Below are 72,089 nucleotides of genomic sequence, written 5' to 3'. Positions count from 1 at the left end.
GCTGGAGGTAGAATTACAGCTTTGAGGTTTAGATTGGTGATGGGTGAGACTTAAGTTTGGAATTTCAGCTTGATTGAGATGAGCATCTAAATGTTCACAGGCTTAGCTGAAGCTTATTATGACTACAAAAGCCCCTCGAGTCTGCAAAATCGGGGCAGAAATCTGGAAAGGGGATTTCTTGTCCGATTTTTTAGCAGTCTCAGTCTTAGAAAAAAATACCATTAGAACAACTTTTCACAATATTTTGGCATCTCTGTGTCCAGCCCCAGACATAACATGGCACTGAAAGAACACCTAGAAGTATAACTCCTGCCTGAGTTAAAAAAAGAAATTTCTGTAAGTTTCTGTAAGAAGGGAGAAAATTTTTGCAAGTCTCTGGGAATATTTTTGTCCCTCTCTTGAACTCATTCTGCACTCTTTAGCCAGGCTCTGGAGAGAAATGATGCACACATATTAGCCCATTTCATTAAGTAAAAGGCAGTCATTGCTTTAGTCCTTGAGTAAACTCATCTTTTAATGTGATAAACAGCTACAGCTTTATCCTGCAGTTATTTCTTTAACAGCATGTGACAGTGTCAGTGGGACAGGCATGTTTTTCTCTAACAGCCACACCATCATAAACATTTATGCTAAAATGTCATGAAGACATTTCATTTTCAATATTTTTTAATGTTCCACTCGAATTGCTAAGTCAAAAACAGGAAACAATGAATATTTCACTCAACCCTTCTTCACCCAGATCGAGTTACTTTTCAATCAAGTAAAAATAATTAAAAATAAAAGCCATGTTTTGAATTTCAGAAGACTCTTATAGCATGATTAACTTTCCCTAAGTTTTAGGGATATAGATTATGCACTTACCATTACACACAGCATTCAAAGAAGGACTTAATTCTGAGCCCCACAACTCACAGAGATTTCCAGCAAGTATCTTCCTGTGGTCTGTATGATTCCTTTATTTACCTGAACCATCTCATTTCTGCTCTTCATCGTCTATTGTATGTTCCCGAACATATCTCTTTAGTAATTGTTATGAATATTATAAGGTATTTTAACAACATAGGAGTTATAGAAAAAATAAATTGATTTGAAAATTGTACTTTTTTCATTAAGGACACAGAAATAAATTATATAATAGTTAGATTTAAAGAAAACAAATGTGAGCCATAACCTCTATTTCCTTAGATACTTTAGAAAGAATACTCCCAGATTAATCCAACAAATATTCAAAGGCAGAGGGTAGAAAAAAAAAGAAAAAAAATGTTGATCTGCAATATTCAGATACAAGAGCCTAGCATTAATTTAGGAATTATTCTTTTATACTGCCTAGCATCTAATTAATTAGTTATTACAATTCTATACATAATAATATCAATTACGGTGCCATTTGAATAATAAACAGATTAAAAACCACAATATTTTACATTAAGTTACTTATTTTATATTTCATTTTATGAAACATGTAGTATTAATTGTTGCCAAATATCAAGATTATTGTTGAAGACTGTGTTATGAAGTTTATCTAAAATATTGTGTCTTAAATTTACATCTATTGCTTGATAGCATATTCAAGATTTTATGTCCCTATCTAGGAAAGAATACATACAACATATCATAACACCTGCAGCTTAAAAGAGAAGAGCTCATACTGGCATTTGAAAAAAGACATATATATTCCTTTAGTAAATAAGGAGCCAGTTGCCTATGAGAAAATCCTAATTTGTTACAACAAAGGAACCCATTAAAAAAGGATTTACCTTACTCATACAACTAAAGGAACCCAATGTTTCCTAATACAAAAAACATTGTCAAAAGACCTGATTTATTTTGATAAAACTGGGGGTTAACTGAAATATATTGTTCATCAAGAAAAGAGTATATATATATTATGTTGAAAATCTGGATTTAAAGACTTTTCCATTTGACTAAAGAAGAGATCTTGCTGTGCTGTATAGTTAGGTAATGCATTAAAAGCATAGGGTTTGTTTCCTATATGTATATCCTATACTTATCGATGCACATAATTATATTTTTCTTTCTTCTTTTACTGAAGCAGAGAAGAAGCTATGTACATTCTCTGAATATTTTACTAAGTGAAGCTAACCTTTCTTTGGTCATACTTCAGTGTAGAAAAATAAGTAGTAAAAAAAGAAGAAAGAAGGTACTGAGTAACTCTATATGAGATACTGTGAAAAAATTTAGATAATTCTCCAGACAATCAAAAAATCCTTCATTATGATCCATCAGAAACTCCTTTTTATACTATATAATCAGGAAAATAAAAATCCTTGAATGTTCCATTTTTTTCTCCTTTTTTTTTTGCTTTCATTATGAATGATTTTAGAAATTAGAAATATACATGAAATAAAAATATTAAGAATATTGCAAAAAGGAATAACATAAGTATGGCTGCAGGCAAATGTGCTTTGTAAAGCAGACAGACTCAATGTTTATGGTAAGGGTGTAGAAGTAGGCATTTTTCTTACCAAGCAAAAATTATGAAATTTGTGGATTTTTTTTTAATCAAGAACTCAGAAAGAGTACATGGTAACTCCTTTATTATTTGAGATAGGAATGGTCATTAATTGCTCCCTCAGGCAATCCTAACAAGTCCCTACAAAATTTTTACGAATACTTCAGAAGTAATTTTCAGTGAGCAATTTTTCATAATCATAATATACCATTTAAAATTTGATTCATGGTTAAAGAGGAAAAAGAAAGAGTATGAATATATTGACAAATATTAAAAAAAAATAATTTAATCAGAAGAGAAAGGGGTGGGGGGGAAGGAAGAAAAAATCACAGCTTCCATGAGAATGTTCAGACATCCTGCAAGACTCACACATCCACACAAAGACAGTTTTAGATAATTTCTCAATTAGCCAAAAAGCTAATTCTTACATAAAAGAGAAAGGAGGAAAAAAACAAAAACAAACCACTATGTCCAATAAATTAATTGGATAGATAAAAAAACCCAGCATAACTAGTTCTTAATTGTTCCCTTCTTAAAAACACTAATACAACTGAAGAATCCATCTAATTTGATTTCTGAGCAAAACCTAATAATCCCTCTAGTAGCTTTCATGAGCACACCTGAATTTTTGCAGGAAGATCAGAAAAAATGGAGCAAACAACATGTTAAATAAGGTGCTAGAAATGCAAACCCATACATGCAAAAATGCAAAAACATAGCACTGTTGTATATAATTTCCAAGATAAGCATGGGATAAAAAATGGTGACAGATTTGAAGACAAAAACTGCTATTACTTTTACTCATGACTGTCTTAATGAGATTGTATATGAGAATAGAACACTGTAACTGAAGAATATCACAGCTTCTTGCTATCTCTAAACTACATTATTCTAAATTATCTATTTTCAAACAGTAAGTCCTCTTGTCAAACTTTCACTTAGTCAATTTTGGTATTCCAAAAGACATTTGAAAAAAGAGGCTACATTCATGCTACCAGTTACTGTGAATTCAAACTTGAATTTCTTTAGTCTGTCTGAGTTTTCTCCAGTATGGGAGGCTGTCACGTACAACTCTATCTTCAAGGTAGGGTTCACTTAGATCAGGTTGCTCAAATTGGTTTTGCACCTGAATATCTCCACAGAAGGAGATATTCCAGAGAAGGAGTGCCTCTCTGAGCAGCCTGTTTCTTTTTACTTCATTCATTGCAGTTTCCCCTCCCCCACATATGTAATTAGTATTTCCATTGGTTCAGCTTGTGTTCATTCCTTTTTTCCTGTCTTTATGTACTTCTGAAAAGATTCTGACTCTGTCTTCCCTGGCACGGTAGATGAATATAGTAGTGACTGTGGAGAAAACCTAATTGTTAAACAACATAAGATACCAGCATAAGAATAAAGTAGCAAATACTGTCAGCTGATAGTCCAGTGTGGTTTAGTTCAAAATTACTCATGCTTTAGGAATAACAAATGTTGATGGAAGACAACTTTCAATTGTTAAGCCTCAACTGGGTGAGACAAGAGGAGGGGAAGGGAAATGTGTAACATTTAAAAAAATGTAATATGATAATACAAGCAAGCATGAAGTTAGTGAAAAATGGATTGAGAGTTCTCTAATTTCTAGGCCTCTGTAACATTTTTAAAACTTTATAAGTAATTTACCTAAAACCAGACATAATTTTCAGATAAAAAAATAGACAATGAGAAAGAACTAATTCAAAGTATTTTATTTTTTTGTACAGTCTTGGAAAAAGCAATTGAAAATGGCTGCTGAAAACGTTAAATGTGTCAAATGGTTTCAACTGACTAGAAATTATCTAACAGAAACCTACAGTCCTGTAGTCCATTTTCTCTTTGCTAATAGTCTCCTAGTAATAGATTTCAATAATCTCTTTTAATGGTGTATATGTAATATTTAAATGGTAATATTAAGAATATTCAAAAAGAGAATTCCATGTGTTGATGATGACACATAGCCCTTCATTTATTCAATACTTGAGTACTCTGAGTAATTTGTAAGGGAATATATTGTTCATAATTGTGAATCAAAGTATATTGCAGATGAGAGTGTGGACCTGAAAGTCAAGGTAAACACAGGTGGAAATTTTATTTTGGAGAACTCAGAGAGCACATCAAAACGTTGTGCAGTTAAGAATAATGATAATAATAAATTTTTTCTAAGTGTGTAAATTAAATTGGAAGGACAGACCTTATTTTCTTCTGTCATGTCCACATGCTCAACTGTTCTTTTACAGTCTGTGACTTCACTCATAACCCATAACTTCGGCATCATGCAAGCCTTGCAACATGCTGATAATAGTTCCTCAGGAAAAAATTCTTCAAAGGTTTAAAAAAAAAAAAACTTCTGGAAGAAGTGAACTGCATGAAGTATCATCTTTTTTCAGGAAGTAGAATTTTATCTGGAATAAGCTGAAGATAAGCAGAAGAATCCAACTATGAGACTTGTGTTGATGGCATTTAAGGCCACTTCTTCAATAACAATTTAGGGTACAAGAGATTTTCCTTGCAGATTTGCTTTGCCTATACATTTCAGGTATAATGAAATAGAACCAAGGTAGCAGTACAAACTGGGAAACCATCAAAACCAACCCCCTTGCTTATATATAAGGCTCTGTTGCTTCTAGAAACTGGTTTGAATTTCACTGTCAATAAAGAGGTAATGCAGACCTGCAGTTCTAAAATATTAATGAATGACTTCTAATGAAATCCCTTTCTTTACCTCTTTGCATTATTCCATGAAGCAGTGCACATATACTAGATACATAAAGCTACATTATACTAGCAATATTCACAATCAACAATTCATACAGTAAGATGACACACTGCATTATCCAAGTGCATTATTCAAGGATGCTAAGGGCATAATTCAGTATCAATGAGATTAATATTTTGTCTTGTGTAGATTGTACATTGTCTTGTGTTATTTTGTTAATGAAATATAATTAGCTGAACCTTTGGAACACAAAACTTGCTGAGTTCATGGGAGGTAGAGCATGATTAAAAGAAAATGAGATCCAGGGTCATGGAAAATCATATGAATTAGAGAACAAAAGTATTTCATCGCAGCTATCAGCATGTGAGAATAATGACCTGACTATTGGTATTACAGTAAAATCATCAAAAGTTCACATATAAAAAAGCGATAAAAGTCTGTATAATCATTTTTATAGCACTTGTATTACGTTTAGAAATATGCAGGTGTTAAAACATTAGTAAGTTTTGACATCGTATTACTACTCCTTAAGAATAGTTTTAGGAACCTTAGATTTTCTGGGCTGATGCAGAGAAGATTGAGTGTGTTACACACTCACGTATGTTAAAAATTAGTCCCTGTGCCAAGGTCAGAGTTAAAAACATCATGTATATTGAATATGCTCAAATGTTCATAAAGAAGTCTTGCCAGGTCTACAGTCCCATCCATTTTCAGAAAAAAAAAGAGAGTAAAAAATTGGATAGATATCCAGGTCCGGAGAATGATGGTGAGTGGAGTTAAATCGTGGACACTGAAAGGGTGTCCTGTAATGGAGGTCTCACAGCAGGGTCACCAAACATGGGCACTGGAGGAGAAAATGAGGCTGCACACACAGAGTTGGATTTTGGGACTTGTCCACCAATCTTTCTGGCGTTCCCCTTTTATTAGGGTTCCTTCGTAAACAGCACCTGGTGTTTGTCTTTTAGTTAACCCAAATTCCCAGGATCATCCTAAACTGGTGCCTTGATCCCACATCTCCACCTCGCGTCATGTGGTAGCTGTGTTCAGCTACGAGAGAAAAACACACACTATCATGCAGGCTGTTTAAAGTGTTTTTCCACTTTGAGAAACAGCAGTCTCACCAGCCAAGGCCAAAACACTCGTTTTTGATCCTAATTACCTGAATGCAGCTACTGCTGGCTTAACTTGATCTCACACCCTCCTGAACTGGGGTCACAACAACCCCATCCGATGCTAAAGAGTTGGGGCAGAGTGGCTGGAAAGATGCCTGGTAGAGAAGGAGTTCACTCTGTACACTTAGATTTGGTGGTACTGGTTGACAGAGAGTGACATATGCCCAGGTAGCCAGCAAGGCCCATGGCATCCTGGTTTATAATAGCAGAAATAGTGTGGCCAGCAGGACTACATCCTCCTGTACTGATGAGGCTGCACCTCAAATCCTGCATGCAGTCACTACAAGAAAGACATTGAGGCAATGGAGGGTGTCCAAATAAGAGCAAAAAAAATTGGCTCTGAAACATTAATGGTTTGACAGAAAGATTGATTTCAGCTTTTAGTAAGACCGTAAAGATGACATTCATCAAAATGGTTTAGAAACATAATTTTTACTTGTCTCTAAACTTCAGTAAGCTTGTTATGTTTGTCAACACATCTAATTTTACCTTTGTTTAATAACAAACTTGTTTTCTTTTTCTTCAATGTGTTTTCCAGTGACTTTAAGTTATGTCTTTACCACCTCAAAACTCAGTTACTGTAATTTACTAGACTGCACCTGAATGTGAAGTACTCAGAATGCAGTTGTCCGTATACAAAATAAAATAGTAAGGACAGAAAATAATTAGAAAAAGTGAGGAAAAAAGCCAAACAAAAAAAGCCAACAAAAAAAACCCAATCAAATAAAGACCACCAAAAAAGCACATGAAAAAAATCAAAATCATCACCAACAAAAGAATACCTGAAAATAATAATATGTATAATTTCTCAGAACACATCCTTTCCCTTATTAGCAGTGGGTTTACAAACTCAGTGTATATGCTGTGTAAGAAAATGGATGTAAAAACCTTCTTCTATCTCCTATAGAAGATAACGTAATTTATGTTTCAGTTATGTAATCAGTACATCAGATGAAGTCATCTGCCCGGGATAACCAAATGTGTTTTATAACCACATTTGTTTAATGTATGTATGGACATAGCATAGCACAGCACATTTAGTTGTCATGAATTAATTTTTATATGTATTTTTATGTGGAACAGTTTCATGTTTATCTTAAAGAATAATTCAACTTGTTCTCAGAACCCTTAAGATTTTGGATTAGTTGTGTATTCTTTCATGCCTTTTTATATATATTTTGTATGACTTGTAAGAAAACCTTGAGTCTTATATTGATTTTATTAAAGGATTATGGCTCATCCAGCTTCAAAGTTGTTATCTTGGATCTCTAAAATTTCTGAAATGTCATGCCAAGTTTTGGAAAAAAAGTGCAACATAATCCCAGATAAGAAACAGCCTTGTGTGCACTGCTCTAAAAGGAATTTGGATGCTATCAGAATGCTGGTAATTTACCCAACTCTCAGAATAAGCATATCTAAAAGTAATAATGTTTTACAGCAAAACAATTATTTAAATCAGAAAACAATTTTTGTTCTTGCTTTGTTCAATTTTTATCTTTCGTGCCTTTCACTTTTCTACTGAAATAAAATAACTTTTAAACTTGGATATTTTATTTTCATGTTTAAACAGATGGCTAATAAAAGCTTATGCAACTCAAACATCTCACCTAACCATTAATCTTCATTTCAGAGCAAGCACTGAACATTAGTTGACAAAATTCTATGGGGACTTTTTGAAAGAAAATCCCAGATACCTCGTCTCCTTTAACTTATAAAGTTAACCTTTACTTTATCCTACTGCAGCTTTACTTTCTAAAACAAAGAAGAAAAGGAAGGACAAGGAAAGGGTGAGAGCAGGCAGGCAGTGGAGGAAGTACAGCTGGAGATGAAGCAAAAAATTCCAGCATACCAATACTGATTGTGACTTTTAACTTGTTGTGATATATCAAATCTATACTCTCTGGTCTTTCTTTTCATTCCAAAGAAGCCCCTCCTAGGAAAGAACACTATCTACAAATTCTGATAAAGCTTTGTAACTTTGAATATGGTAATAACAAGAACCAAAAGCCTTCTGAAACTCATTTTTACACTATAAATATGTGTTTTGAAATTCAGACATTTAAGTATGACATTTCGATAAGATAGCTATAAATTATGCTTACTAATTTTGGGAGTCAGACTGAAAAGGAAATGATTGTAAGAAAATTCTGTAGCTTAAGTCCATGGAAATTATTAACTTTTTCTTGTCTGAAAAAAAAGGCATAGTTCACATAATCTTGTTTTTAGTTTTCTGTGCCAAAAATCCCCCAGTGTTTGGGGAATTACTGGCAGTGTTTTGGTTTTCATTTTTAGATTTGCAATAGAACTCTTTTGCTAAGTATGACTTGGAAGATTATTTTGATTGAATTCTTGATTCATTATTACTTTACTAGGATTTTAACACTTTATCCCAATTAATGAATTTATTTCTCTACATCAAATGGAAGAGACACTTCATGTTTGTGCAGCCTAAGCTCAAAGTTCATTAACTAACAGATCACTAATAATGACCTTTTTCCTCAATTTCTTGTTATGTAGGACATCTTAAAATCTTGGTGGGTTCCACAGAAACCTGAAACCCATTTAACATCACAGATTAGCAATTCACAGAAATCTGGCAGATATTGTACCAACCATGCCGATATATGTCTATAAGAAGAAAACAACAAGACGAGCTACATCAAAAGACTTTCTGTATTTTGATAATTCAGAAATTCAAAGTCTGAGATTATTGAATGCTAATGCAAGAGATGTGGATCTTTCAGCAGCTCAGCATTTCAGCTCATGGCTGAAACAGGCTTCTGGCTTTCATCAAAAAGTAAATGTCACACAGACCACAAAGTTTCGCAAGATTGAATTCCTCATCCTGCTTGTAGTGTTCGGAAGGAATAACAAGTTTACTACTTTTTTTATAGGTTTTCCAGAAGTTCCTCTTCAGCTGCTTTGACACAGTCTGCGTGCAGCATTGAAAAATGTATTCTAGATGTCCCTTAATAATGACATCTGTGGGGACAATATTGAAGAAATTAAAGGGCTCTACTGACTTTGATCTGACCTAGTAGAAACTGAAAACACAACCACAAAATTATGTATTGCCAGGTTTTTATTTCTACTTATTCTTGTCTGGAATAGTTACTCTAGATATCCTTTTGCTTTAGAGCATAAAAGAAGGCAGTGATGAAGGTGAAATACAATATTTGATAGCAGATCTTCCGAAACTGGGAGAAACCAATCCTATCTTTGGAGTAGCTGCATATTTGTAATAGTATCTTCTTATTTCTTATAAAACAAGTAGCGGTAAAAGTTTATCAAGTTTATTCTTTCTTGAAAAATATTGTCTAAATATTAATTAAACATGAACCTTGGTTAGTGGTACTTCAAAATCCTTATTAGCTCATGGAATCAGAGTCCAACAAGAAAAAAAAGTCCTTATCACAATTTTTGGGAGGGTTGTGTTTGTTTTCTTTTTTTGTTGTTTTTGCTAGGAATATACATTATTGTAGACTCTTTTCATCTTGCTGATATATGTAACAGTAAAGAAAATAAATTTAAATAGAATTGGCAGCTAGGTTTTTAGAACTTGAATGGTATCAGCTTGATGATCTCCAGAAAGCATTTTTGGTAGCAACACACAATTAGAATTCCTGTCTTGTGCTACTGTGTAGTTTGGCAAATCTGAAGTATTAACATACTATAATTTGTAAAAAAAATAAATTTGTTACCAAAGCAAAATATTAGTACTATATATCAAAATCACTGTGAAAATTTCTCCATTAAATGGTATGTGTAGATTGATGGAGGTATGATGATAAGAAAGAGATACAGTTTGTTTCACATTACATACTGCTCAGAAAGCACTGGAGTTTTAACAGACTCCTCTGAGCCCCATTTCCAGATTTATGCTCCCATCCATGACTTGAATTTGGAGTGATTCGTATCCCACAGTCTGCAGATTTAAATGCACTACATTTGCAAAATAGTTGTATTACAACAAACCAGCTTTCAGAGATGGGTAAATTAGTTCCCCCTGTTTTGTTGATGTTGTTTTAATATCTGATGTGGAACTTAAATCTGACATATTACATGACTGCTTGTCTAAAAATTTGCTTCTATTACTATAATTGTTCTACATTATAAAAAATGTGATTGAATAAGAACACTTTTGGTTTTAATGATGTTTTTAAATGAAATGATTTTTAAATGAAATATTAAAAAAAAATTAGTAAATAGCCTGAGTAGAAATGAATACTACGCATTTTGGTAACCTAATTATTCTGTTAAATTATGCAAGTTTCTTGTATAATTGTTCTTTTGCTTGTAATCTTTCAAGTTATCGAGGGACCTGAACGGGCATTTCCTGAAGCAAGATGGATGTCTACCATTGCTGTGAAACTACAGAGGCATTTAACAGATCAACCATTGTGTGGATAAGAATAAGTAGATCCTCTCTGTTTGCAAGACTGATGTGTAAAAAATGAATTAATATACTTCCCTGAATGGATATCCTTTAGCATAAATTAATTAGTGTACTTGATCAGTTAAATAAGTGATAGCTAATTATACTAACTTGTTTATTGGTATTCATGAGAATCAAAAGCAAGACCGCAAAACCAACTTTGTGCTGGCTGTTTTGTCCTGGATGCATCCAGAACCTGAGAGTGAAAAGACTACACACTCCTTGCCTATTGGTGTCAAGGACATGACTGATTTTTTATTTTTGTTAACGTAACCTATGGATCTTTACTAAAACTGTCAAAACAGCAATGAAATTAAAATGTGCATTTTATATGTGGGTGTATATACTTACACTAAAAAATTGTTGAAGAAAAATTTTATATTATATATTTATAATATATAATTTTATTTTTTCTACACATACACAGTAAATGCAAATCCTTCTATTTCTTGAAATTAAAGTGCCCTATCTACAATCTGAAAAAAACTTTGTGATAAAAGCAGGGACTAATTCTTACACATATTCAGTGGTATCAGTGGACTACTTATCAATGTACAAAACAGTAAAATCATGAGCTATTATAAAGGTGCAGATATTCAGTATTCACCGAGAAATGCAGAACCAGCATTTCCAGGAAAATGCATATATCCCCCAACACAAAACATACATTCGGTCTGCATTTACATTATATAAATTTTATCTTCAAGTAGGATGTTCTCAATAATCAGCATTTTATATATATACATGTATATCCCAGAACAAGATTTCTTGGCAGGAAATAATTTTATTCTTTCTTTTACTCCGTATAGCAAAAAAAAAAAAAAAGATTCTGCTGCTTGTTAGAGTAATTAATATTTTAAAAAAATATAAACATAAGGTTTTTAGGTATGGCCTTTATGAACAGTATCTGGAGATACAGACAGTGCTAGTAAATAAATGCAAACCCTTAGTAAATATTATATCCAGAAAATTAAACTATTTTCCCCAATCAACAGTAATAAACACTTTTATAACTACTAGTGTCCTCCATCCTTTTCCAGAATTATACATAATATGTTGGGAATACTTCCCAGTCTAGTAGAGCACATTTTGTCTGTCTTTTGCACAAGGAAGTATGTCTTTGATCCTTTCTTAGTTACAGCTAAAGTGCAATTCAACCATACAAGAGTAAATACCCCTAATGATTGCTATATCAGAAGTGTGCATCTAATAGAGTTGCTTTCTATTTTTGAAATTCTAACTCTCATTTGGACCTTAGCTGAGAGATGCCTGTCCATCTATTTATTTTGGAGACAATCAATATTAAATAGAAAGACTGATTGATTGATTGATTGGTTGCCTGATTGATTGAAAAAAACTTTTAAAGAAAGGTTCCTTTTATAAGGATTTTCTCAAATTTAAGAATTTCAGTTCTGACTCAAAATAAGACAAGAATAGCAAGGGGATAGAAAATTCACCTACCTATTTATTTAAAGAGTCTTTCTTTCCTGCTCACCTGCATATACATTTAATAGTTCATCTAAATTTCACTGCTTTGGAAGACGAATATTTTAGCGCATATTGCATTGCATAGTTTCCTAATTCTGGTTCCTCTAGAGGATGAGCATAGTTGTCAAAAAAGACACATGAACCTGAGTCTACAGCACAATAAATAAATCTGTTAAAAACTGAAGACTGATTATTTTAGGCTGATATTCCGTATCTACTTGTCTTGAAATTTACGTGTGAAAAGTAATATTTTCCAATTTATATAGTTTTTATATTTATGTATCTCTACATATTGTGAGTACTGATATATAAAATACATATATGTATGTATCTCTTAAGTGTGTGTGTCTATAACAGGATTACAGTAAGCTCTGACACCCAGTTCTACACAGCACCACCACTTGCAAATGATATTTTACCCTGTTGCATCACATTACTAGGTGCAGGTTGATAGGGCACCATTGGTTAAACAGTGGTGGTTTCTTGAAAATTCCCAGAAAAGGGTTTGATTTTCATGGTAGACCTCCCCCGTGAAGCTCTGCCTCCTTAGCATTCCCATCCTATAGATTACATATGACATACCACAGTCAATGCTGCAAAGATAATTTAATTAAGGGGCTGTGATGAGAACAAAGTATTTGTGATGAAGAATCCTTAGAGTCAGGGTGTGTCATAACTCACACTTTTCTGTAAAGTGGGCTTTGCTAATGGTTTACTTTTATCGCTGTCTTTAATTTGTTTTCTTTTTCTCCATTTTTAAACTATCAGACTCACAGAATCACACAATGGTAAGGTTGGAAGGAACCACAGTGGATCATCTGGTCCAACCTCCCTGCTCAAGCAGGATTGTCCTGAAGCTCACTGCACAGGATTGTGTCCAGGTGGTTCTTGATATCTCCAGGGAAGAGGACTGCACAACTGCTCTGGGCAATCTGTTCTAGTGCTTGGTCACCCTCACAGTAAAGAAGTTCTTCCTCATGTTCAGGCGGAACTTCCTATGCATCAGTTTCTGCTTGTTGACTCTTGTTCTATTGCTTGGCACAACTGAGAAAAACCTGGCTCCATCCTCTTGGCACCCTTCCTTATATACTTATATACATTGATAAGACCTCCTCTTAGTAGTCTTTTCTTGAAGCGAAACAGGCCCAACAACCTCAGCCTATCCTTGTAAGAGAGTTGCTCCAATTTCCTTTAATCTTCACAGCCCTCCAATGGACTCACTTCAGGAGCTCCATGTCTCTCTTGGACTGAGGAGCCCAGAACAGGATACAGGACTCCAGGTACAGCCTCATCAGGGATGAGTAGAGGGGCAGGATCACCTCCTCGACATCCTGGCAATGCTCTTCCTAATGCATTCCAGGATACCCTTGTACCCAGGGGACTCACTATAGTATCATCAGTAAACTAGAATCTGAGCAGCAGAGCTTTCATGCACTGTGTATGTAGCTGTAAATGGATATGTATGATAAATAAAATTATGATCATAGTGTCAGGGCCCAGAGTACACCCACAGGCTCTATAATCTCTTTTCTACCCTGTCAGGAAATTTTTCTAGTCTTCACTTCAAAATGTTCCAAATTTTGAAAAGCTTTTGTAATGCTACTAAAAATAATTAAAAGCATTTACAAAACTTTCTGCTAAACTTAGTCAAAATTAAGGATGTCTTTTAAACCTTCCATCTAATCCCATTGAAAAGCACAGAAATTTTTTCAGAACATGTTTTTCACAAGTTTGAGGGCTGCAGTTTCAAAATCACTGACCTTTAGGTTAGTTAATGTTTTTAGTTTGCTTGTGGACAAACACTCTCTGCATAAACACCACCACAATTGGCAATCTTGATGACTGCCTCAGCAGGACAGCTAGAGAGTTAATGGACATGAAAGCTGAAATGGTTCAAGTTGAGAAGCACAGATCTATCCCATTGGTAGAGCACTTCTATTTTTTCATACTGCTATAGATGGAATTTTTTATTAGAGTTACAGGGAAGAGCTTCTTCCTTGATTTTGTCTTAACCAGAGAAAATAAGCAATTGTAGGGACAGGAAACGAATTTTCTGGCTACTGTTTTTCTGTGGTAAATGATATATTAGTAATGTAATTGCTAAACGCAAAAGTATTTTTGAATCATAGCCTATGGCATACAATATGATAGATTTGGATAATAATCCTGTGTTAACTTTTATATACCACAAATCTCACATAGTCAGAACTTAAAAAATAGGCAGATGTAGCACAAAACGAACAAGAACATTTTAGAAAGAAGTAATTTGATGTAGCTTTCCATGTCACACTAGGTCTGAACATAAGCCTTCTCTGTGCAACCCAGAAGCTTTAAGCAGAAATGCTTGATGTGTGTGTGGGGCAGCTGAAGGCAAAACATATAGTGCCTGAGGCAATCAGTAGTATCTCTGAATCCTCTTGAATATTTCCAAAAATGCAACAATTCAAAAGTGTGTTATGGAAACTTATGTGAAATTTGGTCCAGTTAGAAGAGTAAAAGGTGGTGTTATCTCGCGTCTACATGATATTCAGAATTGTATTTGTTACACAATGGGCAAAGGATGGACAAAGCAATCTCATGCCTCAGATGAAGTATCTGGGAAAGAAAAATATTTATCATCTCAGTTACTTCTACACCAGATGAGAGCTCAGAGCACATTACTGAATAAAAAGGCTCTTAACATTGTCTTTTTTCTCCACTGAGCACTCATAAAATTAGTCAAGGAGCTAAAAAGTGGAATCATGGTTCTTTGTTCTGTACTGTAACATTACTTTTAGAAATGAATAGGATTCTGAATAACAGAGATTTCCTTCCTTCCTTCCTTTCTTCCTTCCTTCCTTCCTTTCCTTTCTGTCTTCTGGACAGCAAGGGACAAGGCCACTATCTCGAACAGTTTCAACCCAGGACTCACCTGTCCAGTTGCTGGAGCTCAGCCTTATGTCTCCATGCTCTGGAGAAATACAAAGACGCCTATTATACCAGATATGCCTTGCATGAGATGTTTTTGAATTGAAAGAACATTGTTAGAGGAAAATTACAAATCAGAATTTAAATTATGTCCTTTGTTTCTTAGTCTTTTACCTAAGCTAAATTGTAAAGGGAGAGAGAGAGCTGAGGGGGAAAGACAACAAAACCAAACCAAACCAAACCAAAAAACTAGAAAGAAAATAAGACAGAAAGCAAGAAAAGAAGATAAGGAAAGCTCTTTTATTCCAACCCACATCTTTCTGTAATCAGCTGCATTTTTAGAACAGAATCCCATTGACTTCCAGAAACATTTCATGGAAGGTAAACAGTAGAAGGCAAGAACTCAGGGTAAGAAGTGTAAGGGTTAATTACTAGAAAACTAGAATCCACTAAAACTATTCAGTTTTCACAAATAGAAAGAAGATATCAGTATATCTGTAAACAGCATAGATGGCAAGATGGTAAAGGGTTATTGAAAAGACTTTTCAGGAGTATGTAAGACATTACAGTGGTACAGGAAGTTGTTTCTTCTAAGTATGTTGTACACTGTTTCTTTAATAGAATTCATAATCAAAATAAAAGAGCATCTAAAACTCATAAGTATAAAACCTCCACTTATTGACATTTAGGACTTTGGGGATCTGTCAGAACTTGTTGAGAACTATGAAAGTGTTTTAAATATGGTTTTGGTGTCTCTTCCTCCTCTAAAAAGTATAACATGGAGCAGCCTCCTTTACCTTTCAGCCAAAACCTAAAAGAGAACTAGAAGTCTTGCAGCACAAGAGTGAACACTTTTGAGGTGCTGAGGACATAGAATCATAGGATTATAGAATCATTAATGTTGGAAAAGACGTCCAAGATCACAAGTCCAACCTTTGACTTAATACCACCACGCCCACTAGAGATATTCGGTCCCAACTGAAACTCACATGAGTTTCATCTCCCGAAAACATTTCCCAGGAGATCATAATTTTGTCAGAAATGGAGATAAATTAATCTTGTATTTTTAAAAAATAGATTTTGATGTGCAATTACGCAAAAGTGTTTTCATTTAAAGATTTTTCTTAGATATTTAAGTAATCTTAAGAATTTCCTTAAGCAGATAGAAAACCCCTAAGAATTGGTCCTGGTCTCCGATGTCAAGGACATAAGTCCTCACTGTAAGTTTAGAGCTTGTTTCAACTGTCTGAAAAACCTTTACGGAACTGATAATCTTTGCCTGATTAGAACTTATTTGAAGTTGAGCAGTGTTGATCAAGTACTTCTTAGGTCTTTATTAAAAAAAAAAATTAATATGCTTTTAATGTGTATGATTTCCTAAGGTTTCTTCTCTCTTGCTATATTCTTTCTTCATAAAGAGAAAAATCCTAAGTTGCCATACTTATATAATTTATTCACATTTGAATTACTAGTAAGCTCTTTGTTGTCAAATGCAATCCCATAATTGCTCAGAACATCAGAAAAAGGAAAAGATGCTATACATTTTTTACAGAAATCAAATCTAACAAGCAGAAGTAGCATGAAGTTTGGCAACACAGTCTGAAAGATAGTTTTTCACTAGTGAAGAGGGCATTTTTGTCAGTATTTACAGCATTAAGGAATGGCAAAAGATTATCCAAAGAAGAATTCTAGTTTTCATCCCAAGGCTTAAAGATTTCAGTGGCAAAGTGTTCTCTATTTTTCTTTTATTACATGACAGAACATCTAACTTTCCTTTCCCTACTCCATGTTATATCCAGAATTAACTGTAAGGAAGCTTTCTAGAAATTATCCATTTTGAACATAAAGTTCCGCTTTCAGGACTTCAGGCCAAGTGAAACAATAAAGAACTCAAACCCCTCAAGTTACAGGGTCTTACAGGAAAATTTCAGGAAATATTAATAACTGCTGGCAGAGTTATTTTGTCTTTACTATACCAAAATCTTTTAAGTAGTGGACGTTCCTAAGTATGTATTTGTACAGTGTTTATACAATAGATACCTTTCATTATTGCAATCTGAATAAATTTTTAAAATACAATAAACAAATAATAACAAATGAGGAGTGTGCAGGGAGAAAAACAAATATAAAGTCCTATGAAGTTATTTTTAATCCTATGATATCTAAAATTGCCTTTTAAACAGTGGTGTAACATTCAGGAAACCTACAAAAACCACTTAAAGGCTAATGAGATTCTCAAGGCTGAATTGTATGCAAGTATTCTATTTGCTGTGGAAGAATCTATCAAAGCCTATGCAAGCATATTTAAACTTGCAAGGTGAAAAATGACGATATTCTGTGCAAATGAGCTTACAATCCTTAAATTCAGTTTTAACGGTTAGATGTAATTGAACTCTATTTTCTCTTGTTCAGTTGCACTGCTGATGATCCTCAATGACCACTTCTGGCACAGATTAGGTTTCCTGTAAAAGATGAGCATCTGAAATTAAGTCAGCAAAATCAAATGCTGTAATTTAGTTTTATCTCATTATTAAAGATATAACAAGGATTATATTACATGCTATTATTGCTTTATGTCATGTTATAGAACATTATGTTCCATCAGTGCACGGGTAATCTCCATCAGGAAAGGACATAGTAATGGTAATGTACCTCTGGGTAAAAGACCAGCTTTTGGAATTTCCTGAAGGCCAAAACTGACTGAAGAAATTTTTGACAGATGGAAAATTATAACAGAAATGTTCAGGTATATATAATAGTAAACAATTTTCCTCAATTTTTTTTTTTTTTTTTAAGGAGAAAAAAAGGACAGTTTTCACAGATTTGTTTTGTCCTACAAAATATTTTATGTAGTCATGGAATACAGAACTGAGCTAATGAAATGTTTTAACTGATTCAGTTGCATTCTTCTCTTACACTTTTTGAAATATGCTCTTACCAACACCCTGCTGTTCCAGGATACTATTAAATCACTGAAGAAAACCATACATACTGGGTAAAAATAAAAATGGAAGAAAAAGGAAAAGGGAAATTTAAGCTAAAATTAATGAAAATAAAGATGGTTTTGAGAGATGGACATTACTGAAACAACTTTTTTTGAAACTGAATTCTGCAACACAGATGCAGTCAAAGGATGAGCTCTGACAGGGAAATATTTGTCAGCTTGCTACACGTAATATGTAGTTTATAAATGTTTTTTGTATTTAGGGATACAAAGCTAAAAATTACTTTGATGAAAGTAATCCCTGCTAGAAACGAAACAGTACATCTTTCAGCTGAAAAAAATATGAATACTTCCATTATCAATAACCCCGTGAATAACTATCCAGCTAGACATTCAAGTTTTAGGTTCGTAGTGATTAAAATCTCATTTGATAAGGACAGTTTAACCTCAGCAGTTTGCAGAGTCTTTTTGCTCACAGAAGATATTCAGAATTAATATATGGAAAACAAATTACATATATAAATAAACTACCAGTCTTCAGATCTCTCAGAAGTATGAATAGGATCTAGGAATAACAATTACTGAAGGCACTAGCCCTAGGGACAAAGAGTCAGCATTTAATATAACTGAGTTTATACAGGATTTAATGTTTTAACCTGTCTCATATTTATGCTTAAATTAAGAGTTTGAAGAATTATTGGACATGACTTAACATAGAAAAGAAAGGGTTTAAAGAAATGCCCAGATATATATCAAATGGCATTGATTGGATGTGCATATTTTGTCTCCTTGTTTAGTACACCGGGCTTGATTTACTGACTAAAATTAGATAATTTGTGCTCCCTACAATATCCAAGTCTTGTTCATGTGGCTGAGAGCTCCAGGAGATGTACTTGAGGAGTGTCAGTGAAAGGCCAGATGGGATACCCCACATTTAGATAGCTGAGCCAAACCTATATGCTGCATGAAGAAACCTACAACTGGCTACAACCTGGAAATGAATTTCACCGTTACTACTCTTCCTGTTTCTTACAGCTCTTAGGAGATTACTGAAGATAAACCCTAAGAAACATACTAGAACTTAAGAGGGTAATCAGGAATGTTATTGCTCTAGAAATGTTCATAAACTATGCTTTATCTACTGATATAACTGAAACAGAGTTTAGACTGAAAGTAAAATTACGTAAGAATTTAATTAAATTATATTATAAAGGATGTGGAAGAGAAGGATCAGAAAGTAATTCTGAGCAAATGATTTCAAAAGATAACATAAATGGGTGCTAGCTCACAGGGGTCTCTAGGAGGCCTGAATATCAACAACATTGAGGTCCACAGAAAGAAACTAAAATTCAGATAGTTTTTTGCTATAGAAAGAGGAGCAAGCGAGGAAAAGGTGAAGCAAACCACGTGACTGGAGCTATTCAACAACCATCCCACCAGGCAGACCTGCCTCTGGTCAAAGCAATTTGGAGCAGCAAAATAAACCTGTAACATTAACCATACTAAATTATGTCTGACTTGCTCTGGTGTAGACAAAGGGGCATCCCGAAGGATGCAGCGGAGAGATTGAAATTCCTATAACAAAACTTCCCATTTATTTATTTTAATTATTGGAAAAACAGGATAAAAGGGATAAAATTATTCAATTTGTAATAAGTGTCAGTTGCAATGCAACCACTGTCGGGTTGCTAAGATAAAAAAATCAAATCCAACCAGTATAGCCACAAATAAACTGTTCACATTGCTGAAAATTTCTTTTTTTTAAAAAAAAAGTTAATCTTTCTGTGTGAGGAAAGTAAGTGAAAGGACATGCTACTTGAGGGGTTTCATTCAAGGAGATGAACAAGTTCACAGGTGCAAATATCTCTGTAACTATGACAACAGTCAGAAGCTTGGGAAGTAGGAAGCCAGAAGCGTGGCTACTTATCACTGCCTGCAGCAAAATTAGTCTCAAAGCTGAATGAAGAACTGATTTAAAATAAATAAATAAATTTTTTCGTGCACTTTCCAAAGTATTTCAAGCCAACTCAAAATTTAATCAAACTTTCAGTGAAAAGACTAGAGAAAAATGCTTTCATTTTTGTTTGGGTTTTTGTTTGTTTGTTTGTTTGTTTCATTTTCCTTACATCTGAGAAAATATTTTTTTTTCCTTCCATCTAAGAAAACCTGTTTGCTTAGTTCTGACTATTTGAATATTCTTGAAAATAAAAGAAAATAATACACAAGCACAATAGTTCTAAGTGTTGAGTGGGGTTTTGGGTTATTTTGTTTTGTTTTGGGGGAAGCATTATTTTTTTCCTGATATAAATAAATCTATATGCATTTAGAAAGACAGGTTTCATTTTGTAAAACTACATTTTTCAGGAGAAAAGTGTTTTGCTTAGAGGTTTTCACGTACTTCTCTGAAATGTACTTGTAGTTCCCAAAACTGGAGAAAGAAATTATCTGTGTCACCTCCTATAATAAAAAATATCTGATTTTTTTTCATTATTTGTCCACTTTCAACTGACGTAGCCTAAATTGGATTTGGTGATAGTATGACAAAAAGACTGAAAATAATGCAAGTTACTTTGACTTCATAGGTCTGCAACTGGAAAGTAACAGCTAAGTATGTACATTAAAATAGCCTGATTCACCATCTTCAAAGAGACTAGTTGCAAAGAGAGATAGAGTACATTGTAAGTTTCATTATAAATATGATTTTAAGTTTCCTAATATGTGCTTTAGATTTTACTGTGTGTTAAGAATTCTACTTTGTATGTCTTTGATAAATATGCATCTGTTATCACATTTTAGAAAACCAGTATTAAATCTCATTATGATTGAAAGTTGTAAAAAAAGACTATTTTCCTAATACCACAGATAACCTGTTTTATGATAATTTATTAATTTAAGGATTTATATTAGTATTTTATTTTTAAATCAAAGGAAAAAAACACTGTTTAATGAAAAGTTCAGTGAGTGTTTAATAAAAATGCTTTTTGGTCTTCATAAAAAAATTGTATGAGTCATTATATGAATATGTGTGCATATAAACTATGCACATAAAAACTATATAATTACCAAAACATTCCATCAAGAAATGTATTTTGCTATTTTAACAATTAAAATTATTTTTAAAAGACCCACAAAACTAGTGGCTTTTGAAAATCTTTTCTTCCTATTTAGAAACCTTTCATGAACAAAGGCAGCCAAATTGTGTAGCCTGCTTGGGATAAATAATTGACATTGCTGTGTGTCCTCCAGAATTATGGTAATAATTACTACATCTAAACATCACAAAAGTCATTTCACCATTAGGGTCAAGATCATGAGCTTTTCTTGCTTGAAATGAAGGCCTAGACTGATTAATTTGCAAGATTAGTAGTCTGACTAAATTTGCAGCCCAGATGTTTGGTGGGGATGGGAACTCAATCCTCAGAGATGAGGGTATGAAACCAAAACTTAGTCTCTGTGATGAATTTAAATATGACCATTATTGTACAGATAGGCATGTACTTATAGATTTCTCAATACCTTTCTATATGGAGGAACAGGCAAGTTTTTCAGTAACTGCTAAGGATGTTTCAATGCACATTGCTATTAGATTAGTATTGACTCATGTCAGGTCCTTTGACACAAAGTACAGTCTAATGTTTCATTCCCCTTTTTTTTCCTTCCTTCTTCTACCCCCTAACTCTGAGACAGGAGTTAGAAAATAAATGTACAGGACTTAGTACACTTAGTACTTCTCCTCATTCCTGTCAGTCCATTTCTCCCACTGTTGATGTCCCTCTGGATGGCAGCATGACTCTATGGTGTATCAGACACTCCTCCCTCCCAGTTTTGTGTCATTACAAACTTGCTGGAGGGTACAACCTGCACCATTATTCAGATTGCGGGACAATGTGTTTGATAAAATTTTTAACCGTTTGAACAATGTTTATTCTTTAGATTTCCTGAAAAATATATTTTTTTTTTAGATATTTGCTTTAAGATATAAAACAGGTGCCAAAAAATAATAATAAAAAAGAAGAAATAGAAGTCAGGGAGAGTTTTATTTTTTTATTTCAGAGTTTTACACACTCACTCTTATGCCAAAAGAAACAGACACTATTGTCCTTGCCATGTAGAAATCAGTGTGCAGTAAGTCATGGGGTTCCACGATGACATGACGTATTCATTTTTCAGCTTCAGGATGGTGGATAACCCACCTCCTAAAACCGAGGTGCGAGAGTAATTTTCTTCATAACTCAACCACTCAACCTTTCTCTACATATGCCTTGAGACCACATTCTTGAAAGCATCCATAAAAAAAAACAAAAACAAAAAAGAAAATAGAATCTGATGATTTAACATGCCTCTTTGCTGTATTTTAAGGTGTTTATCATTAGTATAGGAAATGAAAAGCTGGAAAGCACAGATGAGAGTTAGAAGGAAATAAATAATGGAAAGTGAGATCTATCTAAAAGGAATTTAAAGGGGGAAGAAAATGTCCATTGCATTTAGAGAAAAACAGGTTTGGAAAACGGGATGAAATAGGTGAGCAGAAATAGAAAGTATTATAAAAAGATGCAGTGGATTTCTGTGGCTGGGTTTTGATAGCGGGGTGGGGGGCTACGAAGGTGCCCTCTGTTAGAAGCTGCCAAGAACTTCCCCTGTTTTGTGGAGCCAATGCCAGCCGGCTCCAGGATGGGCTTCCTGCCACTGGCCAAGGCCAAGCTAATCAGGAGCAATAGTAATGCCTCTGTGATAACATATTGAAGAACAAACAGGTATTGCATGGAAACAATTCCAGCCAGGGAAGAGCAGAGTGAGAACATGGGAACAACAATGTAGACACCCAGGTCAGTGCAGAAGGAGGAGCAGGAGGTGCTCCAGGTGCCGGAGCTGAGGCCCCTGCAGCCCATGGTGCAGACCGTGGTGGAGCAGCTGTGCCCCTGCAGCCCACGGAGGACCATCGGGGTGCAGAGATCCACCTGCAACCCATGGAGGAGCCCATGCTGGAGCAGGTGGATGCATGAAGGAGGCTGTGACCCTGTGGGAGGCCCAAGATCGAGCAGGGTCCTGCCAGAGACCTGCAGCCCATGGAGAGGGAAGTCCACGCTGGAGCAGGTTTTTCCCGGGTGGGACTTGTAGCCCCTGGGGACCCATGCTGGTACAGCTCATTCTTGAAGGACTGCATTCCACGGAGAAGTGACCCAGCAGACAGCAGTTTCATGAAGAACTGTTGCCTGTGGGAGGGACTCACACTGGAGAGATCCATCAAGGATGTCTCCTGTGGGAGAGACCCCACAGGAGCAGAGGAAGGACTCCTCTCTCTGAGCAGTAGCACAAAAAATGACTGGCCCTAAACCCCATTCCCTGTCCCTCTGGACCACTGAGAGGGAGGAGGGAAAACACAGAAGAAAGGAGGGGTAAGTGGAAAGGTGTTTTTAAGATTATTTTACTTCTCACTCTTTTGCTCTTATCCTGTTAGTAACTAATTCAACTAATATCCCCACTTTGAGTCTGTTTTGCCCATGAAGGTAATCAGTAACTGACCTCTCCCAGCTCTTATCTCAACTCATGAACTGTTAGCTGTTTTTTTTTTCTTTTCTCCTCTGTCCAGTTGCAGAGGGAGAGTGAGAAAGTATGGCTTTGGTGGGTACCTGGTATCCAGCCAGGGTCAACCCCCTACATGACATACTATCAGCAAGAAAGATAAAGAGGTATGTGATGGTTAGTTTCTGATCCCAAGAGAAGATGGAAAAGGGAACCCTAAAGACCTTTGCTTCCTGTAAGGGCAACTAATAGAATTCTGGAAAGTTGTTCTCCAAGATCAAAACTAGATATTAATTTGATTTGATTTGGCATGTCTTTCCTTAGAGGCCAAAAACACTGTAACATTCTAGATTTGCTTCTTCCAGTGAGTAAAGCTGGACATATAAGTTTCTTTATCCAGTGAGTAAAACTGGATATATGAATACTTTTCATTACCTTTGTAAGTCAGTCTAATCAAAAAATGCCATTGGTAGCTTCATTATGGTCATTCATTTTGTGCAAAGGTGAACTGAAACCAATTTATTTAAATATTCAACCTTCTTACCTTTTTCAAACTGAATATTAAACAATAGGACAAGTTCAACACTCATCTACTCTTCATATATAGCTCTATTAATCTTGCCATCTTCAATGGGATATGCAGAATGAAAATCAGATATGATTTTGGCTTAATGGAGAGTCCTATAATTCTTCAGAACTAATTCCAATCCTTCATGCTCTTTGCAAGCTGCAGCTGCATTAACTCTTTATAGCAAGAAAGAAATGAGGACTGCAAGCTTTATGATCTGTAAGAGTTAAATTATTATACTTAAGTATTTTTGTTGTATGTGCTCTGTTTTATTAAAGGAACCCTTAGAATCTCATATGAAGGAGAGAATCTCTTTGTTTTTCTTTCTAGGTATTGCAGGAATGTATAGGAATAACCACTTCTCTAGAAAGTCTGCAGTCGCAATAGACCTGCACACAAAAAGACCCCCAAACAACACAGCTTAAAAGCAAGGCATTTTGTGCATGATTTATTTTATTCTTTCTTTAAGTATTCCTACAAACTTTTTCCTGACATTACTTTCAGTATGAGTACTTCACAGATGTGAAGAAAGCATCAGCTCTTAGATAATCATAAAGAAATTTTTAAATTACTGAAAATTTTACCATATTATCAGTAGGTCTTTCTACTTTGAAAAACTGTTTGAACTCCTTTCTTATTTTTTGTGACATTCAAATAATCCACTGATTATTTTAGATTGCATTATCTCGTATTGGCCTCATAAGCCACCAGCTTGCTTGTAACAAACGTGGATAGAGCCTTCCTAAATCTTCGTTCGTGAAGCCCAGACATGATGACCTTAGATTACATATTGTAATTTTACTCCTTTTTATTGAGGTTTACAGTGATTTTAAAAATCTCTAATAACATTTAATTAAAATGACAAAGGTTAATTTAATTATCATAAAGGCTTAAAGTTTGTGTATCAAAGGGGTATTAAAAATATCACATTTTAGTCTGAGCATTTACTTTCAAATAATGGGAGAAAAATCCTATATTTTCCTCAGGCTGGAGTATAGGCAGAACTGAGATTCCAGGACCTCAGTAGAAATTCAGTCTTCCTTCCAGACAATGAGGGCATTCAAAAATCCAGAGGCTCTTCCTTTGGTAAGTGTAAAGATTCTTCAAGACCTCTACAGATGAGTATTATTACATTTATTTTTTTCCTCCTCCTGAGGAGCCTATCTCACTCTCACACTCGATTACAATCTATATTTAGTCAGAGACTTTCTTAGACATTGATTGCATCTCCAGTATAGTCTGAATCACTAGTCTTACTATAAGCATGATAAAGGCAAATATGAAAATATGATTGCACTGAAACTCATTAAAAGTAGAGCTCACCAACTTTTTTTTTTCATAATAAGGTCATGATTAAAACATTGGTCCCTCAGTCTAAAAAGTGAATGCCTCTAGAACACAATATCCACCATGTCTCAGGACATAGTAGAAATAAATATTTTCCTGCTGAAATTGTGTCTCTTTTCAAACAGGAATCCACTATCAACAAAACCAGAAGTGAAAAGGCTAGGGCCATAAACAAATAAGACAGTAAAGTTCTTCTGTTCAGATTCCTTTTCTAGAATTATACAAATTCCTAGCCAGTTCTGGTCCATTGTGGGGTGTATGAAATGTTGTTTGGTAGAAAGAATATCTTGCAGATTTGAAGAGCAGTAGAAACTACCTGGATAAATGTTTGTTTTATGGGTCAGAAATTAAATTGCCCTTTTTTTATGTTTTTCAGGTGCTTTCATGACACATATTTAGAATTATTTAATATTATTTCTTTCTCATTTATTTGTTTGCAAAATTTCTGTGCTCTAAATCCTTTAAAAATTTTTGAATATTGTTCTTATTCTATGGCACAGTATCACATGCATGAACACACACAAATTCCTACTCATACAAACCACATGTATTAAGAAGTAGAGAGTGTATGTGTATATAAACCTACTTACGAACATATATACAATGCTGGGGTAACTACATTTGACCAGCATCCAGTCCCACAGTGGGGAGTCTCTCTGTCACAGCCCTGTTGCTTTGGCTCCATGTGACCAGGCACAGTAAGCAGTGATGCTAAGCACATATTTCTATGACTCTTTTTGGTAACTTTAACTCTGAGACAATGGCCTGATCATTCTTGATTATTTTCTTAGGACTAAAGACTCAGAGTACTCTGTCCTTCACAGATTAGGTTACTTGATTCCTCTGGCAAGCATTGATCCTCACAAGGTCTTTCTAGTTGATTTGACTACCTTTTAGTCAGATAGCCTGTACATACACACACACAAACATATATATGTACATGATATAAGCATACACATAGACACAACCCCTCAAAAACTCTCCGTAATGTCTTGGATGACGTGTTCAAGTCTGATTTTTCACCTGAGAAAGGATTCGTCAGACGTATAAAGGGGTAAACAATAATTATCTGCAGAAGAAAAAAATACAGAATCAAATATTTGTATTTTATTCTTTTTGTCTTAACCCACCTTAAGTGGTACAGTAAGATTACCAGGAACAAGACTTCTAGAATAACTTATCAAGACATATTACATTTGTTAAATTATTTTATATTTAGCATTATTTCATATATATAAATCCACTAGACCCTTCTTAATAATCAAATTAAGGATTACTGTTCCAACATAACTCCAAGACTCAAATCAGTTTCTATAATATGTTCAACAAGTTAAAGGATGAGATGAAGGTGAATGTTCCCATTACAGTTGTTTTTCCTGTCTTTCCCTTTGTCTCACATATGTAAGCATATAAATAATTTTATTCAGTTTTTGCATAAAGCCCATAAGATATAAGCCCCCCAACTCTAGAACAGAAGTTCTAGGAAAAAAAAAAGAAGAGTTAGAACAAAATTCACATATAATGTTAATAGTAAAGTGCGAAATAAAAGGTACTATTTGTCCTCTACTGTCATCTTGCTTTCTTTCTGTAAGTGTTGACTGCCCTCTGATTACATATGATGCTGAGGCACAACAAAACATGTTTAGTTGCAGAAGTTTATTAGAGCATGTTCAGTGACTTGCTGTGATTTTATCTAAAGGTACAAATCACGCCCAAAGCATTACTGAAAATATCTAAAGGCATAAATCATCTTGCAGGTTTTGAAGGTCACCTTATATGATCTATGATCCCTGAAGATATTTATTCTTAGGTAATTTTTACTGCTTAGTTCTGTTCTTTTTCTCTGGTATTTTTTTCTCTTCTTCTTCTTTTTTTTTTCTTTCTTACACATGGTTGTATTCATGGAACACCAGTTAATGATTAAGTCAGTGTATACACTGCTAACACTGGTTTAAAGATCAAGGTTCCCTAATTTCACTGAAGGGAATACCTAATTTCACATCTGAAAATCTGAATCAATTAGGTGAATGTTTAGATTATTTAGCTGTCTGCAAGTGATGTGACTTTCTTTTTTTCCTTTTGTCTGAACTGAACTGTACAGTCGTGTAAAGATTGCAAAGTATTGCCCATGTATGCCCATGTTTTATATGCAGCTTCTGAAAGACTTCTGATCTGTGGACTAGAACAAAAATGTATTAAATCCTTCTTAATGGGAATAAAACCTTAGTAGGGTCTAAACTATACAGTTTATTAGGATAAAATCAGTGGTATTTCATGAGAACCTAATAGCTTTTTATGAAAGGTTAGGAATTTCTGAGCCCTACCAAAAGTTCACACTGGGATAAAATTTCAGCAGGAAATATTTTTTTATTAAATGCAGTGTTATTCAAGTGTTCTAAGGCACACCTATACAAGGTAGGGACATGTTACAGGCTTGGTCACAAGTGATATTTATTAGGTAGGAAGGCTGAAGATCATACATTTTTTTCCTGACTTCTTATTTCAAAAAATAGGTAGTAGAGATTGCTGGTGTAACTCAACATAACTGTTTCTTTACTGAAAAATACAAAACTCTAGGAAAACTAATTACAAGTTACCATTATATTATGCTGATTGTCATAACAGAATATGTGACCATGTGGGATCACGTAGGAACTAGGGATCATTGTGACAAAAATCCTCAGAAGACTGACAGGTCAGGCTGGTTTTAAACTTTCAAGTAGGACTTTACTAAATTCATATATTCACAGCACCCTTCGTGCCAGTAATTAATTCCTATCTGTCATTAATAATTATTGATATGAAGACAAAATTTTTAGTCTTTAATATCTCAAATTACCTTGAGTACAAAATGCCACAGACGTGATGCTGCATAGCTGGTGCAGATGACTGTGGTCCTTGGTGGTCCTTGGTGATCAAGATCAGAGTGATCAGATTTGAAAACTCATTGGGAATAGAATTCAGAACTGAAGTAGTCTTGTATTTTTTCTTCCGTGCTTTTCCTTCCTCATGTCTGTTGTTTTTATGCTATTCCCACTCCCAATCCTGCCCCCCCAAAAAATAAATATCTCCCTCTGATGCTGCTTACTCTGTTTGTGGTTTTGTCAGTCAATATGCTAATGTATTTGGAAGGATGTTCTGACAATTCTCAGTCGCTTGTATTCCTCTTGTCCTTTGGCAACTTTTTAACACTTGTGGAGGAACATTTTAACACTTGTTAGTCTCTTTAATTTGTCCACACACATCTTTCTTTGCTCCTTTAGCAGTCAAGGAGCATTTTGCTCTCAAGTTTCTGCAAAATGCTTGTGTTATGCCTGATTCTGCCATCACAGGTATTATGAAATACATATTCCCTATTGCTAGTTACACTTATCTAGTACACATATGTAGGTCCAGGATAAACTAATTACACCCAAATTAACACATATCAAATGTATAAGTGCTGCAGTCTCTGATCTGGTTATATAATATGTTTTGATCTATCCAACTTATCAAGTTTCATCAAGGATGTCGCAATAAAAATGTTTTAATCCACATCAGGTGTATGACACTTAAATTAGTATTTTAATTATTTCTAGGTTTTCTTCTGCTTTGGTTTGTACAATGAAGCAATCTAATAGGCATGAACAGGATTGCTTTCAGACAAAACTGAACATGAAAGTACATTCTGCAAGCACACCTAATGCACTGTGGTTAGAAATGGTCATTCAGTCTCTCAGACCTGGCTAGCATCATAGTATAGTAGAGATTGGAGAGGACCTCTGGATGTCATCTGGTCCATAAACCTGCTTATAGCAGGAACAACTTAGATCAGGTTGCTCAGTGCCTTGTAATGAATATCTCCAAGGATGGAGATTCCAATCTGTTTCATTACAGGACTTGTTCTCAGGGCAAAAAAAAAAATCTTTAACAACTAATCAGAATTGCCCTTGTTGCATCTTGTGGCTGCTGCCTCCTGGCCTACCACTTTTAATCTCTGAGAAGAATTTGTCTCTGCTTTTCTATACTGTCTTGTTATATTGTTGAAAATAGCAATGTGATTTCTTTTAGTCTTCTTTTCTTAAGAATGAACAAATTCAGTTCTCTCAGCTCTTCCTTGCATTCACTAGAAAAATTAAACTGATACATTTGTATTTTAGATCATTTACACCAAAATACTTGCTCTACAAGTATAAAACTTTTTGTTTTATATACTGCCTGTTTCAAGAACCTAATCTGAACCTAGATACTAGGATTTTTGAAGGATGTTGCTACATCTCTTGCACTAAATGTTTTAAATTTAAAATACTAAAATACTCAATGGAGTACAGAAAGATAATTAACAGCCTTCTGCCAATACACCCTGACTAGTGGAAGGGACTTTCTCCAGCCATGCCTCATTCTGAAGGAGTTAGAGTAATGGCAGAGTTCTTTAAGAATATATTACAACTGCTCAGAATTATTTAGTTCATTATTCTTTAAGTTATTTTTCACCTTTTTACAACTTTTTTCTTCAAATCACTAGAATGATGTTATGTGAAAAAATATTTATATATTTATATATATATATATATAATATATATATATACAATAAAATATTGTTGCAGCATACAACCTCAGTTGGCTAAATGTTTTCTATTCAGTTTTTGGTTCTACTGAAAATAGATCAGAGCTATGGGAACGACCAAATTAAAAAGAGAAATCTTTGACAGCCTCTTATGTTCAGCCTTTCTTCGTGTTCCTCTAATTTTTAAAAGAAGATTAAATTAATAAGTACAATATGATTAACACTATTTATTGCAATTAATGAATAATATAAATTACCTGAAATATTTGAGATTCATTTTGGTATGCTAAGAAATATGATGCACAAACTAGTGTCTTCTAAAGCATGAGTAATAAAGCCAAAGGCCAATTTTTTGTAACCACTTCAAGATGAAAAGGTAAAGAATTAGTGTATAAGCAAAATCTTTCCCGTGTCCTGACCTGCCATAGTAAAAGTCAATTCATCAGCACAATAAAATATTTTTAATTTTAAATGCAGTTATCCATAAGCTCATCTTTCGAGAGGATGTGATAAATTTTGTATGGCTTAAAACCTCTGAATCACAAATAGGTACATTTATATAAGACTGCCTAAGGAGCAGATTATCACTTGTTAAAAGTTCACAAGAGGTGATCTTCCTCTCAGTTTAAAATTATGAAATTTCAAGGGTTTATGGTTGGTTTGTTGTTTCCATATACCCAAAACAGCTTTCAGTACTGTGAATAAAAGTTTGTTCCCAATATACTCTCTTTAGTTTTTTTGGGAAAGGAAATTCATGAGACTTAATTCTGGTTTTAAATTAAAAGATAGAAGTCAGTATTCCTACAAAAATGTTCAATTATGTAAAGAATATTCAATAAAGTCTGTAAAGGATACAGACTTCTTTATGGCTAAAGTTCAACATCAAGCATGAAGAATGGAAAACTAATTATGTGACTAAATAATTAAAGTAATTAAAATATTACTATGTTTACAATGTTATTATATATTATTACATTATAATATTAATATCTCAGTTTTTAACAGATATCACATGCAGTATCACATGCACACCAGAAGCAGCTTGACCTTTTGTCTCTGCACAAAAGCTTTGCAAGCACTGGCACCACAACATATACCAAGATGCCATTTTATTTTGTCCCAGTCTTTCAACTGACCCCAACCTGTATTCATGCAGAAAAAGAATGATTTCACTGCGACTGTCAGTACATTCAGCATCCTGATTATAGTAATTGTTTACAAGATCAGGACCTCACCAAAGTCACTGATAGATGTAATTTTTAAAAGATATGCATGTACAATTGAAATTAAATAGGAAAGGAATTAGACAGAAAGATATAAATCACAGAATCACAGTATACGCTGAGTTGGAAAGGACCCATAAGGATCATTGAATCCAACTCCTTGTCCTTCACAGAACCATCCCCAAGAGTTACACCATGTACCTGAGAGTATCGTCTAAACACTTCTTGAACTCTGTCAGGTTTGATGCTGTGACCACTTCCCTGGGGAGCCTGTTCCAGTGCCCAACTACCCTCTGCGTGAAGAACCATTTTCTAGTATCCAACCTATGACCCGACACAACTTCAGGCCATTCCCTTGTGTCCTGTCACTGGTCACCACAGAGAAGAGATCAGTGCCTGTCCCTCCTCCTCACGAGGAAGTTGTAGACTGCTATGACGTCTCCCCTCAGTATCCCCTTCTCCAGGCTGAACAGACCAAGAGACTTCATAGACCTTCTCCTCAAGGCCCTTCACCATCACTATTGCCCTCCCTTTGACGGTCTCTAAGAGCTTAATATCTTTCTTATATTGTGGTGCCCAAAACTGCACATGATATCCAAGGTGAGGTCACCCCAGTGCAGAGCAGAGAGACACAATCTCCTCTCTTGACTGGCTGGTGCTGCTTTGCCTGATGCCCCCCAGGACACGGTTGGCCCTCCTGGCTGCCAGGGCACTGCAGACCCATATTCAACTTGCCATTGAGCAGGACCCCCAGGTCCCTTTCCATGGCACTGCTTTCCAGCATCTCATTCCTCAGTCTGTACGTACATCCACAGTTGCCCCATCCCAGGTTCATAATCCAACACTTTCCCTTGTTGAACTACATATGGTTGCTGGTTGCCCAGAACTTTAATTTGTCAAGGTCTCTCTGAAGGACCTCCCTGTCTTTGAGGGAGTCAACAGCTCCTCCCATTTTTGTATCATCTGCAAACTTGCTTAGTATTCCCTCCAGTCCTTTGTCCAAGTCATTTATGAAGATGTTGAGAGCACAGGGCCCAAGATGGAGCCCTGTGGAACCCTGTGTTTGTTTCATCAGGTCACCAGTTCGATGTTCCCCCATTCACTATTACAGTCTGTGCTCGACCCATGAGCCAGTTGCTCACCCACCACATCATGTGTTTATCTAGCTGTGGGCTGGACATTTCGTCTTGACCACAAACAAAACTCACTAATTATTCCATAGGCTCAACCTTCAGTTGTAGTCATCTCACAATATTTATAGTCTGACTTTCAAGAAAAATAATGATTTTATAAGTTGACGGTTTTCTCTAATGAATGATTAGTTAAAAAAAAAAGTTTTAATAAACCTGTCAAACTTGGTACTTGTCTCTGTTTCTACTACATAACGAAATCTTTTCTGTGACTGCAGCACACACAAGCAGAATTTTTAAATGAGAGACCTAATTTTGGCAGGTCTAGGTCTAAGTCCCCTAGTTCTCAAGAGTCTTCTTTATTTCAGGTTCTATTAGCAGTGTACAATTCTAACTCATGTCCAAGCATATCCCAGAAATCCCTCCTGAGATATTTAGCCACGACACTTTGAAGAATACTGAAATGAGCAAGAACAGGGCCTTTCTCTATTTTATCTTTGATTCTTTTAAATTCCTTGCTCTGACATAACATTTGAAACAGATATAGCTGTGTGAATAAAAAATAGGTAAGTTTTATGAAAAATGAAAGCATTTATAATTATATTCAAATCCTGCTAAGAATGAAATCCCACTGATTTTAATAGGATCAGAATTGGGCCCCACATCTCATCTAGTCAAACCTCAATATTGCAACAAAGAATGGTCATTGTTTTGAGAACAGTTTAATATTTGAAGTGGGGTCATGCATGCATAGCATGATGAGCTTCATTCTAAGCTCTGAATTTCTTTGCATTAAACCAGGTAATTTATGATATTTGAACAGCTTCTGCAGTTGAAATGAATCTCGCTGTTTAACATTTTAATGAACAGTAGGAATAGAAATAGCAGGGTACTGAAGAATGTACAGTAAACTGTTGAGCAAAGGATAGAAATAGGAGAATAAATGAATTTTGCAAATAGTTCCTTTAGTCTAATGAAGGATTTAAAAATTAAAAAAAAACAAACAAAAAACCAAAAACTAAAGGAACATTTCCTGTGTATTCCCACTGCTCATAATCTGACTGAATTCCACTTCCCATTCCTTTTACACTGCTCTGTAGAAAAAAATGCTGTCAACTGAAGTTACATCAGAAAGAAGTGACTGGGTGCTAGGAGGCAAGATGGGGAAGCAGAACTTGATAAAGAAGCAGTAAAATTCTCTTGGTGTACCAGATGTCACACTAAGCAGTAGTCTTGTATACAGATATGCCTTCTACCTCCCAAGAAGACAGGTATTACTTCAACATCTTTCATGTTTTATTTCACTAGCATCACTTGAAAGAAATACACTACAGATAAACTTGATTTATTTCTTTGTGTTCTCTTATTTGAGATTAAAACAGACTGGACAGATGGGTATTGATCAAGAGTCTTCCAATTCAATCTCAGCTGAATATGTCCCTTCACAAATGTATTCATCAAGGCGGGGAAAAAAATGCATGGACATACACATACACACTTCTGATGCTGACAGTCTGGAACATGAATAATAATGGTGCCATGGAACTATTGAGTCCTTGATAAGAAAATAGGGAAATTATGTAAGGAGAGAGAAACCATGAACATGGAAATAAGAGTGATGATGGGGATTAGTGTTTTTCACTTACTAAAACTATTTCTAGTTCTACTACCACACAGAAATACCACTGTTTAGGATGGAGTTGCCCAAAACAAGTGGCAGAAGAGAAAGAAAAAAAAAGTAAGAAAAAAAGGTTCTTCCAAATTTTTAAAGGCAATTTGACTGTTCAAGTATTCAAAGTTAAGTTATTGCTTTTTTTTTTCTTGCTGATGCTGTCATCAAGGAGGTATTCTGTCTTGAAACATGTTCAGTTAGGCTGCCATAGTTTGCACGTTACCTTTGTAGATGTATTTTTATCTTGCATGAGGCATAACAATAATTTTAAGGCATTTTAGGATGCTATTTTATTTTAATTCTCTAAAGAAAATAAATATTTAGTATTCTTATTGATGATCTGGATGAGCAGATTGCATTTACCATTAATAAATTCACAGATGACACCAAGTTTGGTAGGAGTGTCAATCCAAGGTAGGAAGGCTCTGCAGAGGGATCTGGACAGTCTGGATTGACGGGCCAAGGCCAACAGTATCAAGTCCAACAAGGTGAAGTGCCAGGTCCTGCATTTGAGTCACAACAACCCCACGCAGTGCTACAAGCTGGAGTTAGAGTGGCTGGACAGCAGCTCAGAGGAAAAGGGCCTGGGGATACTGGTCAACAGCCGGCTGAACATGAGCCAGCAGTGTGCCCAGGTGGCCAAGAAGGCCAATGGCATCCTGGGTTGTATCAGTGTGGCCAGCAGAACTAGGGAGGTGATTGTCCCTGTACTCAGCACTGGTGAGGCCACACTGCAAGTCCTGTGTACAGTTCTGGGCCCCTCCCAACACTGAGGTTCTGGAGTACATCCATAGAAGGGTGGTACTGGAATACATCCATAGAAGGGTATCAAAGTTGGTTAGTGGTCTGGAGCACAAGTCCTGTGAGGAGCAGCTGATGAAGCTGTGGTTATTTAGCCTGGAGAAGAGGAGGCTCAGGGAAGACCTTATAGCTCTCTACAGTTACCTGAAAGGAGGTTGTAACCAGGTGGGAGTTGGCCCCTACTCCCAGGCAAGAGGTTTAGGTTGGAGACTAGGACGAATAACTTCACAGAAAGGATGATTAGACATTGAAATGGACTGCCCAGAGAAGTGGTTTAGTCACTGTCCCTGGAGGTATTTAAAAAAAGACTGGACCTGGCACTTAGTGCCATGGTCTAGTTGACATGATGGTATTTGGTCATAGGTTGGACTTGATGATCTCAGAGGTCTTTTCCAACTTAATTGATACTATGATACTGTGAGAAGTATTCTAATGAAAATTAGAATTACCTTATGGGAATCCATAAAAAATTATGAAAACAATAGTGATCATCATTATGGGTAACTTAGTTCATGTTTATTCTCTGTGAAATCAATAGGATGAAGTTACTAGCATGTATAGCTGTTTGCTAGATATAAGCTGTAGTCAGCAAGCTAAAAGGAAGAGTTGCTATTCTGGGCATATTTGTGCAAGTTAGAATTAAACTTTATAACGTTCTAAATTATCTTACCAATATATTTGCCAATATTGCCCTCTTTCAGAAACCCTAGTTGTTAGTGATTGTAACTTCATTTGAATACATGACACCAGAAATACTAACTGGATAAAGTATCTTACATATGCAATGTGAAGTACTGCATTATTGTATTAATTATCGAGTCAGAATCAACCCAAGTGTGTGTGTGTGTAGGAGGGGGGAGGGATAAGTTTAATCTCACAGAGGTGAGGTAATACACACATGGCAGCCCCTGTGAGCCTGCTGGAGTGACCCCCGAGCAGGTGTCAGTCATGGGCAGCCCATGAGCATGGCCCATGCCACACCCCAGAACCCCTAACCCAGCCTTAGGTTGGCTGGGAACACAACTGCTTACCCTGCTCTGGAGCCACAGAATGGCCTTTGGGCCAGAAGTCCCGCCCTGGAGAGGTGGCCACAGAGGGCCAAAGTACATAAAAACATCAGCACATGATCTCTATCTTTGCTCGAGGCCTACCACCTGGCCATGTGGAAGCTGGACTTGCATGGGACTCTCTGGCAGTAACTATTTTTCTCTTATTCTTCTCTCTTTCTTTACTTCGTCTTCTCTTAATCTCCTTTTTTAATATTGTGGGTAACTTGGGACAGAATGGGTTGGAATTTGCTAAGTTCTATGGGTTAGCATGTGCTAAGTCATAGATTTGTTGAATGCTATGTTTTGGTTGTATGTTATCCTTTAAACTTTTGCCAAGATCTCTTATTTCCTGAAGTTTATCAGTAAAAGTACCTTCTGAGAAAACGTGTAAAGTGCCTTCTCTTTAGCTACCTCAAGGTAATAAAGAATCTAGGGCTCTTCTAAAGATTTAGTGCACGAATTTTTGCAGCCTTGTATATTTTCAAAGTAAAACTCCTGGTTGAGCTCGTATCTCTTGGGCTGGGGTCTTACACTGTTAATAATAATATGGATCTCCTAGAATAGCTTCATGTCTTAATGGACATCTCAGGTCTTATCAAGATCAAGGTAAATAGAGGATGTTAGAATGTACATCCAAACATATTTTAATCGTTCAGTTTTCATCCTTCATATCCATCACATAGATTTACACATTGGCTAGTACAGAGTTTTCATAGTCAATAAATAACAACAGTTCAAAAGGCTTTATTTTGGAGGTTTTAACATGTTATCAACAACAAAAAAATTTAAAGAGTTTTCCGCGATGAAGTGTTGGAACATAGTCTTCCAAGACGGCAAATACTGGAAATTGAGGATGTTCTCCTTTAACTCAAATATTAATGGTCTATATTTTCTGAAGCAGAAAGTTGAGCATTCTGTTTCCCATGATGAATTAGGGTTGTTCAAAAGATCACTGTGTGGGGTGTATATATGTTGTCATGGATCATTACAGCAGTCCATCATGTGAATGTGTGTTTAAATAAGTTTTGCAACACTTTATTTAACAGGTTGTAGCAAATAATGTACCTTATGGACCTTGTATGTGGCATTACACTACTAATGACTTGCTCATATTCATAGAAAACTAGAACCTATGTGCATAAAATCTTAATTCAATATTTTTAAGGTTCTAGTTTCTAAACACAGATATTTCTTAATGACTTTCTATTAATAAAAGAATTTTAATATATAGAAGTAGCATTTATTCTCTAGAATATGAAAATACAAGGATTTTTCTACTAATCCTTATCCGTTTTAACCAATATTATGAAATTGTTATGCTAACTTGGTCTTGATACTAGCTGTTGAATATGGTTACAGCAACAATAGTAATTTTTCTGTTTAGATAGGAAGAAGTAAGGCGAATTGATTGTTTTTTCGATTGTTTGCTTCCCCCTTCCCAATTCCAAATGTTAGTCAGGTTTAGTCTAATTTGTTAATATATATTCCCTATGTGTTCCTTTCTTTTCATAATTTCATATTTTAACAGTTAGAAAAATTCCGCACAGTTTTTGCAAAATATTTAGACAAAATTAAAGCACATCTAAAAATGCATAAAGATTATATAATTACTATTTTTATTTATGTCTTAATGTCATTCAAATGCATTACTGCCAAATTCCTATAATGATTTTAAGTAGATCCCAAGTAGACATAAACCAGGTCCCTCCCATGAGGTCTTAACTTCCCATCATCTATTATTTAATCTTTAAATCTAAGAAATTATCTATATTGTTTATAACCCAATATGTATTTGCAATATAACACTGATAATTTTATTTAGAGGAAAAAGCAATACACTTTGGTACTACAATGTGTACTGCCTAAGTAGAGCTGTGAAGAAGTCATCAGGGTTCAGGGTGGTTAAATGAAGATGCTCATATACAACCTTAGGGCTCTGGAAGTTTATTTGTTAAGTGTATTATATTAAAATTCTGGCAAGTGTCAGTACTTTAACATATCAGCATCAGAGTTCCATAAAAGTTCATAATTTATCTCTTGAGGGGCACTCATTTTGGCTATAGTAATGTATTTCATAATCATTATCATAAATTAATATTTAATTCCCCAAAATTTTTTGTATAATTTATAGGAGAAAGTTACCACCGAGTACACATCTACATGTACTAACTCATACTTCAAAGTGTCCCATTTGTTACATTGGGTTCTTAAGTCTGTCAAGATAAACCTTACAAATACTGTTCTTTCTATATCCCGAGTAAAGAAAAAAAAGATAGAATAGCGTATTCTTTTTTGTAATTTTATTTTACATAGTAAGTAATGAAATAACTTCATATATTATAAACATGATTATATTATAATAAACATATATTATAAGCATAAGACATGATCCTTACCAAATAATCCAAGGACTGCAAGACAAACTGATATTTTTTCAGTTGTAAATCATCAAGGCTGTTCCCATTTGTGGGTAAGAAAAACACAAGTAGTCTTTGTGTTCTTCTTACACTTACTTTTATGCTGTCCAATTATTCATACCAAGGTGACGGACAAAACACTAATTTGACCTTTGGCTGGAATTTTGGGTCAATTCTGCTGCTATGGACAGAACTTTCAACATGATTGCAATGGCTTCCTACCTTGACCAGAGTTTACAATACTTAAAATGTGTATACAAATATATATTTGTATCTTTCAATATTGAAAACAAAATATTATGAAAAACATTTAAGTCTAGGTTTGATCCCACTGGAAGCTGATAGATATGGTTAACAGCAAGGAGAATAAATATTGTTGCAGTTTTTCAATGTTCCAAAGATACTAAAAAACTAAGGATAAGAAAATGCAGCTGGTTTGTGGGCTAAAGAGAATGTTGTGCCCAGTTTACATTATAGAGCATTTGTTCCTTTTAAATGATAGCAATATAGCACTGACAGTTGGCTAAATAACACAAACAACTTTTTCCTCACAAAACAACAATATATAAAGAGGTGGCTGGAAAATCACTTTTTTTCCCTCTTTTTTTTTTTCCTTGCTTTTTGTACAGCTTTTGGAAATAGAAATAGAATGATAACTTTAACCTATTCTACAAATCAGTTCAATTAAGTAATAATTTTGTTTTTTATCAATCCTTTCTTACAGCAGCACAGGCATATTTTGGTGAAAGTTTTAATCCTTTTCCAAAACACTATTGAGGAGAATATTTGTTATGGATAAGGTTTGGAAATTATTGATGCTGAACCTAACAGATCTGTGATTCTGTTTTTCTCCTCTTTCTGTTCTTTCCTTATGTAAAATCTCTGTATTATTCAACCATTTATATTTTTTGCCATTTCTTTGACACTCATGGAATTCTAAGCACATTAATCTCTTTAACATTACAAATAATTCACTTAGGAGTAACAGCCAGCTTTTCTAAATTTTTTTTTTCCAAATCATTAGACAAGATCCTGCACATCTTCCCACGGAAATCTGGTTAGAGGGAGAATGCATTTTATTTTGATGACATTTATTATCTAATATCCTCTATTTTTACTCAGTGTATTTCACATTCTTTGAGAGCACTAAAAAGTACCCAACCTCTCTACTATATCTTAACAGTGGGGGTGGAAAGGCCACTAATAGTTTTATGTAATAGTTACTTATAGTAATTTCAGCATCTGCATAATTTCTCATCTTTTTTACAATTTGTCATTTTCTAATTTCTAAGATATTCCTCTATTTTACTGACAGAGATTAGAATACCAAAAAATGTAGTAGCATAGAAAAATTACATTCATGTTTGTTCTTTATCTCATATGAATGGCATGTAACTTCTCTGTGTTTGGTTATTCCACCCAGCACATTAAAAGACAAACCTGCCTTGTAACTTTGTCAAAGCTTTTCAGAACTGTATAGATGCATGGCAAACAACCAGAAAATAATCCCAACCTCCATAAATTTGTTGCACGGTATTTGACTATTTAATATTCTTACTAATATAGTCTGAAAGCTCTGTGAATTATATCCAAAATATAGCTTAAATTTATAAAATGATAGTTCTGAAATTCTTTAAACTATTATAACTAGTATCTGGGTTTCATTATTTAAGCTACTTCAGAAGTATATTCGCATTTTTAGTAAGTTTTTTTAGTTTAGTTCTGTATTTTTGTAGCTGTGCTTTTCTCACTGCTTCTGCGCAAATTTCTACTTCACTACTGCTTTTCTATTTGACTGAAAGTATAAATTTGCTATTCCATAAATAGAAGTTGCATTGTTAATCAGAAACTAATACATACACACAATGTTTTTCAGCACTGGAGAGATTTCCAAGTGACTTTAACACATCAAGCCAAAGGAAAATGTAAATGTAAATAGAACTTTTTTGAGGATTTATGGTCTATTATTTCAATAGGCTTTTCTCCTCTAGAAAAAACTAAGAAATACTTTCTAAACATTTTTAAAATGTCCGTCCCCCTCTTTTTTTAATCTCTTTTCATGCCACTTTATGAAGTCATGAACAGTGAGTTAGGTATTTTATTTCTTCCTTTTTTTTCATTTGTTTATCTTTGTTTTGTTTTATTTTGGTTTGGGTTTTTTTTTTGTTTTTTTTTTTTAACCCACAGTTTCTCAGGCTAACTTAGTATTTGCTAGAGAATTTCCAAACCTTCATGGACTTCAAAGTAGAGGATAATAGTCTACATCAGAAAGCACTGTACAGAAGGAAGATAGTAGTGTTTCTATTTAAGGAGGGTATCGCAAAAAAGAGTTTTCAAAATAAAGTGGGAAACTATGCGATACTATTTTGAATTTATAATACAGTAATGAGATGCAACATGAAATCTGCTCCTTATATCCTTTAGAGTATGTAAAATAAAATAAAAAAAAAAGGTAAACTGGAGGTTTTTTTATGATGACTTTTGAAACTTTAAGCATATGAATTTCTAAGTTGGGATTTAAGATAAGCCCATGCCTAAATCTTTGAACAGAAAGAACATTATATTACTGTGAAGTAACTAAGCATTCCTATGCCTGTATTATTGCTAGAGAGACTCATACAGAATTTGAATAAATGACCTGTCTGAGGAGGTTTCTGAAATACCATCTTCTTTCCACTTCAAGTCTTTTGTTCCAGCCTACAAAATTATTTTACCTGTGCAGGAAAGAAAACATTATTTTGAGCAAAATACAGCTAACTTGTGAAATTCACTGCTGCAGAAGACCAACCCAGATAGCTTGTTGAAATCCAGAATGAGACTAGACACCAATAAGACAGAGGCTATCAGTATTGATCCTCCTGTTCCATCTCTCAGCAGAATACCAGGGGTTAGTACTTTAGGAGCCTAAACCTCCTCCTGTGTTTCCAAGAGCAAGTCAAGCTGCTTACTCTCTAGTAGTGTTTCATCCTCAAAGTAATTAAACTTGTTGAGTGTGGTATTCAGCTTGACACTAAGAAATTACAGTCAGCTGGCCACTGTGCCTTTTGAGAAATTCAGGAGTATCCTAAATATTCTAGTTGGTCTGACAGATATGACAAAATATGTATAGGACAGCTGTGTCTTTCAAGAATACTCTTTAGGGTCTTCTTGGACATTTTAGATATCTCAAATGCCAACAGACATGAGTGCATTGAGTGCCTAGACATAGAGGTCTGCTATGTGTATTTACTTCATGTCAGTGTTTTCATGTAAAAGAGATGTCTAAAAATTTGTTAAAGTCACTGTAAACTTAGAGCTTCAAGAGCAGGTGTTCCAGGATGTTATGAGATCCTCATGAGACTCCTGTCATGTCCTCCTGCCCTATGCAGATGATTTGAGAGCCAAGCATGGTTGCTTCAAAGGACATGATTTGCCACAGCATAGGAACTTAGATGAAGTCCTAAAAGTTTTCTCTGACAGTCTGACAAAGACTCCTGGGTGTGTAACTTCAGTAATCTATACATGTACAGGCACTTGTCTTCTACAAAGCACTCCTCTTACATGGAGTTTAATTTTCTTTCTTCTTCCCTTTTCCACCTACTCTAGCACTCCTCTTTTTACAGTAGTGTCCAGCTTTGAAGATACCCTAAAGCACACAGGTTCAGGTCACCTTAGAATAGGAGACCTGGAACTCGCATACCAACTCGAGAAATGTTCAAAGCAGTTTGTAGTGCACAACACTGTACAGGATGCTGCTTCTGCTCTCCTCTGTTTCAATATGTTGCAGTCCCAAAATAATATGGGAAAACTCATTTTGAGTGGAAGCATTTCTCTCCATGGACAGTGAGAAGAGAAGAATATTACTAAGGGTGGTTTTCTGCCCATAGAAGTACTTCTTTCCATTTTCTTTATTGCAAATGTAAGAGCTTGTACCCCCTTAGAACAGGTATCATTTCTCTATTGTTAGATAATACATACAGGTGTATATGTGTATTCTTTTAAAGCTGGCATGGTAAGTCCCATACAAGTTCTTTTACATTTCATCAGCTATAACTGTCATTGAAAAAAATGACAGGTGGATAGTTGGTTCTTTCAAATGTGCAATTCAGCTTTAAAAACTGAAAAAAACCCCTCTCCTTACCCTATTTAACAACTAGATTACTGCATTATACAGATGAGACTGGTTACGCTGAATTGCATTATTTCAATGATACAACCTTTAGATTCTTCATCCTCTTTGAAAGGATCTTCCAAAAAGCAATGAAACATATTGCTGTCTACTGCTCTGTCTCTCAGGGAAAAGTGAGTTTCTTTAATTTATTGAGATCATTTTGCCTGTGAAGTTCTCATGACAAGTTTCTGGTTCTTTGTACAAATACATTTGTTCTTGATTAATTACAATTTGGGGAAAAAAGTCATGTACTCTGTTCTGCTGGTTTTAAATTTCAATTCTACTACTTAAATCCGCAGATGCATTGCATCTAAATGGACACTAGAATTCTTAATTGTATTTTGCATGTGTGTGCCAAGTTTTATCAATCTTTTATTTTTTCTATATAATAAAATAGTGGCATGATTTTCTTAGAATTATTCTTTTAATGTTGCTCTGAAAATTATTTTACCACTTTTGATTGTACATTAGCATGACTAAGGACATTATCTGGATGTATACTGCTGAGATTTAATTTTTATATAAGTCCTTCTTTATGTATATATATATTAGCCCTTTTTACTTCATTTTTGTGACACAGTGTGGAAAAAAATTACCACTATTAAATTGTCATGTTTTCCTAGAACTGATCAATTTTGATTATTCGGAAAGTTTCATTTTTTTAATTTTGCTTGAGGGTAAGATGTAGGACTCACATAATACGGCTATACTGTTGTAATTTGAAAATTGCTTCTGTGACTGCTCTATATTTTCAATTAATAAAGGTGTCATTTTAATTAATAAAAGAAAACATTATTTTATTTGCAGTACATCAACTTCTATATCTCCAGATAATCATTATTATTGTATTATAATAATATATATTAGAATACAATTTAAACTGGAAATATCCTGCTTTAATTTTCATTTAATTGTTTTTCCATCTATATTTTATCAAAACTGATTTTACTATAATCATAACTAAAGCAGATAAATAAGAATGGCAGAAAGACATTATGTACCTGCAATCACATGTAGGAGTATTCCATTTCCATGTGTAGTCCTATGAAGGGAGTGTACCTGCAGCCTGTATTATATGAATAGAGTTTGAACTTTAATTGGAAAAAGCATTCATCGTCCAGCCACAAAGTATTGATAAAACTTCTTCAAATCCTTAATTTGAAATTCAGATTTGAAAATTAATTAAAACCAAAACAAACCAAACAAAAAAGCCAAGAAAAACCCAAGTTAAACAAAACCAACACAGACCCAAGCCAAAAAAAAGACAATCAACCAACCAACTAAAACCAACCAAACCACAAAACACTGTTCTTTTCTAGGAAAATGTGATTTGATAATTTCGTAATAGTGGATCAGGAAATGTTGATTTGGAAGACTAATAATCTTCTTCCCCAGTCTTCTTTGCCCTTGCTTTGTTTGTACCAAAATTTAAATTAGTTCAAGGAAAAAACAGAATTTGGAAAGAAATTCCAAATCTTTGGAAAAGAGGAAAGCAAGGTGAAAATTATGTCCTTTATAAAGACTAAAGTTAAGTTCCATCTGCTTGCTTTTGTGTAATTGAAAGTTGGAGAATTTATTGTTTGAATATAAAGAAAGGTATTTCTCTGAGGCTACCTGGAACAGTCCTTTTGATCTGCTGATACAAATTGTGACATTTTCCCTTGTATAAGAGTGATTGTAGAATATTTTAATTTAGATTTTAAAGGAAACAGTAGTCTCTCTTGAGTTAATTTTTATGTAATGACTGATTGAATAACATGAACAGTTATTTTTAGGTTGGTTTGTTTTCTCCAGTTCTTTCCCCACAAAAAAACTAAAACAACAAAAAAAACCCAAAGAAACAAAAAAATCTAAACAAACCCCCAAAAATTTAAACTTTGTGACTCCTTCTCCTTCCTAATTTTTTGCAACACACGTCCCCTTTAATTACATATCCTTGTTTAAGGGCATAGTTGTCAACAAAATGTCTCAAATATCAGTCTTACTTTCACAAATAATTTCTTCTCCTGTCTGTCATATGTTTGTTTTCAAGAACTGGTAAACCTTTTGTAAAATACCCTTGCCTAGTGCTTTAAAATCCTGCAAAACAAATACATACATAAATAAAGACAGACAAAAAGTCATACAAAAGAAATAATAAATATGTCAAGCCTCTTGCTACCACAGAAAAGAAGACACTTTTGTTATTACTGTACTATGCCAGTCATTGGCTAGTTGAGCTGAATAATTCCAGCAGTCTACATGTAACATATCAGATTTTAGACTTCATTCTAAGGCTAGCAAGAGACATTGATGTATAGAGCAAAAATAAGTCTTCAGTGAGAGGGAATAATATGGAGCTCAAAGAAGGTTTAAAAAGATCAAAGGAGCCATTACTGGGCCAGCATTCAAACAGCAGGAAGGGAAATCCAGTGTTTGTAATTCTCCCAGATGTTGAGGAAAAAGCCAGTGAAGGGATTTATAATGCAAAGCAAAAATCTTAAAATCAATAGGATGCTTTACTGCTATTCACAGTAGGGTCTGTAAAGTATGAGGTGGAGAGGTTAATTAATCCATTTAAGAGTCTGTATTTTGAATTCATTTGAGGTTTTTCTATAGTAAGCTGGAAGACCAGTTTACAAATCTTTCTTTGGGAAAGGTATCAATAGCTTTGAACTGGTGGATCAATGGCTATCTGGAAATCTGCTTTTAATAACAGTCAGAAAATTTTGGTGATGTTATTTAAATGCTTTTGAATGGCAGAATAAATCAGATATGTATTATCAACCTAATATAACACTCCAGAATTACACTGATTTGAAACAAAGTAAAAAACCAAAATAAAAGATTGGGAAAATATTTTCATGTTAATGTTAAACATTTCATCCATCTCTTAAATGTAATAAGATATTTTAAAATTTATAAATCTACCATAAATTTTGTATATTGGTATAATGCACTGACATATTATATATGAATATTTATAGCTTTATAGTAAATAATATATTTTTAGCAATGGGCAGAACCTGATGTACAGAAAGTGCCACCTGAACATAAGGAACGTCTTATTTACTGCATGGGTGACTGTGCACTGAAATACTTCCAGAGATGTTGTGGAACGTCCCTCACTGGAGATATTCAACAACAACCTGGAAGAAATCCTGTGCAATGTGCTCTAAGATGATCCTGCTTGAGCAGGGAGGACCAGATGACCCACTGTGGTCCCTTCCAACCTTATCCCTTCACTGTCTTAAGTTCTGCCAGGGGAGGTTTAGGTTGGATATTAGGAAGAAATTTTTTGCAGAGACAGTAATCAGACATTGGAGTGGGTTGCCCAGGGAAGTGGTGGATTCACTATCCCTGGAGGTTTTTGAGATGAGACTGGATGTGACACTTAGTGCCATGTTCTAGTAACCATGGTGGTATTGGATCAAGAGTTGGACTTGATGATCTCGAAGGTCTTTTCCAACCTGGTTGATTCTACAATTCCATGATTCTGTGATCTAAAATTCCTAATACAATAAAAATATACCAACGAAGGTTGTATTCAAATAGCCACAAAGAAACCTTAACATTAATCACACTCACTCAAGGGAGCAATAATCGTAGTTTGACAATAATAATGATATTTAATTACTGTTTGCGTTCTGTCTGAAAAGATCGAGGATTATGTCACTTTTCCAGGTGATTAAAAAAATTCTAAGCCTGGTTTTACCACAAAGGAGAGATGGATTTTCTCCCATGAGTTAACATTTTCCTGGGCAGGACAACCTTTTCCTTTTATGAGAAAAGTATTCCCATTCATATAAATCAGGATTTCAGAGAGGGAGATATGGCAGTCCAAATCTGCTATTGTGCGCTAAGAAACACAATAAGATGCAGAATCTGTATTTATATTTGCTGGTCTGTACACACTCTTAGAAAAGTAGAAGGTGAATCAGATAGTGTGAGGGACTGACATTTTAATGGTTGATGGCTCAAACAATCAGCCATTTGCAAAAGCAGCGGATGCTTTGCCGAGAATGTGCAAGGTAACAGCCCAGCTGCAGAGGTGCAGAGGGCATGAGCACCAGAGGATGACCACGACAAATCAACTTCTCCTTCCCATTGCAACCAAATTGTTCTAAAATAAACCCTACATATTTATAAACACAAATCATTCAGTGGTTTGTCCCTCTAACCCACCCCAAGGGATCTATTAACAAGAACCTGAGTTACCCTGGCCTTCAGGGGCAGGTTGTAACAAATAGTCAGTTTTCCTTCCTGACAGTATCAAGAGGTAGGGTTATCCAGCACTGCTGCTCATGGCAGAAAATCATGAAATAAGGTAGGATAGCATAAGAGATTGCAATTAAAAAAGAAAAAAAAAAAAAAAGAAGATAAGAACCTTTTTGTCCTTAGGGGTCAAAGATTTTCAATACGCATCTTTGTGGGTTTGGGTGGTGAGGAACTTTGTTCCTTCTCAGGAAAAGCTAAGTTTTCATTGGAGGTTTCAACAAAATATTTCTGAAAAGTTTCCCAGACTCTCAGATTCACCAAACAATATATGGCAACAATTGCCTAGGGAGCAATTAGTACAAGGGAAAGTGTGTAATTGCTCTATTTTATAGGCTAAACACTGACCATGGCATTTCAAAAATTTCTTCAGCCCTCAGATTTCTTTAATCATACTTAGAAGAACCCAGTAGGAATTTAAAAGACCCTGCAAAAACCTTAACTTTCTTTTGTACTTGTGTGTGTGAATGTTAAAAGTATTAGTTCTAGCTTTCTTCCCTTCCCTTCCTGCTCATTCTCTGCTATATGAAGTATCTAATGTAAACTCCTTCAAGATTTTGTTAAACTTCTGCTTGTTCTTTCTTTTTAAAAATAACAGTGTTATCCCAGGCTGCTCTTGAAGAAAATAAAAATTTCTTTTTTCTGCTTTTCTGATAAATTACAGATCTGAGTGAATAAGAAAAATTGTGTTGAGAATTTGTTTTTTTGTAGGGTCTTTTGTCTGTACTAGAAGTGGTAGATGTATTCTTTCTAATGGACAGATTTTACCTTCCTGCATAAAATCACAGTAAAATGCTTTGTGAAGAATTTCTCTGTGGAGGTCAAAATAGATGTATTGTTCCATCTTGAAGCTATGGAATGTCAAAAGAACTGATTACAAAATGTCATGGCAGTCCCTGGGTTTTGATATCCTGCACAGCTGTTGCTCCATGTTGCTTTTAGAGGGTTTGACCAGTGAATAAATAAATAGATTTACTTTCTATATCACAATAGTCTTCCACTCTTTATCTCATGAGTTAATGTTTTTGTGAATTACAGAATGGGAAAAAATCAAGGTAGTGACTTTTGCATACACATTTTTAAGTGATCATTTGTACTGCTTCTGAAGCAGAAAGAATGAGTGCTGAAAGTCAATAAAGTAGAATGAATAAAAACAAAAAAAAACCCTCCATAGGTTTTCAGTTTCATTTACATGTGAAGCTCTATTAGTCCTAGTGAACTCCTTACAGATGTGAGCATCAGTATCAGCCAGAAGAACAAAATTATTATCAGGTGTAGGAATAGATATGTTTCCAGAAGCATTTGTAACATAAAGTTAGGGACTCCGTTTTTGCTAGGAAGGCTTTCTGCCTAAATCGTAAGTCTTTCCCAAAGGCAGTTTCAATGCTTTCCCTGCCCCGCATAGCAAGAGAAGTTCTCAGCCTTGCTGTCTGATTTGCAGAGAGATAACATGTTTAAAGATATGTGCAAGGCCTCCTTGAGCCAGAGAGGGTGGGGGAGGAGAGAGGGAGGATACAAAAAACCTTGGAGGAGGAGGGGCTTTGCCTTTTCCCCTGGAGGTCAGATGTGTGCACCTTTGTAAAAACGTGGTCTTTGCATCTGAAATAAACCTCTTTTTAATCCTTCCACTACCTTGGCATTCTTGGGAAGAATACCTGCATATGTTTACCTTACACAGGACAGTGAAGATGGAATCTATGATCAACTGCACTGCCAATGCATGGCAACTGAGTACAGCTAGAACATAATCAGCAGATCATTCAGACGGATTCCTCTGAACATGGAGATGGGAAGCGCAGAGGAAAAGGACCAGTGAAATCTGACTTCTTATTGTCTGGCTTAAAGAGAAGAGGAAGCAAATACTTGCAGAATGAAAGTGCCCAAGCTCCTGGTCAAGGTAGATATTGGTTTGGAAGATATCAGAGATCAGCAAACCATCCAGATTTCCTGGAATTTTAAAAGACTTTTGTTTTATAGTTAGCAGAAAATTATCTATCTAGAGAAGCGAGGACTCCAGACAGATCAGTTTGAAAAAATACATTGTTTTGTCTTCTTTAGGAAACATATAAATTATTTTTTTTTAGCATATTGTATTTCAAGGGGTGCAGAAAACAGTTATTAATAGAAATAATCCTCACTCCTCTAACTGTTATTCTTAGAAAAATTTTGGAGTAGAAAATGTTATGCTCTATCTTCATTTTTCTTGGTTTTCATCTTCACAGGAAGAGTATTGCTTTTGTATTTCATTTATTCTATGCTTTGTTTGCTTGGATTTTTGAGGAGATAAGTAGAGTAGTTTTTCAAGGTAGAGATATAACTTTTCTTCCTCACTGATAACGTGAAGCAGCAACTGAAATGGCACCACATCTGGTTTTATGTTGACAGAATAATTCCACATAGAGTTCTGTTTTCTGCTTTACTACCAGTTTGAGTACAGAAGTCATACTGTAGGAATAGTTAAACAGAAGTACAAGGAAATTCTCCAGGGCAATTTGGAGGTTTTTGGAATATCTCTACATACCTGTAGGTTAACCTGTGACTCAGTATTTACAGCTATATTTGCTGTTCTGAGAGACAGTTTCTTCAATCAAATTAAAATGTGTTGAGTTAGAATAATTATTTACTGTGACATATTTTTAGGACTATATTCAAAGATTACGAAACAAGACATGCTTATATGGGGAGGCAAATATAAACCAAAGTAGAGGTTTTGTTCTGTGGTGAATTCTATTAATATAACAGTCTCATGGGCATACTATGTGCATTTGGGAAGTAGCATTTATACACTAGTAAGGACAGTAAAGTTGCAGTGCCAGATTCACATATAGCAAAGAAATAGCTGAATTTGAATCATTCTTGTCCTGCCAGATGTTGCCTAAGGCTCAAACAAAACCTTGACATTCATACTACCACTCTGTTTTCTGTAATAACTACCTATGTTTCCCTGTAACTTTATGTTTCCTCCTGTAAATATAAACTGCTGGCTTATATCTAAGTTCTTCCCTTTGCTTCCAAACAGTCAAGGGACCTGTTTTCATTAACATGAAAACATGAAAACATATTCATATTTCATTAACATGAAAACATATTCAATTATTTTCTTACATAGCACATGGCCTTAGAAAAGATGTTGTAACCACCTTACCAGGTTATCAGCATCATCTCCTGTTTCTCATAACAGACTTCAAAACCAAAGATTGTAGATAAGCTTAACATTTTTTGTTTTATTACTTCCAAAATTCTGTTTCACTAGATGGATGTCGCTACTTTAGCAGACACAAAACAAGCTCTCCGCTTTCATATCCAGAAATGAATGTAGTATGGATGTAGTAGTGAAACTATCTGATTTCTGAGATCCGAGATAGTAAAGCTGTTCATTGAGTTACATGTGCAATGGGAGTATTTTCTGCACTTCACCATAATATTTATAAGCAGAAACATTTTTTGTAACTGGGAAATATTTACGTACTTTTCTGATGGACAAAATCCAGCATTGTTCCAGAATGCAAGTGTGGTAGTTTAGTCTGGACCTTCCTTGGTGACCAGGTTGTAACCAAGGAAGTGCCCAGATTTACCTGGTATTCCCTACGATTTTTACATAAGCCAGGCTATAAGAAGAAAGGAGGAGAGGCCTTCGGTCCCTCTTTTCCTTCCTTTGGAGGTGCGGGTTTCCCTGCTATTGAGTCCCTCATGTTTGGGGAGTGAGACCTGGTAAGGCCTTGCTGACCTTGGGAGGTGGAGGTTGCTGGCAGTCGCTCCAGCGTGACTCTCCGTTGTCCCAAGGAGAGTAGTAAGATATTCTTTTGCTAGTTCTTTTAGTTGCTAGATCTTGGGCTATTGATCATGTATATTTTATTTTGTTTGTGTTCCTTTTTCCCTTCCCCCTTCCCTTTCCCTTTTCCTTTTGAAATTGTATATATATTCAATTGTATATAACTGTAATATAAGTATAAACATATTTATATATATTGCTTTAGCTGTCTCTCTCTCGTTTCGGTTCTCTTGATTTTTTTTTCCCTCTTCTCCCTGAGGTTTGGGGGGGGGATTCTTGTGATGAGGTTTGGAGACTCGGCAGGGAGCCAGCTTCAAACCATATCAGCAAGATAGTCTGGAAACGAGCAGACTCTTGAGATGGACCTACACCAGCATTTTCATTATCATCCCCTTTCTCCTTCTCCTCATTACTATTGCCACATCCTCTTCCTAAACTAGCTATCTGACCCCAAACCAGGTTTTTCTCTTCAGTACCACATTCATGTGATAAAAATCCCCAAAATCAAGCTTTGGAATTTTCCTTTCTAGACTTTTTTTTTTCATCAGAAAACAGGCTGCTGGTAAACAGCTTTACACTGAGATGTCCCAGCCTCAGTATAGTTCTCAGAATGAAGTTTTAGGAAATATATCATCACCTTAATGTTTTCATGAGTAATATCAAGTTAGGATTTATCTCTTTTTGTTTGAGGGTTTGGGCTTTTTTCATTTGTTTGTGGCTTTATTTGTTGGTTTTGGTGCGTTTTTTGTTTGTTTTTTCCTTTAGAGACCTGGGACAAGTGCTGAATTCCAGGATGTGAATAGAAAGGGAGATGTTTATTGCAAGGAGGAAGTGAAACTGATGTATAATTGCTGCCTCATAAATATATTGCAGCCAACCAGTGCAAGGACTCTGAGGGAGATAGCTGGACTGTCCAACTGTGGTAGACAATTTCTCCAAAGGCTGCTGCTTTCTGTTTACTTTCACTGAAGATGAGCATTGCTCTGGTCAGGGACTTCAGACAACATCAAACAGATAAACAAAAGTTCAGGCACACAAAGAAGCCAGCAGGAACTATGATTTCAAAGGCGGCACTCATGTTCTTGAACCACTGGAAAGTTGGACCACTGTAGTAAGCTAGCCATCTTAACTCCTTCAAAAGGTAGAAAATGATCCACATGTGGGATAACCTGAATTTTTCAACACCAGACTAAAACTAGACAGTCAGGCTGAATCTGTAAGATGGTTGCTTCAATTTCTGAGGAACTAATAAACCCCATAAAAGTATTTTTCAAAAGGGTTTATGCAGTTGGTTAATATTCAAATAAGTGTTCCATGTGAGCAAACTAACACAGAACATTTTATTTCCCAATTCTAAATTATTTTTCACTACATCTAATTGTAATTCCTAAAGCTTTTAATTTACATCTTTGGTTTTGAGTTGTTAAAAAAAAGGATAATTTTCTATACATCAGAAGCATTAACTATGAACTGAAAATATAACATGAAAGAAAGAAAGTAAATACGACAATATTACTTGTTTGTCTAAGAAGTGTAAATTGTGTCTATTTTTAATCTCAGCTATTTTTATAAGATACAAAGAGCAGAAATTTATTCTAAATCAAGAATTGCATATTTCATGCTCTTTTAGAGCACATTTGTGAAACATGTAGGGTTTAAACAAAGAAGTAGTTCAATAGCAAACCTGAGCTAGCCAAAACAAGAAGTAGTGGCAATATTCAACTTATAAATAAATAAATTTCATTCTGATATTAAAGATAAAAATTAATCGAAAAAGACTGTGAGAGACAGGGACAAAGAAATTGGGGACTTCTTACCTATCCAGAGCAGTTTGGCAGACGTTATTCTGCTTTAGGGCTTGGGAGCGAAAAAAAAAGACTGGTCGAGATCACATCTAACCTTATATTTTATAAACATTTTTTAACAACAGGTAAGTAAAAACTTTCATGTCATCTCCTTCACCCTTCCCCGTGCTCCCTGAAAATTCATATTCCTGAAATGTGGACTTCCAGTGCCTAGAGTCTGTCGTGGATATTGAAGCTCGAAAGATTGGACAAACAATGGAAAAGTCAAGAGTTAAATAAGGATAAGAAAAGAATAATAGACTCTCAAACAGAGGCTGAATGGACAAGTCTTTTCAGAAACTATTTTCACTAAACAAACATCTGGGCACTGTTTGGTGTACCAGATTGATTGGGATTAGAAGTCAAGGTGGTCTGACTGAGCTACAGGTTATTAGCTAATAGCAAACATTCATATTCACTGTGATGGTAGGAACACATGAAACATCGGAATCCAAAAGAAGCTACTTGAAAGTATCTTGTGTATGTCTTTGACCTCTGTGTAGTAGTAAGTGAAGAATTCACAGTGACATATTTAGATATCAAGTAATCACATTCAGTTACTGTTTACAATACAAGAGTCAGTTGTGAACATACTCTGCTGCCTGCTAAGAGTCTGACAGCTTTAGCACTTCTTATCTAGCCCTCTGTTCCTGACTTGCAATGTGAGGATTTAAAGATGGAAGAGATACTGCTTGGATCGTCTAATTTGTCTGCACTCATTATAATTTTCCTGTTCTGCCTCTAAAAGCACTGAGTCCGTTTTAAAAGGAAATCTTTGAAGCACTGAGGCTTATCAAGGAGACTAAAACAGCATCTCTCAGTAATTGTAAGCTCTCAATTCTTCATCCTTCCCTTTAAACTAACCAGTAGAGCTCATTCTTGCTCAGCTGAGAAATTAATTAATTTTTCAACAGTGTAGCTCCATCTGTTAGCTTTTTAGGTATTTATATAATTATTTCATATAAATTATAATTTATTTTTATGTATGAACTGTAAATAAATATTGTAAGAGTTTCTATATAAATGAAAGTTTATATATAAATAGTTGTATATATAAAAAGTTGTATCTTAGTAGGTACGTTCGATCATTTTTTTTCAGATAGGCCAGACCAAAATTAGTGGTTTTCCACCTCTTGTACTTTAAGTAGAATATCTGATATTTTAGTGTTATGGTCAGGACACAATGCTGAACAATAGTTCTTTTATTTCTACTGTCCAACCTTTCAGCAATGACTCCTAAAAGGTGGTTTATGCTTTCACCTTTCTTGGTCTGATGTCTTCTAAAAATTGCAATGACAACATGAAGAAGGCAGGCAGGAAGGCAGAAAGGAAGGAAGGTACAAACTTTAATAATGTGCAACACTTTGTGTTAGATCCGAGTAGTAAATGGGAAAATTAAGAAACTTGGATTGCTTCAAGTGTTGCACTGTTTCATGGAGACAACACTGTTCAATCCAGGACTTCTGTCTGTATGGTTGCACAGCATCTATAGATCCAGATTAGGCTGTTTCTTGCCTTTTTTATCCATTTGGTTAATGTGAAAGATAATGAAAATTAATATGTCTCGACTATGTCAAATCCTGTCCTGACCAAAGAGAACCTAGTAGAATTAGAAGCTGGAGAGCAGAAGGGATATTTAAAGTGAACTCAAAAGATGAGGTTTATTTTAAAGTCTACCTTAAAAAAGAACAAGTATTAGTAATTTTCAATAAAAAACACTTTCATACTTTTTACACACATTCCCAAATTTTGTACCTGGTAACATAAACTTTTAAACTTGCTACAGAAAATACTTAATCTGTGTAGTTATAGTAATTTTTATTGTATTTATCATACTTATGGATTTCTCTGATAATAAAATTTAAATGGTTAACTGAATGACACATTTAAAAGTTTCTAGTGCACTTGAAAAAATCCTTTAATAACCTCACACAGATAGTTAAAGCTATAAAACACTTTTTGATACAAACTTGCTTGAGAAGCAATGCTTTTATAAAGTCCATAAAGTCACTTTACTCCTCTTCCCCCAAGAGAATGATGAATGAAAAGTCCCTTTGAATTCTGCTCTTTTGTATTCCTTATCACCCGTCAACAAATGAAGGCAATCTAAATTAGCTATTCATGAGCAGCCATTCCAGAAGATGTATCCCTGAACAAACACATGTGAAAACATTTCTTATTCTAGAGTAGCAGTACTTCATTTTGTCTTGAAATAATCTGTCTTTAATATAAATGGGAACAAATCACTCAGGCTGAAATGAAACCTATAGCTTGGACTGTTTGAAAATTATTATTGAGCTTTATAACTTAATAAGAAACATCTTTAAACATAAACATGCTCATATTGCAATAGCTGTAGATAGTGTATTAGCCCAATAACAAACAGCGGAAAGGTTTAAAGCTGTAAAGCAGTTGTAGCATACAGAGTTTCTAGTCATTGTAAATGAGTTTAAACTGTGGTGCAGAAATGGTAGTCAGAATGTAAATGAAAGGAGAAAGAACAAATGTCAATCTCTAAAATAGGACGTTCCACTTGGCACACTTTACCAGACCTTAAACCCAGTGAAGCCAGTGAACCTCTGTATGAGGAGTACCAAAGTCATATTTGTCATACAACATTAATTGATAATGTATCAAACTTATCACAAGACTCCTTTCTTAGTCTGGCTTTTTAAATAGTAATTTCAAACAACCAAGTTGAACTAAAACTGTTATGTTTCGTGTTCACATTTATTGCTAGTAGATAACCAAATGGGCAATACTTCTGAAGTCACCCATATGCTTCCAATTTAATGATCTCTTTTTCTCCAAAGTACATGGAACAGATTTATAGTATCGATACATTTAAGAGAAACCACTACAAATGTTTGAACAAGAGAAATATGTGAACTTTGCGTATTCTAGTGTGTTAAAAGTCAAATAGATGCCTTACTAATTTCTGAATTCCACATTATGTTTTTTGTAACTAATCTATATCCAGTTAGCAACAGAAAGTCTGTGAAGTTGAGATTATTTTCTTGAAAATAAAATAGTAGTAAAGAAAGGCCGTACTCTCAGAAACCAAAATTTGGTAATACAAATACTCATTGTCTTGATGCAGAAGTCCTCTGATTGCAACTACCAAAGCCTGTCTGTGTAAGCTCAAGATCTGACATCACTTCATATCACCCTGCAACTTCATTCTCCTCGCAAAATATAGCTTGGAACCTTCTAAATTACATGAACTTTATTATTTTCATTTTAAGGCATCAAAACTGTACCTGATTAAAGTGACCTGTTATGAAAGAGCTGTTACCTTTTTTTGTTGACCTCTCCCTGTTGTGCCTTCACTTTCAAACATATAAATATATTGTAAAAGATAATAGCCCCAAGGCAGAACAACGTTGAAAAGATCTATGCTTATCAAACTACAGTAAAACAAGGAAAATTAGCTACTGTTTACATAAAATTAATTGGATTAAGATATTTGATATGATCCATTTTATTTAGAGAAAACAGTTACTGAAACAAACTAGGTTAAGCTCAAAACCAGTGAAAACAAAGGCAAAGAGATTAAACACAATTTAAAACAGCAGAGATTTCTTAAAACTAAATCTCATAAACTTTCATGAAGTTAAGTGTTATATTGAAGTTTATGAAGTCTTTAAAGAACATCAGAAATATGAAGGTTTTGCTATTCATCCAAAAATATATTTTTTGTCCTTTCTGAAGTTTAGTCACTGACTATATGGTCATTTTTTTCAGTGAACTCTGTGCTAGATAGAGTTTTCAAAGAAATAATAAGGCCTTAATGGATATGATGGAAGAATGGGGTAATTAAAGTCATTACATTGAATAGTAGGTGCAATTTTCAATGAGAACCATCTATCTTTCTCCCTCAGATCTACCACTGACTAGTACCTTTCAGAGTTCACAGATGGAACACAAACAGTAGTTTGTGAGATAGATACTGGTTTTCCAATAAAAGTACCACTGCTATTAAGTTAGAGCTTATTACTCCTGACAGCAATGCATTTGATTAAGCTCTTGAAAACTTCTTGATTGTAAACATAAAAGTTTGGGTTGTTCCTCCAACTTTATTTCTAATAACATTACAGTCTTTTTGCCCAGATCCTTTATGCAAACACACTGGTTTCACTAAGAGAGTTGGGTTTTGTTTAGGAGGGGGTTAGTTTGTTTGTTTGTTTCTTTATTGTTGTTGGTTTTGGGGTTTTTTGTTTCTTTTTTGGCTTTTTTTTTTTTTTCATAATACATGCTTTCAACAAAGCCTGATTCTGGATGAGCTTTTGTGCAAAATCATGATGGAATAATTTTCTTTTGTAAGGATGGCAGTCCAGTTAGTAGAAAAAAATTAATCAATACAGATTATAGAACAAAACTCCTTCATGTTTTGGTTTAGTACAGAACAGAGTTATTAGGAGAGAGGAGAAATTTAGTTAAATAGTTCATCTTCCATAATAGGAAAAAAAAAGAAAACAGTTAAATCACCTCAAAATTACATAAATTTGTAAGAAGTAGCTAGGATGGATCTGGACAAACAACAGTTTGAAATGGTTTATGGACAAAATCAAATAAGCTGTGTGGATTCAAGTCCAGACTTTAGCCTAAAAACTCAGAATTACAAAAGCCTGTATAGTCCAGAACACGTCAGCTATGACTTCAAGACTATAAAGTGTCAGAAGAAACCTTTCTTGCTGCTCTTTAGGATGACTGAGCAGGCTGCAAAAGACAGCACAACCCAGAATTTAGATTTCCATTCAGACCTACATTCAGGGATGTTAGATACGTGTTTCTAGGTGCTCTTCCACCATAGTAGGAGAGGGGTAATAACTACAGTCAGCTCTCTGGCTCGTTATCTCTGACATATAGTAAACTCCATGGAAATTCTGAGGTGTTGCTGATTTGCAAGTCAAAGAAAAAAAAATCATCCAGTAATTTCATTCTATTTAAATTAGTTATCTTATGCAACTTTTATTAATTTTTTTGCAGTGCTTTTCTTGCTTTTAATGAGAAAACTTAATCATAAAAGCAAAGATAGTCTGAACTTACATCTGTGTCCTATTTCCTTCAGAATTCCCAGCTATCATGTCATTGCTGACATTTAATTTCTAGAAATAATTCAGAAAAAATCTGAAAAATATCCTGTTTTAAACCAGCTCCAGAAAAATAATTAATAGAAGTACTGTAGACCAATTGATATAGAATTAGAATTTTAATGAGCCTTTTTGCAAAGCTATGCTTTTCTTCTTCTTTATCTTTTTTCTTTTCTTCTAAAATAGCACACAAACACTCCCGAATTATCATACAGAATTTCCTATATAAACCTTTACTGAAAAATTCCTTTTTGCTCACAAGTACCAATGCATAGTTACATAATAATATTTTAAAACATGACATACATCCTCAATTATTTTTTATCTCCATGTTTATACATTTTAATATTTGCAAACATAAAGATGATAATAAATTGATTTGTTGCATTTTGATAAGCAAATCATAAAAAAGTGATTTCAACTTGACAGAAACCAGGAACTTAAAATTTCCAGTACTTTGTTTACTCACCCATTATCCCAAAGCTAATTACATAAATGGTATGCTGTTTCTCTCAGGCAATAAAAACAACATCTTTCAATATGTTTGGACTAGCAAGAGCACACCACATGGTCCTTGCATAGAGACACACCCCAAACCTTTGTGAATTAAATCAGTCACATTGAAAGAAAGATGGTACATAGCTAGTCGTCTCCATGAAATTTTATTCTGGGTTATTCTGTCAGCAGCTCACTTAAAATACAACTTACCAGGTTACAACACATCTTCATGCACAAGACACAATCTGCATTTGTACTCTTAGTCTTTTGCACAAAGGTAAAAGGTCACTTGTGAGATCTTGAGCATCAACAGGAAACCAAAAGAAAAAAAAGTTAAAACTGAAGCTGATAGGAAATGCAGAGTTAGATGTGTTGCACAGTATGGTGACCAACAGGAAAAGGATTTTGTGTCAACCCAGTTAGACAACAGAATAACTATGAATCTTGGCTTAGAAGTATAGTTCTGACTAAAAAAAAGAAAGTAAAGTACTACATTTTTCAACCTTTTCATATTTATCTGTAAATTATTAATGAATTCAGAAGATATAAGTCTACTTTCTCATATTTTTAAGCAGTATAGATAGGATTTAAAGAGATTTAAAGAATTCTTCTGAAATATTTTTCCTCACTGTCTGTAAGTATAAAAAAGGCAATTGACTGAATAAATAATGTTTAAGTTCGTGAGCAACGTTAGACAAATGAGTATGTATAAAACATCCTATGTGTTTACTATTCTATGGAAATCTCTTTCAAAATTTTCTGATGTCTAGATTGGATTCCCCCATGCCAGCTTCCCCCCTCCCAATCAGTCATGATACTCTCTTTATTAGTTTGGGATTTAGAAATATGTTTTAGTTTTAAGGGGGAAAAAAGGATTCTAGAATCATATAATATCGTAAGTTGGAAGGGACCCACAAGGATCGTTGAAGTTCATCTCCTTGTCCTGAACAGGACAAGCTCAAGAACCATACCATGTGCCTGAAAATGTTGTGACAAAGGACTTTAGAACAGGATTAAGAGAAAAGATAATTTGATATGGCAATAAATTCTTTGTTTTTTCCAGGAAAAAACATGTATTCCAGGAATTACGCAAGTCTGTTCTAGACAGATGGATCCTTCTTGAATAAATCAGAATTTTGATGCCTACATATGTAAGGATGATACTGATTTTTGTGTACCACTGAATTAATTAGAAAAAAATATTAAAGTATTGCTTTACTGTTTTCAGCAGTCATGAGATCTTCTGAACTAAGTAAATTTCTGCAATTAATTGTATGAGTTATTCAGGGAATCTCCTTAATAAACACTCAATATTATTATGAAAGACAATATTTACCCCCTTGTACTTCTACTGTGAAACAGCATAATAAATTGGAACAGGTTGCAGTTCAGTAGGTGAGGTAGACTGAAAATCCATTAGATTAATTACTTCTCATAAGTATAATTATATTTACAGTATGCTACATTTCTAGATGTCTAATGGGCTTCAAAGAAGTGCAAGATATAATTAAAAACTTTATCTGTGAAGGCAAATTACTAAACTTAAAAAGAAAAATTCTTCCAGTCAAGACAGGCAACAGCAGGCTTCATTTTCCCTAATTTGTAACTGTGTTATCTAAATAAAAAGCTGCAAACCACAGCTAACACTGAAATTACACCATGGTTTAACAGGAAAAAAAATGTTTGAGAAAATCTATAATACTTTAAAATGGATTGCACTCTAAGAGAAAAAAAAAATCAGCTATGTGACATGTATCTCCATCTCATTAAACCAGTTACTCCTTAGGGTGATTGTATGATATATTTTGGATATCTAACATTAAACAACATGAATCTTCTAAAAATCATATCCTATCACACGGTTGACAAAGTACTCCAAAATACTTTTTGTCATATAATTGTCTAATCTGATAGATCTACTTCACTGGATGAAGCTAGAGTTCAACTCACTCTAACTGGATCAAGAGAGAGAACCTTTGCTTATTCATGGCTAGGCTTCACGAACGAAGATTTGGGAAGGTCTCTACCCACGTTTGTTGCAAGCACGTTGGTGGCTAAAAAGGCCAATACAAGACAGGCATGTCCGGTTGCAAAAGGCACAGCAGAAAGACTCCTTAGGTGGTGTATTCTGCAAGACACGATTCTTTCTGCATTGTCTTTTCTCCTCAAGAGTGATCCTGTGTGCTTTCTCAAAAGCATCAGCAGCGTTATAGATGGTGTGTCTCCAGGCCTCCCGATTGGAGGCCAGAGTAGACCAGCTATGTTGATCAATATGGCCAAGGCTGAGATGTTGTTTCAGGGAGTCCTTGTATCTTCTCTTTGGGGCTCCTCTCTTGCGGCAGCCAGTGGCAAGTTCACCATAAAGCAAGAAACCTTTGCTTATAGTGACAAAGGATATTATCAGCTCTGCCCTCACTTGAATTTCATCATACTTGAGGTGATAGTTTCCCTGAAATCATGGTGGAGTCACTGCCTTTCCAGATAAATGGAACAGGAAACAGGGAAGCCCGATTTCTAATGATGGTAGATTGTTCTAAAAGCCAATGTAGACTACTAAGTTCATGAACAACATTAGACAATGAGTAGGTATAAAACAACCTATGTATAATTATTGTATTGAAATCTATTTCAAAATTTTCTGATGTGTAGATTGGATTCTCCCCTGCCAGCTTCCCCCACTCCCAATCAGGAAGTTGGAGATTAAGTATTTACTGAGGAAAAAATAATCCAAGAAGAGGAAACTTCATTTTTTATATATACATTTAATTAACAGATAACTAAAAACCACCAAATTAAGGGAAAAAAAACCAAAAACCACCCCCCCAAAAATGAAAGATCAATTCAAGTGGCTTTTATTTCTAAATTTAGCAGTTTCTCACCATTCTTCTTACTTTTTAAGGGAATTATTATAATATTCAACATGTTTATTGGCATTATAACCAGACCATTCTATTGTTTCGAGTTGTTGAATGTGTTTTATTCTGAAAATAAACTTATAAATTTAACTAGAGACAAAGCAGGCCATTGATGTTGCTCCTTCTCATAAAACTGTCTGTTAGTAACAGTCTAAATTGACAAGCAATTGACCTCCTTATGTCCCTCTCAGAAAAAATGTGAAAGCTGACTTAACCAGGTTAAGATATGCAATCATGTTGATGTGAGAGTATGATTTAGCATCTGATTGCAAATGAATGTCAGATGCATTTAGGATGAGCATCAAAAAATAAAAGATACAAAAAAGAGCATCCTTCCCATAGAAAATATTTGTTACTCTTAATCAGAGTTCTCTTATGCAACTATATTTTGTTTTTGCAGTGCTTTTCTTGCTTTTAATGAAGAAAACTTAATCATAAAAGCAAAGAAAGAGTCTGAACTTACATCTGTGTCCTATTTCCTTCAGAATTCCCAGTTATGCTGGGAATGTCATTGCTGACATTTAATTTCTAGGAATAATTCAGAAAAAATCTGAAAAATATCCTGGTTTAAGACAGTTCCAGAAAAATCAATTAATAGCAGTACCATGTATTAATTGATATAGAATTAGAACATTAGTGAGCCTTTTTGAAAAGGAAACAATAGTGTCTTAGATTCTTCTGTTGCCTTGTTTCCCCTAAATATGTTTAAAGCATACTGTCCTTCAAGCAAAATTAAGGGATAGACACTAATAATGAATTAAGTTTATTATTTCAGATTGTGGGGTCTGTTCCTATTGAGAATATCTTCTTTTCAATAATAAGGAACACTTATCGAGAAACCAATGACTGTTTATTTCAAGTTTAGGTATTGGTATTCTAATTTATAATGCTTAACTTTGACAACAGTAATTTGAAGAAGGTTATGATTAACTTTCATGTAAGACATGGACCATAGAACAAAAGTCATTAATTGAGAAAGAGTCTTAATCTGATAAATTGATATAATGTGTGGAAAATATGAATTCTAGACCAAATTGAATTGTTCATACAAATATTCTTGCTACAAACAGGTCAAACAGGTCTTTTCCAGATTTGAATAAAATTGTAGAATCATAGAATCTTAAAATGGCTTGGGTTAGGAGGGATACCTTTCACTAGACCAGGTTGCTCAGGGTGCCATCCAACCTGGCCTTGAACACTGCCAGGGATGGGGCATCCACAACTTCTCAGGCCAACCTCTTCCAGTGCCTCATCCCTGTCACAGCAAAGAATTTCTTTCTAATCTAAACCTACTCTCTGTTCGAAACCATTTCCCCCTTGTCCTGTCACTACATGGCCTTGTAAATAGTCTCTCTCCATCTCTCTTGTAGTCTTCCTTTAGGTACTGGAAGGCTGCAATTAGGTCATTTCCAAGTCTTCTTCTTTTCAAGGCTGAACAACTCCAACTCTCTTAGCCTTTCCTCATAGGAGAGGTGCTCCATCCCTTTAATCATCTTGGTGGCCCCCTGTGAGAGTCCAGATTAGTATCTCACTGGGTTGTTTGATTGTTGGATCAAATCAACCATCTTGTGTGTGTGTGTGTGTGTGTGTGTGTGTGTGTGTGTGTGTGTGTGTCAGGGGAGGGGGCCAGGCTTGTCCGCACTGTAAGACCTGCAGCCAACATGGCAGGGTGTACTGAGCACATATGGTCCTGTAGCTGGCATGTCAGTCAAATAAGGTTTGCCTGGTAGCCCCTCACACCGTGCCCCCTGGAGCTTCTGATTGGTTACTGCACCTTTCACTTCGGCTAAGGGGGCACTGAATGGTCAGTGAACCAGATGGTCGCAGTAGCCAAACCATATAAAGGTGTACAGGGTCTCCATCTTATTCTACCTTCTTTCCTGGAAGCTGCCACCATGTGACTCTTGACGATAACTCTTTTTCTCTCTTCTCTCTTTCTCTCTTCATTCCTCCTTTCTTGTCTTAATCTCTTTTTCTTCCTTTACTTTTTTCTTCCTCTTGTGGATAACTTAAAACTGATGGGTTGTATTTCACTAGGTTGTATGGGATTGGTGTTGGGTGCTTTTGTGGAATCTTCTCCTTGGTTGTTTGTTACTCCTGCAAAAATCCTTTTGCCAAAATGTTTATTTTCTCAATAAATTAAAAGAAGTTCCCTTGGGGAAAAGTCTGTACCTTTTCTCTGTACATAAGTTCAAGGTATCAAAGAACTAAAAGCTTTGCAAGAGTTCATGTGGGTGAAACTCTTGGACTCTTAAATATAAGTAAAACTTCTAGGCAAGACTGTGCCTTAGACTCAGCACTTTACACGCTCCTCTGGACTCCTGTGCTGTGGATCCCAGAGCTGGATACAATACTCCAGGTCAGGTCCAACTAGAGCAGAGCAGAGAGGCAGAATCATCTCCCTCAATCTGCTGGCCAGGCTGCTTTTGATGCAGCCCAGGATACAATTGGTATTCTGAGCTGCAAGCACACATTGCTGGCTCATGTCCAGCCTCTCCTCCACCAGCACCCCCAAGTTCTTCTCTCTATCTGTTCATCCTCCAGTCTGTGTTGATATTGGGGGTTGCGCCAGTGCAGGTGTAGACCTTGCACTTGGTCTTGTTGAACTTCATGAGATTCCTGTGGGCTCACTTCTTGAGCTTGGCCGGGTGCAGACCAAGTGGGATCATATAAAAAATAGAATAAAACAGACTATTTCATCTGAAAGGGACCAATAATGATCATCTAGTTCAACTGCCTGACCAGTTCAGGGCATTATATGTTATTAAGGGCATTAGTACCTCTTAAACACTGACAGGACTAGGGCATTGGCTACTTCTCTAGGAAGACTGTTCCCATGTTTGACCACTCTGCTGGTAATGAACCTGCTCATCCCACAGCTGGACAACTTGTACAGAAGGGTGCTGTGAGGGACAGTATCAAAACCTTACTAAAATCCAGTAAAACTATATCCACTACCTTCCCTTCACCTACTAGGTGGGTGATTTATCATAGAAGGATATTAAATTGGTTAAACAGGACTTTCCCTTTGTGAATCTATGTTGACTGTGCCTGATGATCTCATGATTCTTTAAATGCCTTTCGGTAGCACTGAGTATAATCTCCATAATTTTTCGAGGAACTGAGATTGGACTAACGGGTCTGTAGTCCTCTGGGTCTTCCCTTGCATCCTTTTTGTAGATTGGAATTAACATTGCCTGGATTTCAGTAATCAGAGATCACCCCAATCTGGGGGAGGTCTTTGGTAGATGATAAGGAAGGGTCCTGCCATGACATCTGATATCCCTTTCAGTACTCTGAGATGAATCCCATCATTTGCCATGGACCTGTGAATATTCAGCTGATACAGCTGTTCCCTGATGATTTCAGTGTTCACAAATTGAACTTCAGCTTTCCCACACTCATATTCCTCTAACTCAGGGAATCAGGCAGCCCAATGTCTATCAACACTATTAAAAACTGAAATAAAAAAAAAAAAGCATTGAATCCCTCCAGTTTTTTTCATCCCTATTAATCCAATGAGTATCTTCAACAAGTATCAGTCCAGTGTTTTCTCTAGACCTGCTATTACTATTAACACACTTTTAAAAGCCCTTCATGTTATCTGAAACAACACTGTCCAGTTTCATAATTAGAGTTTCAATCTTTCATGCCTTCACCCTGCGTACACGAACCATGTTCCCCAACCTTACTTTCAGAGATGATAAAATTTCCTTTTTCTTGGGAGCTCTACAAGAAATTCCCTGTTCAGCCAAGCTGGTCTTCTGCTCTGCTTGCTTAACTAACGACACAGTGGAATTATTTTCTTGCACAGTGGAATTGCCTGATACACAAAAGAAGAACTTGGTGAATAAAAGACCACTTTTGGTCATCCCTTCAACACACTGGACAGGGTTCAGACTTCTTAGGCTTTCTTGGTTCATATGACCACAAAAATTGTCCCAAAAGAAAGGTCACTAATAAAGATTAATATATTTTGTGGTCAAATATTAAGTCCTGTGACTAGCTACTCTCAGGTTATATGAAGTGCTTTATAAATATTCTGACAACTACTGCATGAGTAAAGTCAACAGAACTGTTTTCTTGTAAAGGTGAAAGATAGACAGTGGAAGGAAATATGAACATTACAGTTAAGACTGTCAAGAAAAAAATTAATTTGGATATTATTTTTTTCCTTTTCTCTGAAATACTCCCATCCTAAGCAATGTATCTAGAATTATTATTGCTGAGAAGGGTGTAGATTACAAAACATTAAAGTCTGGATCTTTTTAACCACACACATTTGCAAGAGACTTGACTATAGTCCTCATAAATTGCGTCAGAATTTCCTTCAGACTGTTAAAAATACTGTCTTGTTCTTATTTGTTTTGTACTGTTTTATCATCTTGCAGAATAAAACAAAAGACTGTGATTTTCTAATTATAAAACTAATTAACTCTCACAAAGTAGAGGACCTGTACTTTAGCTTTTGTGCTATTTCTGTAGGTGCAGAGCACAAAACAATTTACTGTCTAATCTTAATCCCAAATCGTGTATTTAGAGAACAGGGACATCCCCTCGGTAGCATAATTATAAAGTTTCACAAAATGTAAGAATAACTGGGGTTTTTTTTAATATAGATATAGATTTCCTGCATGGTTTCCAGTTTTTTGTTTATTATTTTTAATAAAAAAAATAATTAAAATGTGTCCCCCTCATATATAAAACTATTATTGCAACCAAAGATTTTAACGTTTCATCCTCAAAACGATAACAGTAAAATAGTAGGGAGAGATGTTGTGTTTTGGGTTTATTGTGCTTTCTGAGAATTTTGTCATCACTTTTTTTCTCTTTTTTTTTTTTTGGTTTTGTTTTTGGATTTTTGTGGGGGTTTTTTGTTTTGTTTTGTTTGGGTTTTTTTTGTTTGGTTTTATTTTGGTTTTTGGTTTTTGGTTTTTTTGGGTTTTTTTTGTTGTTCCAAGGTGTTGCTCATAAAAAAATACACAGCCCTATTAATGTCACGCCTGATCAACACACACAATGCAGAAAGCTCCTTTATTGACTGTCAATAAATGTACAGCTTTATATTCTTTATACAAGACTTACCTGTCCTTGCTTTCTTCTTTACTTACTATTCACTTTATAACTTTCCTTTTATACTGTTTTAGATTTTATAATTGAGTCTATGAATGATGGTGGATTAAGACATACCTTGGAGACGAAAGCCTATTTTTTTCCAGAAGAACACTATATCCTCAGTGTAAAGTTTTTATAGGATTACTGTAATCTTTCTTCTCCCTTTATTTCCTTGTTTTATTCTCTGAAAATCACTTTAAGGAGTCTTTAGAGAGTACCTCTTCACACAAATCTCAGTAATATTTCTCAACACTTGACACCACCTGTTCTAAATGAAGAGCACTGAAATCGACACATAGAAACCTAGACACTTCTGAGAAGTGCTCAACAGGAAAAAAATGAGTGAAGGAGAGAAAAAGTTGAAGACATGTTTTGAGAGCAACTTAGCTAGTTAATTCTTCTTAATTTAAAAGAAATCTGTCATTTTAAGGAGAAATGCATTTAGAAAAACCCCAACAAACAGTGGGATGGAAGAGAAATGGCTGGATTACTAATAGAATGTCATATTAGAGATGTGACATGTAAAGGAAGACACAAAATAATATGATTCTATGCAAATAGCAAACTTTGGTCTCCTTTTTAGCTTTCCTAAACAACATAAAAGTAGTTGGAATGAACAGTATTGAACATCATAACTGTACAGAAGACTGAACATTAGGGTAGTTTAAAAAATACATACATGGAGTAAATTGGAATAGATTTCTGAGAAAAGGATGAGAAACATTGAAAAAGGCTAGTGATAAGTGGTGTGAAGAAGTCGTAAAACATACCTCATCTGTAAAATATACCTCATCAGATATAAATTTTCCTATTCTAAATGTCACGTCTAGAAAAATCCCCCACAACCAAGTTTTTTAAAACACAAACATAAAAACTTAATTTTCTTTTTTGTTATGTTTTCAGTGAAATACTGGGGGGCAGGGGATGGGGAAGAAGCAAAGAGAAGAAAAGCCTTGAGGTTTCATTAATTCAATTTTCCTAGTAAAGGATTTAGGGTTTTGTTCATTTTCTCTATTTCTATTTTTAAAAAATAATTTTAGAATGAAGAGTCTGTTGAAATGTCAAACTCTTTAGATTTATTAAGTAATCTGAAAAAGATGTACTGCAGTCATGACATTTGTGTTTGATTAGCAAAGGCAACGTAATTCAGTATGACATTCTGTTTAAGAAGGATTAAATATTATCACATGGAGAAGGTGACCAAAGAGTTTACAAGAATTTATGTTCACTCTTATGCAGTTGAAAACTGTCATTTTGAAACTAAATATTTAGAATAAGGTAAGAAACAACTTTTCTTCAGTTCCTGACTAGCAACTATTTTCTTCCTTTGCCTCTATTCTGTTTAAGAAATGACTAGAGGTGTTTACAGCTTCAGTTTTAGACACCCATCACTAAATCTTTTCTAAGTGTAAGTCATTTCTCTGTTCAGAATTACTCAAATCTTAAGATATAGGTAGGTAAAAGCAAACGACTGGGACATTACTTTTAGACCAGTTAGGAGAAAGGTAAAGTAAAACTAGTAGAAGCAAAACCACTGTTGAAAGAGAAGACTTCAAATTTAACAACAGTTGTACTGAAAAAGACAAAATAGTAGTATAGGCCATAATTTTATATCCAAAAATGTTGATTTGGGGATGGCACAACTCAGTTTCATCAGATCACATAAAACCTGAGATGGTCAGTAGGACCTGTTTTTGGGTGACCTAAACAATTTTTATGTCATCTGAAAAATTCTAGCCCCTATTTAATTTTTTTTTCTTAGAAAATAGAACACAAAAGTATGTAGCAATGGCAGCATATTATTAAAGTAGAAAACTCCTGACTGAAAACTTAAACGTTTTCTTTTTGACAGAAACACTTATCTTTTGCATCCAGCTACAACTTCATAAATATCCTACCAGAGTTCAAAAAATGTTTGGACAATTCTCTAAGACACATGCTATAATTCTTGGTCTCTTTTATGAAGGGCTGAGAGTTGGACTTTTATGATCCTTCTGGGTCCCTTACAACTCAGGATATTCTAAATAATATTTTAAAAAAGAAAAAAGGGAATAGAGGGGAAGTAGAAGCTGTCATCCCATGTTGGAATATCAATAGTGAAGACATTAAACCTAAACTCAGAAAATAACATGTATTAGCATACTCAGAGCAATCAGATGTCAGTAAAGAGATATCAATTAGTATATTAAGATCTGATGTTGATTCAGAAGTGCATTTTTAAGACAAAATTTTGATGTGGGGAAGTACTGTGGATGTCAGTGCATGCACATATATTTTTACAGTCAATTAAAACAAGATATTTTCTAGTAATTCCCCTGTCTTAATGTGTTGTTTCCAATATGAAGTTTCTAGAATATTATACTGCTAAAATACTGCAATTAAAAATGTTCTTTTCTTGCACTGCAAAAAACCTCCCAACAAACAAACCCCCATGCAAAACCCCTAAGAGTCCTTTACAGCCTCTAATCTACTCCATGGAAAGAAAGTAATGGAATTAGATCACTATCAGAGTTTCTTTCACTGAGTTAAATGAAAACCACCATGCTCTTCAATACAGCAGAACATGGGAACACTTCTGTTGGAGTTAAAGTCAAATGACCTCATTGTGCTCATTGTGTTTATTCATGTCATTATCAAAACCTTTCCTTCACTGCACTGAAAAATTAACAGATGCTTAAGACTATATAAAGAACTAGTCTGAACTAATTTTCTTTTTTTAAATAGTTTCAAATCATTGGTTTTATTATTAAATGACAGCCTCTAATTTTGATCTGCTTTTCACTGCAGTGTTTCTACCATATCTGAGAAAGTTCTCTCATGTCTTCATTTTACAGTTCAGCCATTTCATAGATATGTGGTTGTCTGGCTTAGATGACCACTACTGTACAGTGACAATATGTAATTCATCAAAATGTATTAAATATAGTAAGATTGTGTCAAATATATGAAAGGATTTATTAATTCATTTCTATAAGGATAATTTCTCTTTAATATGACTAAAACAGAACATTTAAGTATATCAGTTATATTAGCTTTAGGCACATATATTCTCTGTGGTTTAGTTTTAGCTTATAGTTTTGTCATATATATGGGTTCATTGAAAATGTAATATTGCAGGAATTTTTATTGAAAAAGAATAGTCATCAGTGTGGAAAAAACTGCCACTGAAAAAAAGATGATATCATGTCTAAACTTTGACTTTATACACCCTTCACATATGTATTTAGATATGAAAAGTCATAAGCATACTTTCATATTAATTTTTTTATGAAAGCAACAATTACAATCACAAGATGAAAAAAGAGACAGATCTTTAAATAACATTTTTGTACAGTATTTTAACATAAGTTTCTGTGTAATCGTCTTTCTAGTGTTTCTGCAAAATTCTTTCTTTTTTTTTCACAAAAACTTTTAAGAATGGATTTACTGACACTCTGCCCGAGATACAGCTTCTACTGGTTTAAAGTTTACTGTCCTAGGTATCAGAAAATTTTAGATATAATGTTACTAAGAAAAATACGAATAAATTGACAGAAGTCAGGGAAAAGAAGAAAAAGTGATACAGGTAGCTGGAGGGAATCACTTCATAGTAGTGATGAATAGTGCTAAAAATAAAAGAGTTTAGCTAAATAAAAACTAAGGGGGATAAGAGTGACATCCAGACAGAGAGAGAAAAAAAAGAAATTATTTTATATGAAAAACAGGCTATCCTGGAAGTAAAGCGGTAAGATTAAAAAATGGAAAGTTTAGACTAAATATCTGTAGATATCCTGACAGAGAGGTGTAATAGGATTTGGAATAGTCTCCTAAGGGTAGTGGTAGAAGATTCATCACTTAGCATTTTCAATACTAGACAGCACAAAGAACGGGAAAAAATATAGTTGGAGAAAATCCTGCCTTGACAGAGAGATGAAATGAATAATCTAATAGGCCCTTTCCATCTCTCACTTGTTGCTATGAAACTGCCAGAAAAGACTAAATTTAATCTTCTTGGTGTCTTTTATTCTTTTATACATAAATTATCTTAATCTTTCCTGTGCGTTTTCTACCTCTTCTGTCTCCTTTAACAGAGATTTAGAACAGGTATTTAAAGTGTTTTTATTCTGTTTCCTCTTTTTCAACTGTTGCAAGTTAATTTTAGTTCTCATATGAACAAAACATGAAAATGAATAGTGGTTAGCTGTATTATAGATGAGCAGGAATTCTTTCATTTAAATGTTTTCTCTTGGAATTGTCATGATTTTCACTAAGTTTTGTAAAATTTTATACTGCAGTTCCAACGCAGACAAAATTAAAAATAAGCTCTAATTACTTGCCATACTTCGAACATTTTATTTAGAAATTATAGCAAAAAGATGACTTAGGCAAACATTTAAAAAATATAAGAGTGATACTGCTGAAGAAAACATAAGTGTCACTGAAATCTTTCGTGCTGAAATCTTTTTACTGTCCTGTTACTGTTCTTGATTTTTTTCCATTTATGTGTGTTGTTTTTTTTTTTGGCAAAGGGAAATGGCATTGGATGCTTTATTTTCAATGGATCATATAGACATGTGTCACAGTGAAGTTACCATGCAAGCGTACTATCCCATCTCTGAAATTGTCCTCAGAGAACCAAGTACCACAGGAGATTTGGGAGTGACGTGTCACAAGAGATAGACCACAGATTTCAGAGCAGGTGCCGTGAGAATCAAAGGTTTTTTGCCCATGTCAAAATGAAAAATCACAGGGAGAGGAAAAAATTGTTGTTGTGATGTATCAGATACATAAGTGGAATTAACAGTGCGCTTCATGAAAAAAAAAAAACAACAAACCTACATTGTAGTTTCATTAATTGCTTTCAATGACTTAATTTTCTCAAGATCTCTAATTGCTCTTGGAGGCCAGAAAGCCAGGTGGGCTTGGCAGGTTTTGCTGCTGACTTAATGAGTCTGAGATAAGCAAATCTCATGATCCATGGAGTGATTGATTATTGCTAAATTGATGATACTCTGATTTGTTGCATGACTGCTGCTACTCTTTTACTTCCACATCTTTTGAGATACTGACTTTAGTTCAAAAATTGAAATTTTCCTTTTCTCTTTCTTTAAGTAGCAATAATAAAAGTAGTGGAGTTATTTTTCTATTAACATAAAAATTTGTGCTTTATTTACCATTTAATTTAATGCCCCTTTTTAATAGTTAGGAGAGTCAAAAAATCTGAAATTAGAACTTTTACCTTCACATTTTATCTGGATTTTGAATGGCTCAAATATTGTGTCTAACATGTTGTGTAAATAATTTAACTCTGGCAAAAGAAACATATTTGTATTTACAATGAAAAATACCTGAAATTGTGGGTTTGATAAGATGTTTTATAACTTATTTCACTAATGTAATTGAACAACAGAATTCCAAATATCTTTAGGAACTTACATAATATCAACATGACATATCCTAAAATACGCTCCAGGCATGAGAATGGATGAATGGACTAAATAAATACTGTTCATTATTTTAAGAATTTTCAGCTATTTGTAATGGCTAAATCCATACTAGAAAATAAAATACAGTAGAACATTTTCTTTGCTCTTGAAGACAAGTGACAGAACAATTCTTTCTAATTGACACCTACAGTTAAACTCTTCTCTCCCCTTAAATAGAATTACTACTGTACTGTAACTTGGGAACAATATGGTTCATCCATGGCTCTCCCTCAGCCTGTTCCTAGGAAGTGTCTGGAGAGCATTAGCTGTCATAAAGCAAAACTTATAATATTGCTAGGGAGTATGCTTGACTACTTTCCACTATGCAGATATTCAAGGTGTCCTTTGGGTTTGGGTAACCAGCTTTAAACACTTTCTCTGTTCCTAGGATTATCCTCAGGATATTTCAGACTGAGCTCTTTAAATCACTCTATTCTCTGACAGCTGTTTTTCTTTTAATTTGTTAGGTTTTAAAACATATCTAAATTTTCTCCTGAAGACGATAATTTGATATTTTGTGCCTTTTCTTTCAAATCCAAAATCAGAATACAGCAGAG

Source organism: Manacus vitellinus, unplaced genomic scaffold (assembly GCF_001715985.3).
Source record: "Manacus vitellinus isolate BGI_N305 unplaced genomic scaffold, ASM171598v3 scaffold_2_pilon, whole genome shotgun sequence".
Classification (NCBI taxonomy): Eukaryota; Metazoa; Chordata; class Aves; order Passeriformes; family Pipridae; genus Manacus; species Manacus vitellinus.
Note: the sequence above shows the minus strand (reverse complement) of the source record.